Source organism: Photinus pyralis, unplaced genomic scaffold (genome assembly GCF_008802855.1).
Source record: "Photinus pyralis isolate 1611_PpyrPB1 unplaced genomic scaffold, Ppyr1.3 Ppyr1.4_LG2, whole genome shotgun sequence".
In the NCBI taxonomy this organism is placed as follows: Eukaryota; Metazoa; Arthropoda; class Insecta; order Coleoptera; family Lampyridae; genus Photinus; species Photinus pyralis.
This window is the reverse complement of record NW_022170403.1, coordinates 163169-235257: the sequence shown is the minus strand read 5'-3', so window position 1 is coordinate 235257 and position 72089 is coordinate 163169. Positions and strand designations below refer to the sequence as shown.

Genomic DNA, 72089 nt, shown 5'->3' with positions numbered 1-72089 from the left:
GAGGAGGCGGGGGGGGGGCTGGTTTTATCCTTTATGGTACTCTAATGAAGGGTCTCAACGAAAGGAATTAATTTCTACCTCGACCCCCTATCGTGATCGGATATATTCTCTTATATCTCCAGAACGGATTGTCGGAAGAGGTTACTCACAAAGGGTGATTAGGGCGTCTGGAAGAAATATATCCATTGGTGATGTCAAAACTTTAAGATCCAATATCTCGAAAACGATTTGTCAGAGGAAAGTACCCTCAAAGGCAAAAAAATACTGGACGAGACACTAAACGCCACACTATACCACATGATGACTTGGTTAAGACCCGTCTCATGTGAAGCATACCACCATGAGTAAGTATAAAACGATAATAATAATAGTATATAAATTTATTAAGGGACAGGAGAAGCCATAAGGTCATTAGTATCTCCCCCCCCCCCTCTCTACAAACTTGGCCGCATAAGATATAACAAAACAAAATGACCTTAGCTGTCGATGCCTTTAATAAAAAAAAAAGTTGACAATATTATGAAAGACAAATTAAAGACAAAAAAAATCAGTGTAGGTAAGTATAACGGTATAACAAGAAACAAGTAAAAAGGTTTTCGCCCTAAGGCGAGTAACTTCGGCGCATTTTCCATAAATTGATCAATACTTCCCCAAAGGCCATACCTATGTGCGCTATGTTTTTCATTACTAGAGGCATATACGGTTAAAATTTTAAAGAAATATCTTCATAAATAAGGAAGTTGACACTTACTGAGCAGTTGATATTGCGCGTCCTGCGCATGCGCTTATTAATCTGATATTTTTCAATATGCAATACGTTTGTTTTGACTATAAGCATCTTTGGTTAAAATTTCAAAGAAATATCTCCATAAATAAGAGTGCGCACATCTGATTTTTACTATATGCGATATATTTGCCTTTACTACAAGTATCTGTGATTAAAATTTCAACAAAATATATTAATAAATAAAAAAGTTAACATTGCGCAGCCTGCGCATGCGCAGTTCAATCGTCAAGATCTTCCTTGACTCAGGTGCCAGAGCGATACGCTACCGAATGCAAAAAGAACGAACTAAATATCTTGAAATCTGTAGGAGTAGTTAAGGCCTCGGACAGACGGACGGACAGACAGACGAGCAGACGGACGGACAGAGAAAGTGGCTGCAATTGCGCACCCAACTTCGTTGGAAAATGCGCTAAAAACGAAAACTAATATCTCTCTAAGTATAAATTTACACATTAAACGTCAAAAAAATACTTGTGATCGAAACCATGACAGGAGCTGGTGTGTCTAACATCTTCTGGCAGCTTGTTCCACAATTTGGGAGCTTTCTCTCTTCCTTGTTCGGCAAATCTCGTGAACTCATTTTCGCTCCTTAGCATTTACTTGATTGCGTTCCTCTTCTTCGCAGAGCAAACTAATAACTACTATTTCACATCCATCTCCAACAAAATTTCTGTCGCGACTGAAGAGGTTTACCGACTAGTGAGCGTAGGAACGAAAATTCGCGTTCCGTAGCGGTGCAGTTCTAGTGCACGCAAACCTTAATTTATAAAAAAATTGTTCAAAATTAACAACAATAAAAATATATACGTCATATACGTCTTTATTTTATTTTGTCCCGATTTTACGTGACGGAAAAGCCTGTTTTCCCGATTTCTAACACCGAGTACTCTATTTAAGTCAAGGGCCTTATGGCAACCATAATCCGGAGCCGGGTAAAGTTAACGCCATCTTACAAATTAAGTTTCCTACTAATGTCAAGGAGTTACGACAGTTTTGGAACCTTTGGTTGGTACAGGAAATTCACTCCAGATTTCTCAACAGTTGTTGTCCCCTTAACCGGACTACTTAAAAAAGATGTTAAATTTTGGTGGGAACATGAGTGTTACAAATCTTTTTTCCGATTGAAAGAACTACCACACCAGTGTTATCATGACTTCTCAAAACGTTTCGTCCTTCACACTGACGCTTCATCTTTTGGGGTAGGTGCCATGCTTACTTAGGTAGGATGGTGAACGTGTCATTTGGTATTTATCCAGATCTTTAACTCGAACCGAGCATACCACAGAACGTGAGTGCCTGGCGGTAATTTGGAGCGTCGAACAATTAAGGAATTACTTTGAGGGTAGTGACGGATCATCACTCTTTATTGTGGTTTCATTCCCTCAAGGATCAGAAAGGACGCTTGGGGAGATGGGCTTTTCGACTTCAACTTGATGTACTTTACACGCTTCAACAAGCCGATGAACTTGTAAACCCTGAACTTTTCTCTACTACCACTGATACTTGGTATCGTAACATGTTTGCGATCGCAAAAACATCCGCACAAATATTCTGGTTGGCATTGTACGTGGAAATCTTCTGTATAACTCTACCCAAACAGCTATGAGCCACTCGGACCAGGAAAATTGGAAATTAGTCATACCAAGGGATCAACGCACTACAGTTTTAAAGGAATGTCACCATCATGTTACTTCAGGACATCTAGGTGTTTATAAAATCTTTTGGCGGGTGCATCGCATGCTTCACGATATCAAACATTTCGTTTCCTGGTGCCTGGTTTGCGCTCAATACAAACCGAAGCAATTTAAACCAGCTGGTCTAATGGGTTCACATTCAAACGCCTACGAGCCATGGCAAATGATTAGCCTTGACTTTATCGGGCCATTTCCGAGATCTACTTAGGGCATTCACATGTTTTAAGCGTTCGTGGTTATTTTACGAAATTTGTTCTCTTTACGGTCAGAATCGCCCACGAACAAACGTTGGTGAAGTGCATTAAAGAATCTGTGTTCTTGGTCTTTAGAGTACGGTACTCATTGAGTACCACAATATCTTCTATGCGATAACGGCGTACAATTAATGAAGAGTAAACTTTTTATATCTTCGTGATCGGTAGCGTGTGAAGATTCGATTCACTGCCCTTTACCATCCTCAGGCGGATCTTGTTGAGGGAGTTAACCATACCATGAAACAATTAATCTATATCTATATGTCAAAGATAATCATCGGCATTGGGACACTCATTTGGCGTCTATCGCTTACGTTTTGCGAACCGCTAGACATAACACAATTGGGGTTACAACGTGTCGTGTCAACTTTGGTAAAGAATTTAGAGTTCGGGGTGATAGTTATGAAATGGACGTCATTGGGGAACCACTCGATACTCCGTTAGACGTAGAAACTCGATTACCACCACCATCTGTCTGACCGAGGCCTACTGGGTCTACGAAGTATCGTAGGCCTCGGTCTGATCCATCTAGATCTCGGCCCCTGAGCACCTAGACACTCCGGGTTTTCGCTAATTGATAGCTGCTATTTATTTATTTATATATGTGCCCGTTACTCCTCATTTACAGTTGTGTTACGCTGCAACACCAACGAGCGGGTTTGAAACATTTTTTAGAAATAGGCGTTTTTGATGTTTTTTCTTCTAATGGGTTCCCAAATTAATGATTTTTCTAAACAAATTTTAATCGCTACACACCGCTGCTTATTAATGTAATCTTCCATAATACCAAAAGTTATCCACGCAGACTGTAATCTAATCAGAATCAGATGTCTATAATAGGTTAAGTACAATAATTGCAAGGTTATGTCGCAACATGAAACTGCAGTAGGTATAGTCATAGAGTAAATGGTATAGTTTATTTTGTGATTAGAGCGACAAACACAAAAATGTGAAATCTTTGGTAAGTACCTAATGCAAATGTATTGATTGTCCAAGATAAATGTAGCTATACGTATGCAGGTACCTGTTTCAAGTTTGAGCTATTATCAATATATTTCGATGTGAATTGATGCAAACTAAAAGGGTCAATTTATGCTGCCGGCAATGGAAGAGATAACAGACGTATATTTAAAATTAAATCGAACGAAAATATGTTGGCACGTAGATATGTTGAATAATATAAACTGCTATCAGTACGTAATAATAAATCAAGTCAAACGGATGTTTAACGTGCAGTCTTGCATTGAAATTCAACAAGAGATTTGCATGAAATATCGAGGTAGGAGAACATCGAGACGATAAGTACAAACGTATTGACAGAATGTTATTTTGTGTTCTTTCTTTGCATGCACCAGCAAACAATGATGACACCTTCCCTAGTTGCAAACGTAGAGAATATTCTCGAAAGCATTTGAATAAGGAACAGTGAAAATAGCTTACCATGGGTCAAAGTCTGTGTCCGACACTGCGTCAGTCACGACGGCATTGTTACTGAAAATAAATAGATGCCTTTTTTTCAAAACATACTATATCATGTAAATTACTATATTATAACGTTTCTGTCCGTTGTAGATATCAAATACATGAAACTTCTCGTAACTTTCAATTGCGGGGTTAATTCCCCCAGGCACGCTCCGATCCAATAAATTCATGTCAGAATATAAACAAAAACGTCAAGCGTAATATTCATGGATTTAGTAAGTGCATTGTTTTTATTTCTTATTTCATATATCCAGCGGGAGAGAAAGGATCTCTTAATTGTCGAAAAAGGTCGAGAGACGGCGCGATACTCTAAAATGTTGTGTTACTGATTGATTGAAAAAGCTTACAGGTTTTACAGATAGCTTGTAAGAAGCACTTCATGACAACTGGTTTGTTAATTTTAAATCATCGGATAAATTTCCGTACTTATACCGAGAAAGGGGGAATGTTCCAAACCAGTGCTATTATTAACTAATCGTACAAAGTGATTGTATTGTCCGACCGTTGCAACTGTTGCAAGAGTAAGGATTACAGTTCCGGGTATGATGGCTCGAAGTGGGCGATGTCCTTCCACCATTTTTGGGAGGCGCCGCGGAATTAGTTGACGCCGAGTTTTATCCGTTTACTGGGTTTCAACTTTTATGTACGCTTCAATTTCATCGAAAAATTTGGTTGGTTCGGCCAATGGTTTGACGGGTGTGGCATTCTCTGTGGGGTAACAGTTCCCCTCTCCTTTAAAGCGGATGTACTCGCTGGAGTAGGGGGAGGTGATGTGGTGCTCATTCATGCGGTTCCGTTGGTTCAGCCCACGGTCGTATACACAGATCTGGAAACTCTCTTGTTTGAGATGAGACTCTTACGGATTAATTAGATTGTTTGTCGGAGGTACCGGCTGGCCGGCGATACTGAGCAGTCCTGATGGTAGAGCCTCAGTGCTGCTGCCAAATTTCGCTAGTTCTAGCAGCGCAGCTTGGCTGATTCCACGCAAGAACCAACGGATTAGCAGGATCTGTAGCTAGCGGATGTGGTTGTTGACATCGAGTTTGACATTTTTTGCTATCTTCGCCTTTCATTGAAGATATTCGTGGACGAAGTCTGTCTTCTGCTCCTTGGCGTTGAAGGTCCCTCGTGTCACGCCGTTGTCGTACTTCGACACAATTGCGAGGATTCTATACTCGGTCCGTGCGTAGCCCTGTATGATAATGGTTTACCTTATGCAGGAGCAGATGTTAGGTTTAACGATTTATTTATTTTTATTATTGATTATCTCTTAAATATTTTGCATACAGACTTTCATGTGTTCAGAAGATAGGTATAATTTTCATTGGAAATATTGTAAACACATTTCAAGTCAACATATTGAGTTTGTTTTTGTTTAGTATCATTATAGATCCAATGACCTTGATTACATTTAGCGCATGTAACGTCAGTGCCGATCTTGATTTATAAGCATCGTCTATGTACAAATGGTTTGCTTTTATGGTGTCCCAAAGTAATTTAATAAAACTTTATTTTGACTATGGTTTGAGTTTTCTTGTGGGTACGTAAACATTCTGTCAGCAAACGCAATGATTTGGTATAGAGCCGCGAACTAAATTAATCGAACAGCGGGTTTAATTAATTCGACTTACCGCGAATTAAATTCATTACGTTGTGAAGGAATTAATATTAAATTAATCAAATTAATTACAGCGCGAAATTCCAAAGAACAAGGTTTATTCAACCGCCCGCCCATACGTGCGATACCTTCAATTAAATTAAATTGAATAAAATCCAAGATGGTCTGGTATCATGACGTTCTTTGGAATGCTACTTCTTACAACTTTCATTTCATTATTGTATTGTATTTAAAGTCATTATTCCATTTTCTTTGTTATTTGCTGAGAACCTTTAACGAAGTTCACCCAATCCCCTCTCATTTCTCCATTGACTCCGTTGACTGAGCAAAGCGAGTGTCCTTCTTCCTTGTGCACAATTACGCAAGAATTAATCAAAACGTCAAACACTACTCTTTCCCTACGCAAATAATTATAATACGTCTACGAAAGCGAAAGATAAAACGGCAGAATAAATCGACTTTGCGTGAAATTTTCCAAAATATATTCATTGTACACTTGGTGATATTTTAAAATGGATTTCAATTTTTAAATATGTACAGCCCTAAACAAGTGGAATAAGAGATTCGTTTGTTTTTCGAGCTTGAATAACGCATAAAAGTATAAAGCAGACCGTATATTTTATTATTAAAGTAAATTGAATACACTGAGAGAATGATACAAAACAGGAATACAGGCGCACTGACTTTATATTCTATTACCAGTTAAACTTGAAAAATCTGGCTCTCGGTGGAGCAGAAACCACAGCTTTGCAGATACGGGATGAGAGCTTTTGCGGGCCTTTGAATATTAAGCACACAATTATAGAGCGATATTGCGGAGAATCCATTTAGGAAATATATACGTATCCTGTTCGAAATGCTACTTTATATTGTGCCTTGTCTTCGTCTATCCCTGGTATTGTATGGGAGCTTTGACGTACAGCCAAAGCATATTTGGCTCACTTAATATTGTACGTGTACGTGCACCTGTTAGTTCAGCTTACAATACACTATAACTTGCACTTTGTAAGATGCTAGTTTGAATTCTAGAGGAAGAGGATACGTATTTAAATATTACGAAGCAAGTTATGCAAATAATTAACGGATAGTGTATGTAGATTGTCGCCGCGGTCTTCTATTCTGGTGTAATCGCGAAATGTAACGAGTCACAACATATTAACTCATTTTCCATCACACTACACTTAAATTTATAAATAAATTGAGCACACTCCTCTATACAAATTTAAAATGCAGGCGGTCATAACAAGTACCCACACACCGTAAGAAACGACAAGTGCCTACCAGAGTTAGGAAATATTTACTTACACCATTAAGCAGACATTTTTCTTAATCAATAAATTCAGTTTTCCAGTGAACACCCTATATCAGTGTAGATGTAGAATCACGCTGCGATCCTTAGATACGTTAAGCGCAGTCTAGTTATAGCAAGTCTCTGCTCGTAGATCAATTTATTTATGGTGGATGTGTAAACTTTTTAATCGGTTCATAACGTCCATGTACCTACTCCCTCTGCAAGACGCCAAGCCTCATGGGGTTAAGTACCTATAGCTTTCCTACGTAACCTCTAAAGTTACCCAATATAAATAACAATTATATTACTTTTATTGTTAACTTATCTACACATGACACGAATATCTACAAATCTTTCAAGAAAACACTGTTTAATTTCACAATGGAATACACCGATTGACCGATCTATGGAACATAATACGATCATATCTTTTTATAGTAAGAATTTCATATAAGTACAGTTAACCCGTTTTAAGCGGGCAGGTTGCAATTCGAAGAACGTGATGTTCCTGTAGTGCTGCCTATGAGCAGCTTAAGGACGGCATACTATTCATGAGAATCAATAGAGGTCGCCACCGACAAGTTGCATTGCAAAATTATATCGATCTTTGAGAATGACTCCTGGGCTTATACAATGATTTTTTAGGGTCGTTTATGAAAATATAAATTCTACATACATTGCTCTAGAGCGACTATATAAAGGTTTTACTAGAAAGACAGTAATTACTACAATATTGCTAAAATAAGACGACACATTTTATTTTTTATTTCAAGCAATTGTTGAATTTTAAAGTACAGTCGCTGTAAAACTGCTCATCTTCTTTCAATATTGAAAGTTTTGTCATTTAAAATCCAATATTGCGGCCAGGAGTCATTCTCAAAGATTTCATTTTTAAAAAGTTACATCAACCGCAATGGCGGCAAGCAGCAGTAGTGCAGCTATTTATTTCTAGATGTCGCTAAGGTAGAACTTCAACTTGGCGCGCGTCTGTAAAAAATATAATGAACTGCTTCATCCGATTATGATGTCATTAAGTTCAATGAATGGTTCTTTGTCTATAGACGAGTACATAAACGTGACCTATACCAACATTCCTTTCTCCTTTACTAAGATAAAATGACATTTGTGATTTGAATGTGTGTGGGCGACCCCACGGAAAAGAAGTTTGGAAATTTATCATGATTGTGTTATGCTGCCCCTATCGGCCATATCCTATGTCTATCCTACGACGTGCATTTCCTAAAAAATCCAAGGGTGCAAAAATGTGTAAGAATTATAAACATAATGGGGGGGGGGACCAGAACTCTTGAAAAATTCTCCGGGTATGCTCAGGGGTAGAGATCATGGGGGGCGGGGGTGGATTTTCAATAATATGAATTGCCCCGAATAACTTTTTTTTCAGCATGGTTAATTTTTTACGTCACTGTGCTCGTAGCGCCCCCCCTGGGCATCCTCTGTCAATTTCGAGGGCAGATATGGACTCTACGCCCCCTATAACCCCAGAGTAGGATTTCTCCGGCTTGTCATATAACGAGCGATTAAAAAAGGATTGACAATCGAGTCGCGGATTTTCCGGGTAACCAAAAATTCCAAAGGTTACTCGATAACTCTTTTTTGATCGCATAACGTATAGTATAAAGTTTAGTGAAAATAATGATTACAATAATTGAATGACAAAATAAACAAAAACAAACAGTTTTTTTTCTAAATAAAGCAAATTCCCCTACGTTAATGTATCCTTTTAAATTCACTACGTCAAAGCATTATAAGAATTAAGATCACTTAAATAACTCTAGTAATAGCGCATAATCGTTTTTTGCGTGTACCTTTAAATGTAATTTAATCTATGCCAACCAGCTGTTTTTTTCTCGTTAAAATAAGCAAAGGAATGTGTACAAGGTCATGGAAGCCAACATATGAAAGTAATTAAATTTAGAGTATACACAAACCAATTGTGTAAGTACATAGTACCACCTACTCGACACGATGTGGCAGCACAATTTATTTACTACAAAGATAATTCTTTACTATCTTTCGATTTTAAAACATGCTGCGACCTCTGATATTTAATAGTTGAATCATGGTTGCCTCATTTCACAAATGGTTCAATTTTTCAATTCGTATGCCGTCCTATGTTGTTACATCATATAACAGATTCGTATGCTCGATATTGACGGATATCATCGGCTTAAATTGTTATTTTTTTGTTATTTGCAGTATTTTCAATTAACTAGGTGCGTGAGGATAGCTGTCTTATTTTGGAATAGCACAATTAAATCATATGTATAATTAAGCGCTCATTAGGCGCCATTTTGCACCGTTGTAATCAAGATTTGCGCCCTAATAGGAAAGCAGGTATTACAAAAATGACATTTATAAGGCCAAGTTCACGTAGCCGTGAGTTTTTAAAGAAATTAATTTCGTTTGGTGTAATAACTAGGCGCCCGTTAGGCGCCGTATGGCACTGTTGCATTAAAATTTTGCGCGCATATGGGAAAAAAGATTGTGTTGATACGGCCAAGTTCACGAGCCGCGCATTTTGTTAAAAATTCGTAGACATTAATTAGGCGCGTATTAAGCGCCGTCTTGCGGTTTTAAAATAAATTGCACCCTTACAGGAAAAAGGTTATTACAAAAACTGTGTTGATACAGCCAAGACTCTAGGACCATTGCCTAAGAAGTAATTCAAAACGGCAGAAGTGGGTCCGGACGGACGGACGAACAAAACGCAAACAATAGCACATTTTTTTTAATTCTTAAAAAATGCGCTAAAAATATCAAATCAATACAACACCTAAAACCCGTAGAACTTATGTAACTACTTAATAGAAGTTACAAGAACGTTTTGAAAATGAGTATTTATTTGCCAAGTTAGTAGTACAAAGCTTCAATGATGACTACATTTTTTTTAGTGCCACTTTCAAGTCTCGTAAATAAAGGGCTTCTCTCTTGCAAGCCGGATGTCATACTCTGTTTTTGTTTTAATACGTTGCCTGCCTACGACCTTCTAAGAATTCCGTTCCGTGACCTTGGTCATATCAACACAATTTTTGTAATACTAATCACTTTTTTTAGGGGTGCAAAATTTTATTTTAAAGGCGCAAGGCGGTGCTTAATACGCGCCTAATAAATCTAAGAAAAAAATAGTTTTTAACAAAATGTGCGGCTCGGTGAACTTGGCCGTATCAACACAATCTTTTTTCACCTAAGCGCGCAAAATTTTATTGCAACAGCGCCGTGTTATTACACCAAACAAAATAATTTTTTTTAAAACTCACGGCTACGTGAACTTGGCCTTGTAAATGTCATTTTTGTAATACCTGCTTTCCTATTAGGGCGCAAATCTTTATTACAACGGTGCAAAATGGCGCCTAATGAGCTCTTAATTATACATATGATTTAATTCGGCTATTCCAAAATAATACGGCTACTTTCACGCACCTCAATTAACTACATATGTGAAATTAGATGATCACTCACTAGTAGGGGGGGGGGGCACTATGTAACCCGAAGGCCCAATATTGAAATGACTATAACTTTTGTTTGAAAAGTGATTTTAAAAAACTGTTCCACAATTTTGTTCCTTAGGTAACTCATCAAATATGTCGTACCTCGTACACAACAAATTTCGTGGAATTCTTTCCATTTTCGTTGTCCGATCAAGAATTGCAGTGGAACTTTTTTTTCGAATTTTCACTGTGGGTTTTTACTATTCATTGTCGAATCTGTTGATGGAGTCAAAACTTCGCATCCGCAGATATCGAAAGCGAAGTGTCCTAAGATGACACTCTCAAACGGAAAGTAAGAGATCTGGACGAGGCGAGGGACAAGGAAGTTAAAGTTTCGAATTCTTTTGTTTAGATTGACGGTCATGAATGCCATAACTAAGGTTACTTTATTTTATCACTAATAGGAATGGTCGTTGCAGATAATTAGACAAATGTTGTCTAAAAAGCATTGTCATAGTTTTAGTTTTTTTCAAAAGTTGTTACGAGACACGTTGAAATATTTCACTTACTAGAAGGTGCTCTGTTATTAGTCTAGTATAGTTTATGCACTGTGCTGCTAATTTGTTAGAAAGAACTATGGTTTAATGCTGCAACCAAGCGGGATCTTACAATCCCAGAGCAGAGCGAGGGCGCACATGGTCAACGGATGCAAGAAATCAGGGACGGACCTAGACAAAAAAATTGGGGGGGGGCAGACATAACATTTTGCCAACTCAACTGTAAAAATTTCCAACTCAAACGGGTAGTCTAATAAATCATGTAGAAAATGTAGGATATCAGTATACGGTCTCTAATACTAATTAAAAGCATTACCAAAATACCAACCTTGTGTTGAAGAAGAAGGAAGTGACGTTCCTATTAAAGAGTCCTTTTTTATAGATTTTGCCGTAATTCCGCATTCCTTCAATAGTCGATTTATTACATTTATGATACTTCGCGGCTTGGCCAACTGGTAATGAGAATTACCAACTCTTGTCAAAATTGCCAACTAGTTAAGTATTGGAGGGGCAACCTGCCCCCCCTTCCCCCCCCCCCCCCATAGTTCCGTCACTGCAAGAAATGAGCGCTTTCTGGAGCATACGTGTAACTATTGTCATTGAATTTATAAACTATCTTATAAATTCAATGCTATCTTTTTTAATAGTTCTTGGAATCGTTACATATATTACCAACTTGTGAAAGATACGGGAGGGAGCTTTATATGTTTCAGTGCACCTTCATCAACGTCCAAATACATCGAAGCCTAGAATGTTGCATGTTTTCGCTAACCATATGATTGATTTCCAATTACGTAGTCGTTCTCAATACAAGGCGAGATTTTTAGCATAAAATTTATAATGCATAGTGCAGAATGGATAAAAAGTATAACAAAAGGGTTATTATATACCCAGCCATAACGGGTTACATGCAAAGCGTTTTAAGTAATTAAAATACAACACCAAACTTTAACGTTTATGTACTGTCTATTAGAAATATTTAACGCTCAACGTATTTGAGAAATTATTACCAACACAGATTTGAAAGCAAAATCACGGTGTGCCGGCGTAATAGAATAAAATAAAGCAGCATTAGACAGGAAAGGCCTTTTAAGGTAAGGGTAAAGCATGATGAAACTGCTAATGTAACGCTCCAAAAAAGAATGTTAAGATAGAGTTCACCCTCACTTCATAGCCACTACCTTGTTGATATGGAAAGCACGTTTTGCCTTATTATTTTGTAAATGTAATCTGTAATATAATAATAGGAAATGAAGGTGAGTTTCTAATCAAGTTCTTTTAAGCAAGGGTGTTTTACGTGGCAATAATGTGGTATTACAAAGCGAACGTTATGCAAAATTCACGTCATTCAAAATTTGAATAATCTCATTTCGTTTCTAGAACTTCTTCTCTTTTCGTTTCATCCGGTGTACGGTTATAACTCGCATTTATTATATGTAGAATACTGTATTTTATTAAATCAGTGGAATTTTCTTTATTCACCTGTATTTAGAATTGCAGAAATAAGCATCTATTTTTGGTTGGGCACTTTTCAAGAGAATGCATGGTTATGTCCAAGGATATAGTAGTAGTAGTAGTCTAGTTTTACTTTAAAGGGGGCGTGGTCGACAAAAAATTAATTAAAAGTTTATAAAATATGCTTTAGACAGAACCGACATTATACACATAATTGTGTCTACCAACTACGGATTAGTTCAATTATTTAAATATGTAAGTGTGCGTTTACAATGAACGTATAGGTACGTAAATATTTCATAAACCGTAACTCGTACATATCCGTATCGTTTCCGTAAATTTACTTCGCTGTTTACAATAAACCAAAGATCATATAGTATGATATTTGACCGTACGTAACGTTGAAACATTTTCAACCTTTGCCACTATGCGCAAGACTTACATATCGCTTACATATACGTACGTAAAAATTACGTTCATTGTAAACACCTTCGTATGTTTCTATACAGTTCAACTTTGCGAAATTTTTACGTTTTATGTATTTCTTACGTATACGTTCATTGTAAACGCAGACTAAGGGGGACCTTAGACCGGGAGGCAGCGTACATAGTAACTAAACCATAAGCGACAAAATATTCGACAATACAGGCTGAAAGTACGTTGAAAACTAATAATAAAATCACTCGTCTGCCAGTCGTAAGTGGCAGTATTAACTTGGGGCAGCACTGAATAGGTGTGGCTTCTTTAGGTGATCAACTAAATTACCAAACTATAAGGGTCACCGAAAAAATTTGTATCAAGAAATCCCATTTTTTCCATAGTTTTCAAATATGCTACCGCTACGGCAGACGATTTCAAGTGCAGCGTTGGTAGCGAAAGACGCCCTTCAATGTAGGGAAAAACACCCCTGAAGTAAACCATGAGGACCGTATAAAAATTATTCATAAAAAATTCCTCTTTTGTCACTAATTTAAAATATATCCTGGCAGATGATATTAAGTGTAGCTTTAATAGTGGCAGACGTCTTAGAAAAAAAATTTAGGTATAGTAAATCCCAGCGAGTGCGAGCGTGTGAGAGATAAGCGCGCGAGAGCACAATGAACAGAGATAGCTATAGATTTACGCACCGCTTGGAGTTACCAAACGAATTAAATTAGGAAGAATAATAAATTGTTTATTTCGCGATAAGATTGTCGGTATTTCTTGCATTCTTTTCACACTGAGAAACATAAAACCTGAAGAGAAAAGAAGATAGACCTTCAGCTCGTACTAAACTATCTTCTGACTCCAGTGCTGTTGTTTTTATGCAACATTAATGGATCGATGATTAAAATCGACCAGTTTGTTTTGCTGAAACTTATTCGGAAGTATGATTCTCCAAATGCTCCTAGTTCATCGCCAGTTGTAGATGTTGTTTTAATCGATGGATTATTTTTTTTGCATCTTTTAAAAGATCCCTGGTAAACCTTTGAGCGATTTTCTGAACACACCCTCGGCAAGATTTGTGCTGTGTCAGCGAGATAGATAGATAGTTACCCCTTCCATGAAGGACGGAGAACATGATCGTTGGGATAAAAATAAGGAAAAATTACAATCCTACTCAATTTCTGGTTCCACTCAGAAGCAGCCTGCAAATTTTATAAAACCACTTCGCAATGATAGCTCAAAGCCTCTCTTATAGATTACTTAATACTTATACCGTTCATAGACAAAAAATACCTGTTGTGCTTTAAGGTTGATTCTCACGTTTCCATACCATATCCTTTCCATAACCATTCCGTAAATTATTATACCTATGAAATTGACCTTTAAGGGCCGGTATTATAAAAGTACAGTTCACGCGGATTAATCAAACGGCGATTGAACGTCAAACCAAGATTGAGAGCGGTTGCGTATTATAAACACCTTGGGAAGAGCGTTTGGTTAATCTCCGTTTGAGCTTACGATCCCTAGGATGGTAACACTGCGGGCGAACCGAGGACCAATCAGAGCGCAGAATTTTCAGTGGCCGATGCGTCAGCTGACAGTGACAGCTTGACGTTTACGTTCTTCGCACCCATCGCGCCCGTGCCGTTCGTTCTTTTCGCTTTTGTGCCATTTGCCCCTGCCACTGTAACGGTGCTGATCTGTTCATCCCCTTGCTAAATCGTTTTACATAGCGCTGTTTTGCCTGCCACTGTGCCAAGACAAGTCATATTTACATATATTGAAAATAAACGGGCGGACGCCTCTACTACCAAGAACAAGGTAAAGCATCAGGATGTCATCAGTTGTGAGTTTTTTGTTTGCATCTATATCCCTAATCATTCTGTGTTTATACACCCTCGCATGGAAGAAAATTGCAGAGAAGTACAACGCTGCATTGACTGAGCCACATTTGAGTAACTGAAGACAAAATATGATCTAGCACAGTGAAAAACCTTACTGGTAATGAAGCTAGAGCTGGTGACGACAGCCTCACCATTGATGGGCTATTATTAATTAATTAACACACCCAGTTGCGTAAATTCGCAAAAATAATAGAATTTCCATAGAAAAGCACAAACCTACTTGTTTGTTTGGGGGGGACAATTTAGTGCTCGAATCCTGTTTTATGGGGATCTAACAGTATCCTTGGATAACCGAAATCTCTGCCAAAATTCCTCTTCATATCACTTGCCGAAATGATCAACACCTTCTCTAAAATTTCTGCTCTTCTTCTAATGAACTCATCCTCTGATGAAGAGTCATCGTCGCTTACTGCCCACAGTAACCGATCTCTTGCACGTCCAATTTCAATTATTTCCATTTCGTTATAAATATTAAATGACAAAACAAAATAAACTGGTTACAGTTCTTTACACGTGCGCGCGCCTAATCTCCGTTTGGACGCCAAAATCCGAGAAAATTGGCGGGTTGACTTCATTCGGAGATTGAGCTCTGGTTACAACTTAAACGGCGTTTATAATACGCGCAATCGCACTCAAACTACGATTGAACGCCAATCTCCGTTCAAGCGGGCTTTATAATACCGGCCCTAAGTGATATGTGCGTAGACATTCGGCCGCGCGCTAATACACATTCTCCTTTCCGTTCACATATGGAAGGCGAATGTGTATTAGCGCGCTTTCGTACTCCGCAAATGACTGGGGGCCCTATTCTCGACAAGTGACTTTCAAATGCGTATGCGCATTTCCATTCGAATGACTAAAGAGCTATTCTCGACCGCTCGTATTCAGTTCGTATACGAATTGAAACCGAATGGTTTACAGCGAGCGGAAATCTGTAGACGCTTTCAAATAAAGTGTACGTTTTAATTTGGCAGTTGAAATAAAAATTTGGATAATGGAAGATATTGTACAATTATTGTTGATAGAGGAGTTAGAGGACATAGAAGTAAGAAATAGACGTGTACATAGACGCCGGTTGGACCCATTTAATGAACTTAGCGATGAGTATTTCATAAAAGTTTTTCGCTTATCTAAAGCATTAGCGCAATTTTTGGTACATCTTCTAAAAGATTACATCGCCCCCGCAAATCGTTCCACTGATTTGGACATAACAACGAAGGTAATTTGAGTATCAATATTTTCAAGGATATATACTACAATAGGTACAATCTTAGTTGAAGCGATTTTTTTAAGGTTTTAGTAACGTTGAGATTTCTTGCAAGTGGAAGCTACCAAATGGACGTGGGATCAAATTATAACTTTGGAATATCACAACCTTCAGTATCAAGATGTATTGAAGAAGTTGTCAATGCCATGAACAGAAATGAAATTTTTAACGCTTATGTATATTTCCCTAGAAATATACAAGAACTCAATGCTGCTAGAATGGGGTAGATACATGAATCAATAGTGTGCGGTTGAAAAAACAAATAGCTTTCTAGGTTTTTTGAAAAGTATAATTTCCCAGGAATAATATTCCCCCCTAAAGTGGATGATGATAATTATCCCGAACATATTTATGTGAATAGGAAGAATTATCATTCCATTAATGTACAACTGGTAATAAGAAAAGTGACCAATATTTCTAAATCTAATTGAAACAATGTTTAGATATGTGACCATAATTTGAAGATTATTAATGTGAAAGCTTTATTTCCTGGCAGTACTAATGATGCTTTCATTTGGAACCAATCCAATGTGCAAACCCTATTAAGACGATTACACGGGGCCGGAAATAAAAATTATTTCTTGTTAGGTAAGTAGGAATGCTATCACACATAAAGGTTTATTACTTTTAATCTTAGGCGATTCGGGTTACCCATTAAGAAGTTGGCTGTTAACACCTTTAGAATATGAACCACGACCTAATACACCTGAGCACTTCTATAATTCTAGACATAAAACCATACGGAGCACAATCGAAAGATGTAATGGTGTATTAAAAATGAGATTTCGCTGCCTTCTTAAACACAGGGTTTTGCATTACTCCCCCGAGAAAGCCAGTAAAATTATAAACGCCTGTGTTTTGCTGCATAACTTGTGTATTGAGCATAACATAGAAACTCCACAAAATGAGGAAGCCGAACAAATTGATTTGGGCGTGCATGTCCCAGAAAGAAATCATGTTGTTGAGAGAGTAAATCCCGAACTGGCTGCTGGCAGAAACCAAAGAAATAAATTAATTACACTTTTGCAACAATAAATAATCGGCGTTTTTTGTTAAATAATGATTTCTTTTAAGCTAATGTTTTAATAATTGAAAACTATTAACTAATACTTATTTAAAATAAATTGTCTGCTATTGTTTCTAGAGCAGCAGCTATACGTTGTTTAGCAGCAACACCATCCTCTTTAGATACCACCAATCTTTCTAGCAGCGATAATTTCTTTTGATAGTATAATTCTTTCATTTTGAGCTTGGTGTCCATTGTAGCTTTAAAATCTGACACTGCTTTTAAAGTTTGCGCATTTTTAGTTGCTTTTTTTTTAAGGGCACTTTTCGTGCTGAGGTTGATGTCGCTGAGTCGGTAACAGATGTAGATGGTCCTTGTTCATCACATAAAAATTCTTTAGGCGTTTCGCCTGCCGGTGAATTTACATATTCCTCCATATGAACATGAACGTCATCAACATTTTCCTCTACTTCTGTAAATTCAACCGTCGATTCCTTTACCTCAATGTGGCCTTCAACACTAACGGCTTTGACCGAGGCCTACGATACTTACAGGCCGGAGCGCTCGAAAAAGTCACGTGACGTTAGGAGTCATATGAAATACATTACGGCTTATGGAAAATCCGTGCGCTGCGCGGCTCCACTATTTATTTTTTTACTCCGGATCCGTTCAACATAGAGCCACGAAATTTCAATGAGAGCTTGTCAATAGTACACACAATCAAATTATGGTGTTCGTTAATTTTTAATAACACTAAAAATAATTAATTTTTAGGTTTGAAGTATTGAAGATAAAACGATGTTAGTAAATCCGCGTTTTTCTATCTTTACATCATCATATTTCTTTTTCTATGAACTATATCATTATAATCCTTTCGGTGTCTTAAACTAGAATGATATGCGCCTCCAATTATGCGTATATGATGCCTAATCTGATATTAGTATAGTTTTAACAGGCCCTACAAAATCGCGCATTTATTATCCGCGCAGAGAAAAATTCAACATGCGAGAAACTTTTTTGTTATTACTATAATTGTATCACATATATCGAATGAATTGTGGCCAAAGGACACAAAAATGTTCTTCAGAAGGAATTTTTAAGAAATGGTTTCTTGTTTCCTTTTTTTCAGCAGCTGAAGTAAATAGCGCGATTTCAAGAATAAGTGAACGCGCAAAGGAATTATTATGTTTCAAATAATTGTTAGTAATCCATTTTCAAATTGTGTCCTATTTTTTCCCATTCGGTTCGGGCATCTTTATATGTAAACGTGTTAGAAAATTTGCCGCTTTGCAGTTCCCTGTTACTTTTCATCAATTCAACCAACATTTTTGCTTTTGTTCTGTAGTAATTTGTACATGTTTTTTATGTTTCTCCATAATGATTCAAATGATTTGTAATTTAAAAAATTCGTAGTTCGCACGCAAAGAAATGTCAAATTAAATTACGACAGTGTTGCCATGCCGCTCGTTCGCAAAAATTCCAAGCATACGTTTTGATAAACGAATAGCAGTCAAGAATACCATTTTATGAAAGTACTCGTAAATAAACCCTTCGTTTTCAATTCGAATGGTACGAAAACGAACGGTGTCGAGAATAGCACCCCTGGGGTCGATTTTTGGCCGTATGTTTCCTAAAAACGTATACGTATTCGTAAAGAAACGTATATTTGCAATTTTTGACCATACGTTTATATTGCGTATACGATCAATTGTGTTCGTTTTTCTGAGAGCGGGTAAATGGCGTTCGCAAACGCTCGCAACTGACGTTTTGTGGGTTATGTATTGGTTAGTGTTGAAGTTTTGACTCTTGAGACTTGAAAGGTTTCTACTAAAAACAATGGATGAAGCTGTGAATATGTTTGTAATAGACAATTTAGAGAATGCCGAACGCAATTATCGCCCGTCTTAAATGAAGCACATTTTATCAAAATGTATCAGCTACTTCTTTCCATGAGTCTAGCATTTTCTTGCACGTCAAAATCGTAGTTTGTTTCCCTGCTATTATATCGGGGTGGTTTTTAGCAAACTCTACTAGCCACCCTTTTTGGTTTTGCGTGGTATTGCACCCTCGCTTTGGCGTGTCCATCGTGTATTCAGTATTCATGCTAATCAGTGCCTAAAATATTATTATTCTTTAATTTGAAATGACTGAGCAATATCTTCACCTCACCACCTAAGCTCAAACCCAAACGTCAATGAACGTCAAATAGTCCGTTTTAGTTCTAATCAATCAATAAAGGCGACGTTGTCATATGCACTGTACGTTTCGGTTCCCAGGCAGTTACGAACAGTAGTCAAAAATTGCATTTGGAAAACGTATACGTTTTTAAGTCTTCTCATCTACTAAGCGTATACGAATAGATGCGACTGGTTTCAAAAATCGACCCCCAGAAGTTTTTAAAGAAACCGTTTCTTGATGTGCCTATTTATCGTAAAAACGTAAAAATAGGGAATAACCAGGTACACGCGAAATGTCAAATGACAGACAAAAAATTAATGCAAATGGAAGACGTACGTTTTGGACCGGCAATATGAATTGCGCAGCAGACTCATGTGGCGAATTGCCATCCTTTTCTAATAAGCTGCAGTATGTGTCAGACTGTAAGAGACAAAGTGAACAGTAAGTTAATTATTACCATATACATCGATGAGTCATACCCAAGTATACACGGCGCAGACAATACTATTCACAGAATAAGACCTTCACAGAACAGAAACATAAATGGCGCTAAATTGTCACTGATTACAGCGTTTCCCGTGGTTGTACGGAGAACTATTTATCGCAGACTCAAATATTTTTTTGCAAAACCTGTAATTTTGCTCGTTACAGGAAATATTTTTATCGTCAATTTTATACGTACACATGGTTTTACACATGTCAATTTTGACTTTTGAAAGATTTAAAATAGGAACAAGTTATGTGAGCGTAAAAAGTGTTGTGTGGCGGACTGTAACGATAAAATATCAAAAAGGCATCGTTTCCCATATTTTGAAACAGATTGTTTTGTGCTCGAAACGCGAAGAGGGTTGAAATGTGCTGTTATTTCTCTCCTATTTATGCAAGGTATTGAATTTATAAATTACCAACGGTATAGGCGCAAAAGGGTGTAGACTTAAGTTTTATATTTATATAGACGTAGATACTTATATTGTAATTCCTTTTAGATAATGAATAAAAAATACGTTTTAGATAATTCGCTTCTCAAGTAACAAGTAAGCACCAGGATCAAGTTAACATTTGTTGTCAAAAACTTGTGTGACAATTTGCTGAAACGGTTTTATTACCTCTTGGAACAAAAAATTTAGTTCTAAAGATATTTTTTAACAAAAATATGTAGTCCAAACAGCAATTAAAACCAAATATTTCGTACGACAAATCGTTATGTAAGGATCTTTCTGCATAGTGTTAACATCTACAAAGCGTAAGTTTCACTCACTTCTGAGTTTTATATGTAATTTGTAAACATGTAATTTAAGTTCTCTGATGTGTTAAATAATGTAATGTGATTGTATCTAAATACACTTTAATTTAACAACTGTGTATTCTTTATCGATATTTATGAATTGGATCGAATTGGGGAAATTACTTCATGGCTGGTCACCAGATGGCGCTGCTCTGATTTTGATGCTTTAGTTCACAGTACACCCACCAGGGTCCGCCAAAATACCATACAAATCATAGATATATAAATACCTAGATACAGCCATCCTTAACAAACGTACCTCGGTTTTTAAAAAACATATCAAAGAAATTTGTACATCTCTCCATTACTTTCTAACCAAGAAGAAACATGTTCTATCTCTTTTTATTGCATTAACCACTATGTCGTACGCGAATCGGACGCTTAAAACAAACTTTGCGCGTCTCATAAGTCATATGACAGTTGACACATTTCACGATCGCGCGAAATCAAATCTAACTAAAAATATTCGCCCTAAACATGATGGGCGGTTTTTTCACTAAATATTATGTAATTATTGCGTTATCAATTGAATACGAATAAGATTAGTGCTTGCCATAATGATAGAATTAGGTTTTCCTGCAGTTTTCCTAATTCGTAAGGTAAATACCGGAGTATATAGAACAACTTAAGACCTTCTGCAGAGGCACCTCTAAATAGCATTATGCGGGTCACTCTGTAATTGGGCGCATGCCTGTTGAGGGCCCAAAACTAAGAGAGGGATAATAAATAAATAAATAAATAAATAAACAATTGTTATTCCTGAAATAGTTTTATTACATAGAGCTACGCCACTCAAATTTGGGACTATGTTTACCTTGTTTGGCATGATGTGCTGCAGTGAATTCATTGCTGGCTTGCAGAATATCAAAAAAACCGTAAGTAAGTAAAGATTATGTTCAACATTTTAATTGCATGGTTTTAGGCGTAATGGTAACGGAGATTACGTTGCGACAGGAAGTGAATTCGTTTCCAATTATCATTTTGACCTATATGATGTTGATGCAGTGCGTTTGTATCATGATCACAAAGAAGGATCCGTGCAATATTCTTAGGAAAACGAGATTTATAGACTGTGTGTGCGTGCAATATCAAATTTTGGTCGCTACGCGTCTTGCCTACCTTTCGACATATGTCCAATCGGTGGGGTTTCTTTTTGAAATTATAGTGCTAATTGTAGTAAGTAAGCTACACGTGTACATTTATTTAAAATAAATACAACATCTTAACAATGATATCCAATGTGATAATACTCATTTAGTGAACATTCATTACGTTTGTAAAAGTTCACAATCCGAATAATCACTGTCATTATTAACACTTATTTTAAAGTTCAGAAACATCAACCAATATAACTTCTCTTTTAAATTAATCACTTTCCACATGTTCACACACTTTCTTCCAGTTGTCAGCTGTAATTTTTTCAAATTCTTCATTTGCCAGCTTTCTAAGTAACATCTTCCATTTTAAATGTAACATTTCTTGCTGCTATGCGATTTAAATAAATAAAAAGGCGGTTTATTTATGTTGTAAAGTCTCAAATATGATAATTTTCTGTGCGATTTGTGCTAACAATTTGATTGACAGTTATAATAAATAATGCGAATCTTGTCTTCCATGCTCAGGGTACCTCTATAAAGGATAGCGCTATACGTAATTAATGTGCCGAAAGTGATGGTAATAGATGGTACGTCCTTTTGAACTAGGTTGGTGTATGGCTGTATCTATGTATTTATATATCTATGATACAAATTTGTAACATTGCTGTTTCTATTCTGAGAAGGCCGTATTCTGTGATACTATTTTCTATAGCAAACGTCAAAATTGACAAACGCGATTACCATAACATCCCCTAGTATGGGCACTTGATAATTTTGAATCTTAATTTACGAAAACGTTTAGATATAACTCAAAAATCTGAATAAAATCTATTTGGACTGTCGTCGCGTAGATTAAATTTTGAATGATACACGTTCTATATGAACGTTATTAATGAAACTTGTGTAACTAAAATCACTCGGCTACGCTTGGTGAATTTATACACGCGTTTCATTAAGACGATCATAAACATAAACGAACTGGTATCATTAATAACTATTATTGTGCCACACCAAAGAGAATGTGGTCTGTTGAACAGATTGTACGAAGAAGGAACTTACAAGAGGAAAGACATAGCCTGCTGCAGTGAGACGCATTGGTGTAATTGAAGATTTCCTCTGAAATGTTGATAAAAGGCCTTTCTGATCTTTACACTACACCATGCCATTGTAAAGGGTTTTACAAGAGGGATTTTGTTTTTCAGTATATTTGCATTTGATTAAAAAGACAGGTTTGTCATTTGCGTTGTTACATTTGGCCAATGAATCATTCGACCAATCAGAGCGCAGAGTGCACCTTGCCATGTTTGAAAAATTCCGGTGTATTTCCATTGCAAAATAGCGGAATCGCGCGGAAGCGGTAGTAAAAAATATGCAGAACTTCCGCACTTGCGGAAACAGAAGCAGACGTCTGTTGCATCACTACCACCACAGACAACATATACAGGGTGACAATTTGAAAACTTACCACCCCTCATATCTTAGTAAATAAACGAGATATTTAAAAAAATCAAAATCCGTTTCGGTAAGTCGGAGGGGGAATCACAATGACATAGTTGGCGACGCACCCCCTCCAACCCCCTGCGCCCCAGCCACCCCAACTTTTAAATCTTAAATAGTGACCCCCCATGTGTGATACGTCGTTGGAAAGCTCTGAAAAAATGCTTTCCAACCATACCAAATAGCATTACATTTAGGTTAGTAATTATCGTGCAAATCAAAAAATAAACATGGAAAATCGTATTTAACTTGAACTTCCAAAGCCGACTTGACAGCAACTCATTTTTGATCGCCAGTTATAATCTATTCTCAAACTCTTGTCGAACCTTTTCAAATGTTGGTTTTGCAATATTTCGACATTCTTGAATTATTCTCTGTCTTAGTTCGTCTATGTTCGCCGGTTGCGTTTTAAATACGACAGATTTCAAATGTATCATATTAGTTTATTTTTTGATTTGCACGATAATTACTAACCTAAATGTAATGCTATTTGGTATGGTTGGAAAGCATTTTTTCAGAGCTTTCCAACGACGTATCACACATGGGGGGTCACTATTTAAGATTTAAAAGTTGGGGTGGCAGGGGGGGCGCAGGGGGTTGGAGGGGGTGCGTCGCCAACTATGTCATTGTGATTCCCCCTCCAAATTACCGAAACGGATTTTGATTTTTTTAAATATCTCGTTTATTTATTAAGATATGGGGGGTGGTAAGTTTTCAAATTGTCACCCTGTATGTTGTCTGTGCTACCACTAATTACCTTTGAATCAGGTAATTTACAGAAGAACATGAATATTTCCTAGACCTTTTCGGTAAACTTGTTATATAACGAGGCGCTAATATTTCTATTAAATGAAGCAAATATGCAAAACTAGAAAGGATAGAAGTGTACCTAAAAATGTGTACCTATTGTTAGTGCCTAATTATTTGCAATAATATCGAAACTTTGCATCGTGATTATAATACTATAATTCGCTAAAATATGGTGAATTTATTCGAGCGCTATTATAGAAAATCACAGATACCTAATAATTTAAAGGTACAAATTATCGACCTAATTTGACATTAAATGTTCAAAAACAAAACAAATGAAAACAATTGAAACGAATGGACGAAACCACCCGCGGCGAAAACTGAAAATTTTGCGTACCTCTCTCAAGAGAATCTACCCAACCTTTTCTCCTTTGAACTGTCAATGCTCAATTTTTTATACAGGCATGTAAAATATCAACAGCAGGATTTTGTGGCAGAAGTCAATAATGAATACCTTACTTTAATTAATTGATCGTATTTGCCCAGCCTCGCCGTACGATTTCTATTGCGTAACTGCCTATACATAATTAAAAAAGTCAAAACGTATCTATAGTTTTACGTTTGTTATGAATAACCAACTATCGGCACTGTTTTTGAATTCCTAATGACCCAACATCATAACTAGATTAGTAGATCAAGGCTTTGTGTCCTGGACTTAAATTGACTAGCTACCCAACTGTTTAAGAGTTAGTTAACTAAGTTCTGAAGGGGATGGTTAATGTGAACGGCAGTATAATGACATAAAGCTTTACTTTAAAAGCTTGGTTAGGTTATATCGAGATGCTCGATTAAATAATAGAGTTTATAATGAATCGACTATTTTTCGCAATACAAGTTTTGTTTAAACTATTATCATATAGAATACGCCATTAAAGGCCGATTCAGAGTTCCATAACGGTAAGCGGTAAGAGGTAACGATAAGATATAAGAAAAATAAACATTCAAATTATAATGGTGATTCAGAGGTTTTCCGTAAGACGCAAGACGTAAGTAGTAAGAGGTAAGAAATGGATTATTTCAATTCATACATTATCGCTTACGGAATCAGGCGCAATCGTTGCGAATCGTGCGGGTTCGTTATCGATTTATCACGTGTTTTGTATAAACGATTGAACAGCTGTATTGCTTCCTGTATGACTGTCCATGACATTGGCCCATATGAATAAAAAGAAGCATATGCTTTACTTGCAAAATCCAAAGTAAATACTCGTAAGTGCTCCTTCACATTGGGCTGCTCAGCAGCTCTGCACTGCGTCCCGTCCCATGGCTAACCAGCGCTGCTAAGTCGCCCAGTGTGAGGGGGCACTTACGAGTAATTACTTTGAATTTTTGCAAGTATAAGCATATGCTTCTTTTTATTCATATGGGCCATTGGCCACTATTAAGGGTTACGGTTTCGTGTAATCTACGCAGATCGCAAGTAACTTGTCCTTTCGTGAAATATAATCGCAAAAAATCAATTTCATTTCAGTGAGAGTACTCCTGAGGTATTTACAACGTGTTGATTTAAACTGTACCTAATCTACAACACTTCGTTTTGCAGATGAATTCTTGCCCGCTTTCGCCTCAAGAGGCGCCGGACGATTTTTGAAGTTATGCAGAACAGAAGGCGTGCTTTGGAATTCATCGTTCGAAGGGTTCCACAAGCGGATCGGGCGGTTAGCTGCCGCTTCGAGAATAGCACAAGCAATGCGGGTCCGTGAAGTGAGCTGACCATGAAAAGCACAAACAACGGATTTAGGTTTAATCGTTTGTGCCTCGTTTATGCTCGTTTGTGCCGTTTAAGGTAAGTCAGCAAAACCAACCATACAAAAATTATGGACAATTCAAAATGGTCAGCTGACTTCACGCACGAAATTAAAGCACAAACGACGGGTTTAATTGCAATCGTTTGTGCTTCGTTTGTGCCGTATAACAAAAGTCAGCAAAACCAACCATACAAAAATTATGGACAATTCAAAATGGTCAGCTGACTTCACGCACGAAATTAAAGCACAAACGACGGGTTTAATTGCAATCGTTTGTGCTTCGTTTGTGCCGTATAACAAAAGTCAGCAAAACCAACCATACAAAAATTATGGGCAATTAAAAATGGTCAGCTGACTTCACGCACGAAATTAAAGCACAAACGACGGGTTTAATTGCAATCGTTTGTGCTTCATTTGTGCTCGTTTGTGCCGCATAAAGTAAGTCAGCAAAACCAACCATACAAAAATTATGGGCAATTCAAAATGTCAGCTGACTTCACGCACGAAATTAAAGCACAAACGACGGGTTTAATTGCAATCGTTTGTGCTTCGTTTGTGCTCGTTTGTACCGTATAACAAATGTCAGCAAAACCAACCATTCGAAAATTATGGGCAATTCAAAATGGTCAGCTGACTTCACGCACGAAAATGAAAGCGCAAACGGGGGCTTCAGACTCAATTGTTTGAGTTTAGTTCTTGCCGGTATGTCCGATAGAATAAGTCTTTAAGAGAACCAGTAATACCTACACAATTATAGATATAATGCATGCACAAAATTGCAGAACACCTAACATAAGATGCACGAATTCAAACAGCTGTAGATTTAACCATAGTGTAAAGACTTACTTATTTAACGTATCTAAGTAATTGTACATAATATGTAACTGTATGTTTTATCATTGAGTAATTAAATCGGTTTTATGAAGAAATACATTCATATTTACATATCATATGTAATGCTAATATTTTACAAGACAAAACAATATTTTGCTTTTCCATTAAATAGTGTTAACAATTTATAGGAGTGTAGGTAATAAGAAGTCCTATTTGGGGTTATGCTTATATTTTCCAAAGGCTGTGCTAAAATGTTCTAATTATTACGATTCTGATAGAGATTTATAAATATACGTACTTACCGTCAAATAGTTAAAGTTAATAAGTTGAAACAATACTGGTAAAATTGTTTAAATTTTTAAACTTATTTAATATATGTATAGTCACAATTTACTGCTAGTCATATATATCTTAATCTTTTCATTTCAGACTTTTACTACATTAGATATGCCAAAATTTTACCATTATTGTTTCAACTTATTAGCTTTAACTATTTGACGGTACTTCTATAAAACATTTTACCACACCCTGATGATGGCCATAGACCGAAATCGGTAGCTTTAGAAAATATAAGCATAACGCCAAGTTTGATTTCTTATTACCTACACTACACTCCTATATAAAAGAAATTAATTCAAAAAAATATGGAAAACTTTATAAAAAAAAGATGTTAACGACTTCCGACTTAAGGTGGCGCTTACAAAAAGTACAAAAGTACACTTTCGATTTCCTCAATAACAAATTTGTAGAATCGGAGTTCGTGAATTGTCAATGTAGGTCAAAAAAAATAAAGAAGACCCTTTTGACATCTCCATTAGTTATGAACAGAGTTGCATGAAATTCAATATGCGCATGGCTTTAGCCATATAAAACGCAATTCCAAAAGTTGAGCCTAATCGATCAGCATTCACAGTGCCCTTTTTGCTTTACAAATCGAATTGCAAACTTTCTTATTTATGGAGGTATTTAAATGAAATTTGATACATAGCCACTTGGAATAAAAGCAAATGTAGCGCCAGTTTCCAAATTTGGTTTTGCACATACTATAGTCATACCCAGGGGCTCGTTTTCTATATTTGTTTACACGTTTCTTTATTTTTCAAAATAGCTTAAAGTGTGGAACAAACAATTAAAATTATTTAAAAAAACGTTAGGATTCTCCGTAGCCTTTACAACAACCACATTTATCAGTTCATTTGATATCTTTCTTAGTTAAAAAAAATAATACCCAGGCATATTGTACGTTTTCCAAGATGTGTAATAACCTTTCCAAAGACGATCAGAAATTGGGTATTGTTTTGTCAGATTCTTAGGTCAGTATGGGTTGTGCTTAAGGGGGTGGTGGCCTGGTGGGTCACTTTGATATTTAAAGAAACAGTATTTTTTATTTGAAAAGTTTTTAAATGTCCGCCTTATTGTATATTAAACAGCGATTATTAATTAGAATGCATTGTTGAAGTTATATTCAATTACTTTTTTATTTTTAAATTTGTTCAAGGGCTATTAAATTATACAAAACTAGAAGGCGGAAGCACTATTACAGACATTTGAAAAAAAATTAATACGAATAGAGTATAGTTTCCGACTCTCAGGTTATTTTTTTTAGTGTAGTAGATATACATACCTACAAGATGTACACGTTAATTGATTTTAAAATCTTCATTATTAAATAAATGTTATCATATTATATTACGTATAATAAAACGAGGTAGAATTTTTGCATCAAATTCATGTGTTGGGCATTGAGATAATGCTATTAATTTTGTTTCCAATGATCTTGGTACATGAATAAGAATAACCATTTTCACATATTTTGATCAAAGTCCATGTGGTCGCCAAACATGCATCAAATTCATGTGTTGGTCATTGAGATGATACATCATGCTGTTGGGCTTTTTCCCATCGATCTCAGTGCAAGAATAACGATTTTGACATGTTTTGATCAAAATCCATGTGGCATCAGAAAAATAATTTAACATCTTTGAATCACATACATGCGGTTATCAAATGTGCACGTGATGTAGGTACTCTTTCAGCATCAAGATAATGCCTTTGAAAGCTTTTACAACTCCAAATTCATGTGTAAAGAATAATTTTGGGTACATTTTGTTCTAAAGCTTATAGTGAATTATTACACTTCTAAGAGGCATAGGGAATAATCTAGCGAAAGTCCGAACTCGATACATAACATAGGGAATGAAACTTTACATACAGTTACATATTATGTACAATTACTTAGATACGTTAAATAATTAAGTCTTTACACTATGGTTAAATCTACAGCTGTTTGAATTCGTGCATCTTATGTTAGGTGTTCTGCAATTTTGTGCATGCATTATATCTATAATTGTGTAGGTATTACTACAGGTTCTCTTAAAGACTTATTATATCGGACATACCGGCAAAAACTAAACTCAAACAATTGAACCTGAAGCCCCCGTTTGCGCTTTCATTTTCGTGCGTGAAGTCAGCTGACCATTTTGAAAGTTTTGCTGACTTTTGTTATACGGGGCACAAACGAGCCCACAACGAAGCAACAACGATTCCAATTAAACCCGTCGTTTGTGCTTAATTTCGTGCGGTGAAGTCAGCTGAACCATTTTGAATTGCCCATAATTTTTGTATGGTTTGGTTTTGCTGACTTACTTTATACGGCACAAACGAGCACTAACGAAGCACAAACGATTGCAATTAAACCAGCCAGTCGTTTGTGCCTTTAATTTCGTGCGTGAAGTCACTGACCATTTTGAATTGCCCATAAATTTTTGTAGGTTGGTATTGCTGGAACTTTTGTTATACGGCACAAACGAGCACAAACGAAGCACAAACGATTGCAATTAAACCCGTCGTTTGTGCTTAAATTTCGTGCGTGAAGTCAGCTGACATTTTGAATTGCCCATAATTTTTGTATGGTTGGTTTTGCTGACTTACTTTATACGGCACAAACGAGCACAAAAGCACAAACGATTGCAATTAAACCCGTCGTTTGTGCTTTAATTTCGTGCGTGAAGTCAGCTGACCATTTTGAATTGCCCATAATTTTTGTATGGTTGGTTTTGCTGACTTTTGTTATACGGCACAAACGAGCACAAACGAAGCACAAACGATTGCAATTAAACCCGTCGTTTGTGCTTTAATTTCGTGCGTGAAGTCAGCTGACCATTTTGAATTGTCCATAATTTTTGTATGGTTGGTTTTGCTGACTTACCTTATACGGCACAAACGAGCACAAACGAGGCACAAACGATTAAACCTAAATCCGTTGTTTGTGCTTTTCATGGTCAGCTCACTTCACGGACCCCGACAAATAGTGCCATAAAATTTGAAAATTTATAGAAAAAGGGTGCAGGTTGTTTTGAACTACTATTCAATATGGCGCCGTAGCCTAACGCAGCCTTAAATCAAAATATGGAGGTAGTGGCTTTCCACCTTCGGTGCCAGTTTTACTATTTTTTGTTAATTGTAAATAAGATTTCATTAGGTTATGATATTTTTGTCGGCAACGTTCAGCTGCTTCTTTGCCATTACCAACATGGAATCCCTCTTGATTCATAGCTTCAGCTAGCATTTGCCAAACTTTTAACTTGACAGTTTTTTTATCATTAAATAAACGGTCATATTTATCACTACTTCTCAGTGTTAAAAAGGTTATAGTCGCATTTATGTCAGCTTGAGTTTGATTACGAGCTGATTTCCAAATAACATCTTTAGATGTACTTGCCGAAGGCAAAGGGTTTGTCATGGTCTCTGAAGGTTCCGGAATTTTTAAACGTAGGAATTGGTTTTCATCAACCGCAACAAGTGCATTATCATCAATGTTTGTGTATTTACCGCATGCCGGCGGCAGTTTATATTTTGTTCCATCTGTAATTAATAATGTAGTTGGGAGCAAAATTTAAGTCAATTTTTTTACCTTCTAATTCAATTACATAGCAATCATCTTCCACATCTACAATACTTGCATTTTGAACGTTTTGCATTATAACGTAACGAATAAGAACTTCATGAAAATCAAAATACACAAAATCGTACACAACGAAGTGAGGTTAAATTGTTTACACTCGAGACTCGACCTCGCACTCGGCCGAAAACGACAACACGAGTATTAACGAACCGTTAAATTTGCAATAAATTGAACACTTCCCTCAACCATCATCCAGCGTTTCGTGAAACCGCGTTACGATTTCATAACAATGACGTCACTTGTTCGTCGCCAAAATGCATTGGTTCCTTATACGCGAACCACATTCATCGCCAAAATTCGCCTCAATATTTAAATCTTTACTTTGAGATCGCTGGAATTGTTCCGTTCCCGACGCTATTTTCATTGTGTCTGAAATTAATACAAGTATGTAAATGTAAAGAATATTTAAGTACATATTATCCTTTGTTGCAAAGCTTTTGACTGTTTCGTCATATATTGTCGCTCTTTCTCACTTGCATCAAAAACGACAGTGACAAAAAATTTTCGTCAACGTAAGTTGGTATAATTTATTAATCAATGAACGGTCACATAAATGTCATATTTGTCAATTAACGTCTACGTAAAAATTAACCTTTATAAGTGTAAACGTCCAAATGACAGTATACAAGCATCAATTTACGATCTGCCGTAATTTCGATATGACATCATATTTTGTGACGTAACAGTCAAAAGCTTTGCAACAAAGTATACCCTTGCCAAGAAAAAGTGTCATTATTTGTTAATTATAACATTACTTTCTAAAGGTTGAAATAAGGGAAAGATCTTGTAAAAAAATATTGGGTTGTGTTACGCCACTGCTTAGTTTAGAATTAGGGATTTTAACTTTCCAGTTTTGTACGATTACGGGTGTAAGCGTCGCGTCTCAAGCATGATTTTGTATAATTATTACTTCTTGTATTTTTGAATAAAACTGCTGCATTCTACAATTATTACATACTGAAACACAACAAAGTGGCGACGAGGCTTGCGAGAAATCTACGTGCTAGAAATAATTTGTGCAAAATTTTAAGGTTAGGAAAAAAATTCGGCGGGAAGCACCATGACTAATACGGATCAAAGGGAGTCTTCTTCTTCTACCCAAGTTACAAATCCAACTACTGGCGGTACGATACATACAATACAGACGGTCTTTACAATCGAACAATTCGATGCTACAAAGTGCCAATGGAACCGGTGGGTAAAGAGACTGGAAAGTGCGTTTACCGTTTTCCATGTACCTGCAAATGCTCACGTGTCATACTTACTGCACTACATGGATGCAGAGGCATATGATATATTCTGTGACAAAATTGCTCCCGAAGAACCCGAAACTAAAAGCTACAAAGATATTGTCCAGATAATGAAGCGGCACTGGAGCCCAGAACCACTAGAAATTGCCGAAAATTATCGTTTCCGCTGTCGAGAACAACGAGAAGGTGAATCCATACAAGAATATGTGTCTGCTTTACAAAAACTTTCGTTAAACTGCAAGTTCGGTGAGTACCTCAAAACTGCATTGCGAAATCAGTTTGTTTTCGGTTTACGTAGTGAGAGAACACAAGCTAGATTACTTGAAACTAGAGAATTAACTTTTGATAAAGCCATCGAAATTGCTACCTCAATGGAACTTGCTGCTAAAGATTCTGCTGAATTGCACAAAACCGGTGTCAATGCCATACATACATTCAAAAATAAGAAAAAGGTAGGGAAAAGCAAACCAAATACTCAAAGTCAAATTCCTCAACCTACTTCTACAAGGAAATGCTATCGCTGGGGCAGTGCTGACCACCTGGCGAACAGATGTTCCAAGATTAACGTTACGTGTTCATTTTGCAAAATTAAAGGACACATCGAACGGGTTTGCAGCAAAAAAGTTAACAACACTACAAATCAAGTGGAATTAACACAAGATATCCAAGATGAAAAAATCCTATACGTAGATCTGAATACCAGGGAGAAATTCACTACCGAAGTCAACATCGAAGGCAAAGACATTAAGTTCGAAATAGACAGTGGTGCTGCTGTGACTTTGATGAGTGTAGACGATTTTCGTACAATCTTTCCTACTTACGAGAAGAAAATTACCAAATCTAATATTAATCTTACTACATATTGTAATACATGTTTAAATGTTGCAGGTTTAGTTCGAGTTTCGGTCAGGTTTGGAAGATTAGCTAAAATACTTGATTTGGTCAATATTCCAAGAAAGCCATTGCTGGGTCGTGAATGGATACGCAGTCTTCATATTACATTACAAAACAACGAAGGTAACATTGCACAAATTTATTCAAATGCATCTAAAGGTGTCAATATTTTGCTCCAAAATGTCCTTAGTAAATACAAATCAGTTTTCTGTGCTGATAATATAGGTCAAATTAAAGGTTTGCAAGCAAAAATTGATATTAAAGATACCCTTCGCATTATTACCTAAAGTGAATAATGAAATTGATTTCCTGGTCAGTCAGGGTATTCATACTAAAGTTGACCATTCAGAATGGGCTACGCCTATTGTACCGGTGCCCAAGGCAAATGGTAAGGTCAGACTATGCGGTGATTTTAAAATTACCTTAAACCCAAATTTACATATCGATGAGCATCCACTTCCAACAATCGATGAATTGTTTTCATCTATGGCTGGCGGTGAGAAATTTACTAAGCTAGACTTAAGTCAAGCATTCCTTCATTTAACTGTCAGAGATGAAGATAGGAAATTTTTAACTCTGAATACATACAGGGGTCTGTATCAGTGCAACAGGCTAATGTACGGAAGTTCTTCAGCTCCTGCAATTTGGCAGCGTGCTGTTGAAAACATTTTACAAGGTAATCCTGGAGTTACTGTCTTTATTGACGATATCAAAATTACAGGCCGCAATGATTCTGAACATTTGTCACGTCTTGATGCTGTTCTAGATCGGTTAAAAAAATTCAATATTCGAGTCAATATGGAAAAGTGCAAATTCCTTGCAGATCAAATAGAATACTGCGGCTATATTATTGATAAAGGGGGGATACACAAAATGCCTACAAAAATTGATGCAATACAATATGCGAGAACTCCTCAAAATAAAACCGAATTACGTTCCTTTATCGGGCTTGTTAATTATTACGCGAGATTTTTGCCAGATCTAAGTACGGTATTGTATCCTTTGAACCGTTTGCTTCACGATAATGTCAAATTTTCATGGGATGTGCAATGCTGTACTGCATTTGATACTATAAAACGTGAAATACAAACAGGTAAGGTTTTAGCACATTACAACCCTAAATTACCGTTACCTACACCTTGCTACAGATGCTAGTCCTTATGCTGTGTCTGCTGTACTTTCATGTAGTGTCGTAGAGTTAGGTTTTACTTATGTGTTTAGGTAAACGCGCCTTAAGGATTTTTGTGTGTTGTAACTTGTACTTACGTATTTCACTTGGTTGTTGTGTAACATGATGTTGGCCTGTAAAAAGCGGGTTCAGAAATATTTCTGTTGATTACATGTATAAAAGTAATGATCGACCTTTTATTGATACGATATTACATTTCACACATTTTTTCTGATGGATCCGAGCGTCCAATTCAATTCGCTTCTCAAACGTTACAACACATATAGAACCCAAAATGTAATACAAAATGTTGCAAAAATTAATAATAATAATAATAATAATAATAATAATACTTTATTATCCTGGCGGAGACCAGCTGTAAGCTGTTTTTCCCAACCAGCAGAATTACAATTTACAATTACAAAATAGTGATTGAAAATAACATAAACTAAAAAAGGTATACTATTTCAATAACTTGAGTTGTACGAGACTACATGAAAAGAAAATAAATGAAATCTTAGACGAAGACAGATTGACAAAAATGACAAAATTTCTCCACGTGTGTACATAATATCTAAAAGAAGTATATAGAAGGTGACATATAGAAAGATTAGGTAACAGAAACTTGCTATACTTAAAGGTCTAATTATTATTCATTGTAAATCATAATTTTTACTTTGCCCTTAAATTGATAGCTATTCAATGATTTGTATTCATCAGGCAGCTTATTGTACAAAAATGCAGACATGTATGTAAACGAAGATTTGTAGCTTTGCAATTGCAGGTATTTGAATATCGTTTGTATTTCTAAGTTGACGATCATGTAAATCTCTCCGAAAACGTATTTTGGACTGTAAGTATGGGGGCACGCCAGATTTTATAATTTTGTGAATTAAACACAAGTAGTGTATAGTCCTCCTATCGTTCATTCGGTAAAGATTCAATTGCTTGAGATGGGGTGTGATATGTTCTTGCCTATTTACGTTACTTACATAACGTACGCATGCGTTTTGAACTTTTTGGATTCTGTACGAGTATGAATTTTTTAAGCAAGGACCATCACAACATCACAATAATCAAATAGGGACAACACAAGGGAATTAACAAGTTTACGTTTGACAGAAAGTGAAAGAATATTTTTATATTTATAAAGACACCGAAGCCGACCATACGCGGATTGTATCAACTTACTTACATGCGGGGTGAAGGTAAGATTTTCGTCTAGTATCAGACCCAAGTTTTTGTGAACGGTTTTAAAGTTTATTACGTTGCTATCAATATTTACATCGGTTAGTGAAGAATTAATTCCCCCAAGCAAATGTTTCTTACCGATTAACATTCCTACAGTTTTAAATGGATTTAGAATAAGAGAGTTGTTACTTGACCATTCGGATATACGATGCAGATCTTCATTAATTAAGGTAGTTGTATTTGAAAACTGCTCTGGATAAAACGAATAATAAATTTGATTATCGTCTGCATAACTGTGGTACCGACCGTGGTGCACACATCTACTGAAGTCGAAAGTAAACAGGGAGAAAAGAAGTGGCCCTAAAATTGACCCTTGCGGAACTCCAGTAAATACTTGCATGGAAGACGACATACTTTCTCCACACTCCTCTTGCAACGCAACGTACTGACATCGACCGGTTAGGTAATTTTCAAACCACGCTACCGCGGATTCACTACTACCCAGGTATGATAGCTTAGACAACAGCACTTTATGGTTTAGTCCATCAAAAGCCTTCGAATAGTCCAACATCAGAAGTAACGTTATTTTTCCTTCATCCATCGCTCTAAGCATATCATCCGTAAGATCCAGCAAACACGAGAAGGTGCTGAAACTGGTAAAAGATCATTTTGCAAAAGATAACTTTGCAACTGCCTCAGTACAACACGCTCAATAATCTTTGATAGCATTGGCAAGATGCTTATTGGTCGAAAATCAGAAAATGTTTGGGGTGCTTCTACTTTAGGAATTGGACGTATTTTAGCTTGCTTCCAGATCGAAGGAAAAGTATTTGTTGAAAAAGAAAAATTAATTATATGAGTTAGTGCGTCTAAGCAAAAGGGCAAGCATAACCGTATCATATATGTGTTTATATTATCAGTTCCAGGGGAGTTAGATTTAATGGAATACGTGATACGTTCTACATCGTCCTTGGATACACACACAAGACTAAATGGATTTTTTACATTTGGATGAACTGACGTGGAAAATTCATTCATGGTTGTATAGTTGGGAGGAATAGCTTTAATGGAATTGATAAAATATTTATTTAAATCTTCCGCGTTTCTTAAATTAATTGGTATTGTGTCAACCGGATCGTTACTGTGAACGCCTAGCGTTTTCAAATTTGACCAAAACTTTTTGGGGTTGTCCACATTTACCTTTAACACATGCTCCATGTAAGCTCTCTTTTCCCTCCTTATAGAAGCAGTAACAAAATTTCTTAGGGACTTATAAGCGATCCATTTACGATTAGATAATTGAAGATTGGCGTTAATATCTTTTAAGCTAGCTTTGTATTCCTTTAGGGCTTTATCCCGTAACGACATCATTACACGAATTACATCGGTGATCCAAGGGCACCGTTTTCTAGTTATTAAAGCAGTTCTAAATGGAGCAAATACATCAAATAACTCAGTGACACACAAATTGAAGTATTCTACTTTAGAGTCAATATCCCCAAGGGCGTGACAGTATGTCCAGTCAACTTGCAAGGCAGCTCGTTCAAAATCAGTCATGTTCATGTTCTTGAAGTCTCTGTGTAACGAAGCACCCGGAATTTCCCCATTTAGTTTGCCGTTTACAAGGACCACCCTGTATAGTAAGGATTGGTTTGGGCTTCGTTACGCAAGAAGACCATGATATTGAGCATTTTCCGCAATGCCATGGAGATACCGTAATTAATTAGTCCGCCTACGACCGCTCCTGTTGGAATTTTGGAATTATTTTTGTAACCACCGAAGGATGTTGTCCTGGCGAAGATGAGGGACAATTAATATTCTTTGGTTTCAGCGCCGTTAATTATTTATAAGATGTTTTAGATTTCCATAATAAGTAAAATCAAGGATAGAACGAGTTCAAATCGAGTTGTTTACAAGTTTTGCAGTCCCGTCCGTATGCCTGCATGTTGCGATAAGAGTGTTAAAGCGATAGCGCCGTTTGAGAAGAAAAAGTCCAAGGGAGCTTAGTTGCAGATTGGATTTATGAGTACTTAGGTTTGATTACGCTTAATTAGGTAAGCGCTGTTAATTAATGCCATGTTAATGGGCAGTAGTAAACCGTGTCAGAAACCGTCGAGAGAGGTGTCCACAGAGGCGCTGTAATTTTTCTAATTGTTTGCAAGTTGTCCCAGATTTTTAAGATAACCACAGGAGTCGCAATTAATTAAAAACCGATTATTTTCTACACCGCTCGGTGCGAATGCAGCGAGGCTTTGGGAATTCCATGTTCCACTTCTACCAAAATGGGTTTTCCTTTAAAAGGAAACACTCAGTTTGGGAAGTATCTTTTCTGCTTCATACTTTCGAGTTGTAAGTACGCCTTTTGATTTTTCTAATTTGCGAAACCGTATCATTCCGAATCCACCGAACCCCTTTTGCTTTACCCTTTTACCGTTTGAGCGACCGTAAGTCAATCCGTTATCCTTTCCGTTTGACTACCGTTTTGAGTTTACCTTTTTTTTTTCACCTACCGTAACTTTTACCCCGTTCCGCTAAGTTTCATTACCGCCTTAAGCTTACCGTATTTTCTATCGATAGTGTTACCACCGTTTAATTAATATCACCGTTACTTAACCAAGGTAAGCGCTTAATTTTCAATTACGTTGATTAAAGGGGGGGAAGTATATTCTGTTCTCCTTGTTTTTTCCGCTTTTCGTTCCCCTAGACACCGCTAATTGATTTGTGCTTTATTGCTTTATTCCCTTTAGGAAATTTACCGTCAGGGCCGTCGGCCATATTTTGTTTTAGGTAATCCGGAAGTGACCGCCGCCATTTTGTGGTGAACCCTGACCGATCCCTGGTTATTCCGTTCTCCACTAGAGGATACCCGGAGGCTTTCCACCCCGTCCGCGAAGACCGCACCGCCCCTTTTCCCAAGACTTCGGGGGTGCTGAGTGAAGTCTTGGTGACGCCCGAGAGACCGACCGACCGTTTACTTTGTGAATTGAATTGTACAATTATATAATTAGTCATCCATTAAAGGAACTTGAAATAATATTGTGCTTTCATCTTTTAAGGTACCGGTTGTGCACGAGCGAAGGGGGAAGTTCGTCGCATCTGAACGTTATATAACCAAAATCAAAGAAGGAGCAGCAAACTGTTTTTCCTTAGTATTCCGAGACAAGAAAACTATTTTTTAATAATGTAGTCCAAAGGCTTCAGTATTTGATGCGAGTTGTTTTTATCGATGTAATGGATACGGCCGTCGGTTGTCCACACATTTGGTTTAGCGTATATTTCACAATACTGTTTATACAACTGATATCGAAGAGCAGTTAAGTCTTCACTGATTAAGAATCCAGTTTTCTTTAATAGTTTCTTGGATGCAAAAATTTCGGCTCGTTTCCGGTAAGAGGCAAACTTAACAATTATAGCTCTTTTAACACCATCTTGCCGTTTCCCAACACGATGCGTTCTCTCAATATCCAATTCTGTGCAAGTGATGTTCAGCTTGTTTTCTAAAAATTGTACGACGAGTTGATCGCAATTCTCGTTCGCAGTTTCCAAGATTCCTGAGATGCGAAGATTATTCCGTCTGGTATATTGCTCTAAAGCATCATGGTCAGCCTCAACTTTTGCTACACGGCCAACAGTTTCGTTACTAGTTACAGTTAGGGTTTTTATAGCTGCACTGATGACATCTATTTTTTCATCCATTTTTTATTAAACATCTCCTCGATAGATTTGGTGACGCTAATCGTGATTCTTGATATCAGCTCGGATTCAGGAGCTTCCTCAGCAAGACGCTTTGTCCTGGTATCTGGCATGTCAACGTTAATAGATAGGTGCTTATCAACAAACAAGACTTGCAAATGTACACACACTTTACGTTTTAGCCGAGGTTATTAGTTGAACGTATACAATTTTAATGGGTTTCACTTCCAGTTTTGCCACTTTAAACTCAATCTTCCGGCCACTTTAAAGGATATTTGACTACCTTATGGCTTATGTGTCGTTAATGTCGCGTTAACAAGCGCGAAAGAACGTTTAATTATGTCAAACTTCACCAACAGCTTTATTTAACGCAGAGCACCAATATTTGCACACCTACTCGCACGACATTCAAGTCACAAAATTACTGATTATTAAAATTTCGCGTTACTAAGCAATCTAACTTTCTTACAAAAAGTGAAATTTTACCTTTTCTTCAGGACGCGCGCCAAAACACTTCACGTTAAAAAGGTTATGTTTAATACCAGTGTTGCAATATTGTGCAGGAATATTCAACATGGTTGCAGCTTCATGCTAGCAGTAATGTTTATTAACTATATTTAGCACTTCGTTTAAAAAAAAGTTTAATTCAAGGCAAGTGCCAATCAGTGAAAAAGTGCCAACAATTGGTGGTTTTACCCTATTTAGCGATACCACTTTTACACTTTGGGAAATTTAAAATTGTTTCGTTTTGTGCATTTTTCGAGACTTTTGTATTCCCTTTGCGATTTTAAGGAACTCTCCTTCATTCATCGAAATATTTTATTTATTTACGTTCGATTAGAAAAGTGCTCAAAATTGGTAAATTTGCGACACGTTTGAATCCTTTGCGTGCATCTCTTTGTTCTTCTTCTGAGGAATAATTTCTGGAATTGTTTCCCTTAGATCACCATATTTCTCGACAACGGCCATACCACGTTGAAAACACCGGTTCTCGTCCGATCACCGAAGTTAAGCAACGTCGGGCGCGGTCAGTACTTGGATGGGTGACCGCTTGGGAACACCGCGTGCCGTTGTCTCCTTTTTTTTTCTAATTTTCGCTTCCTTTTGACACATCGCTCATCCGGAAGAAAAGTGGCACAACACAAAATTTCTATTAATTTAGTTAGCCCGTTAAAACATCTCAAAATCATACTTACTAACTACTAACATTTGCACATTTGTTTGTTTTTTCTGAAAATTATTTAGTTTTGTGACACATTCTAAAAACAAAACATTATATTTTTAGTTGTCCAACTACAGCAGTAGAAGTCTCCTTATCCTTAAATTAAGTAAGCAACGAATAGTACAGCAGGATAATAAAGAAAACGATAACAATCAATGGAAAGTTATTGCGAGAGAAGAAAATGTTGATAAAAGTTCAATCATTTTCACTTATAATTGCACAAGAGGTTTGAATTTTACCGAGTAAATTTGGGTTGTTAAGGTAATGAAAATCTGTTGCCTAGCAATTAGACGAGAAAAACTGTCAACTAATAAAAATACGACACCGAAGGTGGAGCATTTTTAGGTTGACAGTTTTTCGAGTTCAATTGCTAAATGGAAACATATTTGAATTGCAACAACCCAAATTTACTCGGTTTAAATACAAACCTCGAGTGTAATTCGGCAGGACAATTTAACGAACAAGAAATTCACCAACTAATCAATTATTGACAGACGTCAAACTAGTCATAATGGGAAAGGATAATGCGATAATTGGTTCGAAAATGAATAGTGAAAAAACCACTAGTGCATTTGTCGCTGGAAAAGTTGCAGGTAACTTTTGCCGCTGTCAAAGTGACAATTGCACTGCGGCTTATGCGATTTTTTATACATGAGCTGAATTGTCACTTATAATTGCACAAGAGGTTTGTATTTTACCGAGTAAATTTGGGTTGTTTAGGTAATGAAAATCTGTTGCCTAGCAATTAGACGAGAAAAACTGGCAACTAATAAAAATGCGACACCGCAGGTGGAGCATTTTTAGGTTGACCGTTTTACCTTGTCCTTCAGGGGATGCAAGTTCATTTTATTATGTTTCAAAACTGAATGTTATGAACTTGACTATATGGGACATAAAAAGTAAGGATGTGCAATGTTATGTATGGCACGAGGGGGAAGCTCACACGAAATAGGAATCTGTATTTTAAAATATTTGGACAGTATTAAAAAAAATGAGAGTAGTCTGGAAGATAACAGAATTGGCAACAGAAATAGGTATTACATTTTTTTCCGACAACTGTGCTGGACAACAAAAAAACCGTTTCATGATAGCTGCATACATGTATGCCGTCCAACATTTTGGATTCTTGGAAAGCATAACTCACAAATACCTTACAGGCCATACACAAAATGAGGGCGACAGTGCACATTCTTTGATAGAGCGTCAAGTAAAAAGGTCAAAACGATCCGGTCCAGTATACATACCAGATCAGTATGTGACTCTTATAAGAAGCGCAAAAAAGTCAGGTGAGCCGTATATAGTAGAAGAATTATGCCACAAGGATATTTTTGATCTAAAGCAGTTGGCTGCTGACATTGGATTCAACGTATTCCCAAAAAACGCTAATGGAGATACAGTAAAGAAATCTGAAGTGAAAGTGTTCAAGGTTACGAAAGATTCTCCAGGACAATATTATATAAAACTAGTTACCTACAAGACGATTTTCAAATAATGACTTTAAACCGGAGGAAGAAAAATAAAGAAGTAGAATTAAAAAATGCTTATACTCGGAAGGTTGGTATTACAGATAAAAAGAGTGGACTATTATCATTATTTAAAAGAAAATTCAAGCCCGTACCAGCCAGCTACAAGTCATTTTTTGAGGCATTATAAATTTTTTTTATTATCTTTATGAAATAATAAATTTAATTTCAAAATTATCTTTGTTTGGTTCACGTTTCACTGATAATTACAAAAATTTTCACAAGAAAAGTGACACAATTCAAATCGGTGGTAGAAAAAAATTTTTAAGCCCGTTATTCTTTTCCGAGTACTTATGTTTCAGTATAATACAAAAGCTTGGGAGGGTAGGATCTTTCATTTTAAATTTCAAGTTTATAATACTAAGCATAAAAAAATAACAGTTATATCTATGGAGATAAAAACTTTAAATCTTAAATCGCGTTTTCCAATAATGCAGTTTTTTTATTTGCGTCACTTTTCTTCCGGATGAGCGACATATTTAGCGATACTACTTTTACACTTTGCGAAATTTAAAATTGTTTCGTTTTGTGCATTTTTCGGGACTTTTGTATTCCCTTTGCGATTTTAAGGAATTTTCCTTCATTCATCGAAATATTTATTTACGTTCGATTAGAAAAGTGCTCAAAATTGGTAAATTTGCGACACGTTTGAATCCTTTGCGTGCATCTATGGCACGCCATTTTACTATTTAATATATAAATTGGTTACAATTTAAAAAAACAGAAGAAAAATTAATTACATTTATGTCATGACATAATAAGAATTACCAGAATTATTATTATGTCTACGCATAATTTTAATTACGCATTTATTATTATGTCAGTACATAATAAGAAATACGCCAATTGAATTTATGCATTGATTCTTATAATAGGAAATTATTATTATGTACATAATTTTAATTCAGAAAGCAGTCGTGCTACGCTTGACAACATTGCAAATCGTCGAAACGGTAACTGAGACACGGCCTCCAGCTGGTGTTATTTGTATAATTGCCGCCACTTTTCACCTTTCATTTTTACGAAGCCTGAAGCAGTTGTGGTGTTGTTACATTTTGTTTATTTGTTAATTGCTATCTTCTTATGTTTAAAATTCGTACTGTGCAGCTATAAACTTCAGGTAAGCCATAATACAATATTGCTAAAGTGATGTTATAATATACTTTTGCTTTTTTCAGACTACTATCACCTAAAGTGTAAAGAGACATAAAGGCCATTTGAGCATAATTTAAAAATGGGGAAGGATCAAGATATAGCAAACCGTCGTTTACGTATAGCAGCAAATGCTGCTAACGAAACAACGTTAGAAGAAAGGGACTTTGCTTCTTTAGTAAGAGCCCCCCTGGCTGCTGTTATAACAACTATTGCTGCAGCTCTAGTGATATTAAATTATAGAAGAAAAAAACGAAATCGAAAGTATTGGGTACGTCCCTGGGTAGCAAGGCGAAATGCAAGAGGAATCATGAATTTAGTAAATAATGAGCTATTAGTTGAACATCCTGAAACATTTCAAAACTATTTACGAATGACCAGTGAGTCCTTTTTAAAATTACTTTCAAAAATAGAACATTACATATCAAAAGAAGACACTGTTATGAGAGACTGTATTCCCGCAAAACATAAGCTAATGATTACTCTACGCTACCTAGCAAGTGGCGAAACATATCGCAATTTAATGTATTCAACACGTGTACATGAATCAACTATTGCCCAGTTCATACCAGAAGTTTGTAGAGTAATTTATTCCACATTAGTCAACGATTACATTAGGGTATGTTTTATAATTCTTACGTACTTACTGGATCCACAAATGTATCAACTTTTTTTCAGATGCCTGCTACATAAGAAGAATGGCAACAGATAGCAGATGACTTTTATCACCTGTGGCAAATTCCAAATACGATTGGAGCCCTCGATGGGAAACACATTGCATTTTCAGCACCATTAAGTGCTGGTTCTATGTTCTATAATTATAAGGGGTTCAACAGCATCGTATTGCTTGCTTTAACTGATGCCAAGTATCGCTTCATATATATCAGTGTTGGTACTAACGGCAGGGTATCAGATGGGGGTGTGTTTACACAAAGTAGTTTATATAGGTTTTTGGAAAGTAATTGTCGAAACATACCTTCTCCTAAGCCTCTACCTGGCTGTGCAAAGCCTGTGCCATATGTCATTATATCAGACGCTGCTTTTCCCCTGAAAATGTATCTACTTAAACCATACCCATTTAGGGGTTTAACCGATATTCAAGCAATTTTTAATTATAGGTTAAGTAGAGCAAGAAGAATTGTAGAAAATTCCTTTGGCATTCTTGCTAACAGGTTTAGAATCTTGCTAGGAAAAATTAATTTAGCTCCTACTAAAGTAAGAGATATCGCACTAGCATGCTGTGCTTTACATAATTGCCTTATATAAAATTGATATTAATACTAACAGTAATACTAATAATAAAGTGCCCCTTGAAGGATTACAAAGGCAAAGTGGGAATCGCCCTTCAGCACCCGCCATGCAAATACGAGACGAGTTTGCAGCATACTTTAATGGTGTGGGTGCAATAGAAGTGCAACGGAATATGATTTAGTTAAGTAATTTATTTGTTAAAAACTAAAAAGTGGTAGTTTTATTGCTCAGTACCTATCCAACACATCAAAAACACATGTTATAATTTCACGCTTTAACTGCCTAAGTGTTATTTGATTTTTTATTAGTCGTAGTTGTGTATCAAGGTGGTCGCAGAACGTTTCATTCTGATCCTTTTCACTTTTAGCTGGTTTGTTACTTAAAGATTCAAGTGCCGACGTTGATACTTTCAAAAATTTAGTTTGTAAATCTGCATCTCGCTTTCGTTTTGGTTTTTGCGGTACCTAAAGATAAAATATTTTAAGTATATCACATGCCATAAGAATAATTCTAAATTATTACCAAATGTGTTGGAGTGCTATTTATAGAAGTGCTGGCATTACTAGCTACGAATACAGGCGGTGAGTGAGCATCTACTTCAACTTGCGGCCTTCCAAACCTGAGATTGTAATTTTCATTATAATATGTTAGGTAAAATTCGTATTTCACACAATTCTGCAATTCTGGATATTTCACAAGAAAAAGATTGTGCACACGGAGAAAAATGGGATTTTGGCATTATGTTAAATTAAGCGTAGCGTATTAAATTATCAATAGGTAACCTAAAATAGCAATTCGTAAAATAAGTTTATCAGGAAACCAAAGCTGTACCAACCAAGAAGGAAATTAATTCAACCTTTAAATGAGAACATATCATTCCGGGAACCAATATTCTATTTTATAATTTGGGATTGATTTATTAACACATCATACCCATAATTGTAGAAGAAGCGATCACGATAAAGCATGACGTCACACACTTATTATGAAAAAACTAACATTTCGCCAGCTGTACTGTTATTTTTGTATTAAAGTTAGGAAGTTAGGTAAAACATTTCAATACGAATAAGGTATCAGTCTATTATTATAATGTACCATTTTGATTATTGAGTTTCATCGTTATTCGTTATCAACTTATTATGTAGGTATTTTATTGATGTGATGGAATTTGAATTTGGTATTGATTGATCAACGATCAACTATCCATAAACACGTAATGTAGCTATATGATTTTGTTGCAATAAACACAAAATACCTACCTACAATCTTGGTTGATATAGAGCGTGAAAATATCGGATTTCCTATAAAGTTAAGCGTTAAGTCGTATTTACATGCGACGCCAATTCCCAGTATATACGCCAGATCAGCGGAAAATAATCATACTCGAAGAATGTTTGATTACACACCTAAGACCGTTTAGACTGTAGGTACATTGTTAAATTTCCGGGATGTAATATTACTTCGCCATCGCTAATGAGAAGAAATCATTATATGTGGAACATTACGTGCTATACGCATAATTTATCAGTACAAATGGATAGTCTTTAGTAACGTTTTGCTGAATTTTCAGTCTCGAAACTCTTGAATTTTAATTCCTACTTTAGTTAAAGGAGTTCTGTGATGTTTAAGGTGCATTAACTAATCAGTTTTTAAAATAAATGTTAAAATGGATCAGTATACAAGTGACCTATTAGTGAAGTGGGGTTTATTGGAATATGTGACAGCTTTTTCTGGTAAGTAAAAATTTTTTTCTGTACCTATTTCATGAAACGATTTTGTTATGGTCATTGGCAAACTTTTTGCATATGTTAATCCCGAAGCTAATCTTTTGGTTGCATTTTTGCAATCGAACTAATGTGTTTGAATTATGGACACAGATGCTCGTATCGACATCATTGCGCTGCAAATGCTACGGGATCAAGACATTGAAGCAATCATGACACCCATTGGAGACCAATTAAAATTTTAAGCCAATCTATCTCTTTGGAAGGAGGATAATTTGAAAACACAATTAATGGTTAGTATGTACACTTACTTTTTACCTCGTTTTAAGAGAATTTATTTATTTTATTTTAAGTATTTGCATTGAATGTTTAATGCTTGGTAAAAAATGATTGTTGAAATTATGTGGATTTTTCGCGTGTTTATTTAGCCATGAACACATAAACAAATTATTTGTGTTTATCTTCAATTTTAAAACAAATTTTCATACTTATATAATTAGGTACACCATACTTTTTTATTGTTCCTGTTCGCAGTAGTATAGGCTATTCATTTAAGTAGATTTTGAATAGTGTTTTGGTTGTTTTGTTTTTCCATTTTTACAGCGAATAAATATTTGTTCTCTCATCTTCTGTATCTTTTGGAATTTCCTAAGAGTCTAGATTTTGTACCCGACGCACCCATAGATGCCTAAAGTTATTTTTTATATAAATCAATTATCGGTCCACTAAAGGTTACACAAGAAATAAGAATGTCATGAAATTTCAGATAAGTACTTAATGACTAAGCCTAGCTTAAACTTGATACTAAATGCTAAGTATGCGAAGGAACAAGTGCCTAGTAAGAAAGAACAGGTAAGTATAATTATTAATTAATTGTGAATAATGATATTGCTTGAATCTAATTTAATATTTACTAAACATTACCAGAAATATGATGGGGGAGTTAAATGCTCAGAAAACAGGGCACAGCAAAGTCACTGTGTATAATTGCTAAATGATTGGAGTGCTCATTCTAACCTTTTAACAATGTACATTAATTTTCACATGTACCCCGTTCGTCGTGCATTCCAGTCGTCGCCGAACATCCCTGGGGATGCATGGAATCCTTTAGTACAATATAGTATTTCCGACAAAAGTATCAGTATAAGATCAAACAATCATCAAGCAGGATACGTATACATCCACCATAAGCATCCTGATAATTTTGCAGTACAACGAATAGTTTCTGATGATCATGACTTTGCATTTATCACTTTTGTAATGTTAAATCGTCAGGGTACACCTATAAGCAGGCATACCAAGCCACCTGAATTTCCTGTTACTTTAGACGTAATTTAAGGAAGGAATTGCATGTACTTACTGTTATTTTGATGACTGGTTCGCGAGCTAAACCTTTTGTTGTAAACGAGGTTGTAAATCTTCATTTACACAGAACCTTATACAGGTACTATTTATTTCATAACACAAATTTATGTACAATTATTTACAAAATTACAACACCCTTTAATGTAAATTGAGCACTACCAACTTTTGAGTCAACCTACTTCGATTGTAGGCGAAATGTGACTGCTTGAAAACTAAAAAATTGACTAATTAACACCCTAAAACTAAGAACATTTATTGCAACCATATGGGCTGCAATATTAGCGCAAAGGACCGCATGCAAGCGGCTCCTTTGCCTAGTCACGTATTAAATAACTTAAAAATTAGGGTGACAGGCGAAAACAGAAAGAACACGGAAGTCATAAATTGAAATAAACATATGGAATTTGTAAAACCGCACAGAGTGTGTGAAAGATTGAAATGGAAAAAATTCTAAGAGTTCTGAAACAAAAAAAAATAAATGGAACTTATTCTGATTTAACAAAAATACTTATAAACTAACAATATAATGACCGGCGGCGTCTAAATTGACAACATGCTCTTTAATTTTTGCAATCCACTCGTCACATATTGCACGGGGTCTATTGTTATGCCGGCCCCTTAAATCCTTTGGAGATTTTCCTGCTAGAAGTAGGTTGTTTAATCGCTGAACTTGCCAATGTGATACGGCATGAAGACTCATAAATGCCTGCTTGCAAACGGAAATTCGATTTGATTGATTCATAACAAAGTATGAAAAATTAGATTTTCTTTCTTCCTTAGGTGAAGTACCTCTTACTCTGTGTCTCTGAATGGGATTTGCTACCATAAGTCCTTGCAAGTATGTGTCGTGTCTTGTTCGTTTTTTGGCTTACCGTCGTGTAATTTAACCATTATAGCGTTTTTTTCATCCTCAGTGAACTGCTGCATACATTTTTTTTGCAGCTTAGAAAATATTAAACTTATTTTAATGTTTAAGCAAAAATGGTAACTTACCTGCATGGAGGTCCTACAGTCTTTGCTTCCTTTGCTAGAAACATACGCCTGACCTTGCAAGCGTGCTATTTTTATTTTGTTGTGTTTCCAACCATCCACATTCCTTTTTCTTTTCCTGCTACCACTACTATGATTATCTGCTCCTTCACTATCACTGGATGACATTTTTACGTATTTAAAACTGTTAGAAGATGACTAAAACGGCATAAATACACACACGAGACTAACGCTGTGCTTGTAAACAAACATTTGCGAATTGTGTTTGGATTGAGATGAAAAACAGTACAAGTCAGGGACATGTACGGTTTTTACACTCATTACTTTGGCGCAATGTGCCATACACCGTAAACGGTAAAGTAAATCGTACGGTTTTTAAACGCAATCAATGTGGGGCACCTTCTAAAACAAAATGGCTATCTTACTTTAAAATGTCAAATTTTGGACTTGTGAGGTTTTCGAACTCACCGATTCAATTTTCCGGGTTACTAAATCTCTGTATTTCAGCAACACGATTGGCAACATAGGTTTGCCATTTATTTGGATTATTTTTTAGCCACGCCAGTACAATCATGGAATCACACCAATAATATTGTTTGTTTATGTCTATTCGTAATATATTTTTAAATTTATCGGTTAATTGAGCTGCCAAAACTGCTCCACTCAACTCAAGTCGCGGTAATTTGACATTTATTAATGGCGCTACCCTACATTTTGCGGCTAAAAGTGCTACCTTTACTCTACCATAACCATCGATAGACCTTAGATAAAGACACGCTCCAAATGCCCTTTGAGATGCGTCCGAAAATGCATGTAATTCAACTACCTTATAATCGGATATGAGAACTTGTCTCGGAATGATTATTTCATTGATATAATGTAATTTGTTTTTGAACGTCAACCATTTTGTATGCAAATAAGCAGGAACTGATTCGTCCCATGTTAATTTAATTTGCCATAATTCTTGGACCATCAATTTTGCAGTAATGATTATTGGAGCCAGTAAACCAAGAGGATCATACATTTGTGCAGTAGTTGCCAAAATTGTGCGTTTGGTAATTTGTCCTGGTATTTCAGAAGAATTAAAACAGTAAAAAAATGAATCTTGTTTCGGGTTCCAGCCTACCCCTAATGCTTTATTTTGATTATCAGACAGTTTTAATGATTTATTATCAGTATCATCCCTAAGTTCCTTGACATTACTTTTAAATTTTTGCAAAGAAAACCCTGCAGTAAATAGAATTTGTTGTATATTTCGTTTAATAGTCATTCTCATTAATGTCTGTAGATTGTCGGACCCTGTTATAAGGCCATCGACGTAAAAGTCTTCCTTAATTATTTGAGCTTCTAAACCAAATTCTTTTTCATTGTCTAGTGCAGTTTGAATCAAACATCTAATGGCCAAATATGGCGCAGACGCCGCCGTACCGTATGTAACAGTGTTTAACTGATATACTGATAATTCGTCACTTTCATTTTCCCTCCATAAAATTCTTTGATATTTTTTGTGTTCAGGATGTATTTGAATCTGGCGATACATTTTTGTAATGTCCCCAGTTAAAACATAAGAATAAAGTCTAAATCGAGCAATAATTGAAACTACTTCATTTTGCAACTTTGGGCCTACCCATTGAACATCGTTAATGGACAGTCCATTCGTAAGCTTGCATGACCCATCGAACACCACTCTGAGACGAGTTGTTTCACTTGTTTCTCGGAGAACGCAATGGTGTGGCATGTAGAAGGCTACCTGATTATCTCTCTCAATTTTTGTCATGTGATTTAAGGTAATGTATTCATTAAGAAAGTTAGAATATGAAAGTTTTAATTCCAGATTGTTGTTTAACCTTCTCTCCAAGGCATAAAATCTATTTAAAGCAGTGTCATAAGAGTCGCCCAATTTGTTTAAAGTAGGTTTGAAAGGTATTTTAACAATAAACCTTCCAGAAGAATCACGTTTAGTAGTTTGATTGAAATAATCCTCACAGTATTGCTGTTCTGCAGTGAGTATTTTCTCTGCTGAACAAAATTCATCCATTTGCCAAAACCTTTCAACGCTTTTGCTCAAGCTAATGATAGACACGATATATTTATATTTCCTTCATCAAAACTTTCGTCTTTTATCTCACCTGATATGCAGGGGCGCCGACTTATCAAAATTTATGTGGGTGCTCACCAAGCCAGAAGCCTCACATATTATGTCCACAGATAGATATAACCGTCTATCGTAGGTGTAGTCTTTTTTAGTGTATGAAAGAAATTGTATTAACCAAGTACTGAGTAGATTTTTAAGTTTTTATTTTCGATTTATATAAAAAAAACTTTATTTTTATTGCATAAGGCATAACTGTAGATTATGAGAATAAAAGTCTTTAAATAACTTTAATTTTAATTATATTAAAGGTTAGGTAACTAAATTCCATAATCCATTTCGTTAATGGTTATACAAAATCAAAATGTTAATTAAAATGTATAGTGTATGTACTATCTTACTGTAATTTAATCTTCCACATAGAAAACATTACGCCTAATTTCATTGGCTTTTATAAATTTATTTGCAATTTTATTTATGTTAATCTTTGTACCACAGTCTTTGTGTACATTAATAATTGCTAAATTGTTTAATCTTCTTTGCGTCATAGTAGACCTTAGATACGTCAGCAACCTTCTTAATGTAGAGAATGACCGCTCAGAAGTACATGAACTAACTGGGATTGTTAGTGCAATCTGTAAAAATTTTACAAATTCCGTCAACATGTCTCGCAAAGAAGCATTTTCATCCCTACGCAAAACATTCACAATGTCTGATAAATTTGCGACTTTTTCCCCTCTTGACTTGCACACATCTAGAAACATATCCCGATGCAATGTGAGTTTGTCTTTATCAAAGTCTGACCCATAGAAAAGGACAACGTCATCAGCACTGGTTTCTCCTACCGCAAATGATTCTAATCGCGACGTAAGTTCCATAACATCACTTTTAAACCTATGATTCAGTGAATTTACGGTGACATCAATAATTTCAAAAAATATCTGTCTATACATATCTTCTGGTGATTGAAAATTATGTGCAGAGCTACCGTCATCAAAACGTCTTGGGATTGTCCTCATTCTTGGTAAAACTGGTTCGTCAATGTTTAATTTTTTTGCTTGTTCGGTCGCTTCATTCCACAACTTATGGTATTCCTGCCTTTGAGACAATAAACTTTCAGATAAGTTTTTTACATATGAATGTATGTCGCGATAAAATAACGATTTGCCTTGTAGACTGGTTCACTTTTCGAAGATTCTCTGTCCTAGGGGCATTTCAGACAACATTTGGCCAAATAGGCGTTTTTTACTAATTTGGACCTGCTGAACACGAATATCGATGTTGGCATCTCGAAATCTTAACAGGAAGTCCAGAATTCAAGATGGCGGCCAATTTACGAAAATGTTGATATTTTCACTCATGCGACTGATTTTTTCGATCTAAAAACGGATTATAATGTTATTCCTGACGGAGGTACAGCACGATAATAATCGTGACCAAATGTTTAAACAATGATTTCATAGTTTTTCTAACCTGAAAGTGCGTAAAAGTGGAAACCTTTTTTTCATAGTACTATGGCTACTGTTTAAATTTCTTCACATCGTGTAGGTATTAAATTATTTATGTTTTGGCAAGCATTTTAGTTACTGTGCGTCGTGTGATTGCTGGAGGTTTCAATGATTAAAGAAACGTTTTCTGTAACCGTCAGACGACACAGATTTCCTCCTTAGAAACGACCCATTTTTTCGATCTAAAAACAGATTATAATGTTATTCCTGAGGCACTTCACGATAATAGTAATAGTTAACTATTGTTTTAACAATAATGTAATAGGAGGATGCAGGATGCGTAAAATTAAGAATTACGAAATTCCCAGTTCCCCTTTGCTTGCTGAAAGGAGGACTTGCAAAACGACTGTTTCCAATAATCCTGACAAATATAAGTATTCCCGACATGCGTTTATATTGCATAATTCTTATAAAGTTTTGATAACTATACAATCTTTCGAATTTTACGTTAATTTTTAAATGAAAAAAATGAAGGTAGTTCAACTATACTGCGGTGTTTCGGAAGATTCTTATTTTGCTAGGTATTAATTACCGTTCCTCAGGATATATTATTATTATTAAAGGATGAAAGTATATGGAAAGTGAATACAAATTTATTAACACCTTCGTTATTCTCATGGTGTTAGGTCAATCGTCTTCTTGACAATTAGGTAGTACAAATCAATTGAGCTTTGCGATATTTTTACACAGTTTTGACGAACAATCCTATTTACAACGACAAAGGACGATATCTAGAGCAGCCTTCGGAATTAATCTAACGTTGGGAGAATGGGAACGTAGCTATTTTCAATTCAGGATAGATAAGGTAGTCTGAGCGACATTTCATAGTTTATAAGATAAAAAAAGTACATCTTGAGATTTACGCCTGATATGCCGTAATGATGGAAATGGATGAAACGAGGGATGAAATTTTAGAGAAGATTAGATGGAATCGCAAGAGAATGGAGTTCAGAATTGTTAGATCTAAAGCTTCGCAGCTCCTGAAACCTCGAAGTGATGAAGAAGCAACAGGAATGCATCTGTATCTGTAGCGTTTTTCTAGTATCCGCTTCCTTGATGTGAAAAGCTTCTAAGGAGGAAATCTGTGTCGTCTGACGGTTACAGAAAACTTTTCTTTCATCATTGAAGCCTCTCGCAATCACCAGTACGCCGTCAAATGAAGCCTCTTCAAGGTGACGAGACAAGATTTCTTTTGTTTTCCTCTAATAAAAGGAAATTCTTCCATATGAGGTCATGGACCATCGCGGATATCTTTCACACAACGCACAGGAACCAAAATGCTTGCCAAAACAGAAATAATTTAATAATTACACGATGTGAAGAAATTTAACAGTAGCCATAGTACTATGAAAAAAAGGAATCCACTTTTACGCACTTTGACGTTAAGCCTAATTTACATTTGGCAAGTTTACTGACGGAAAGTACTGTCGGACAGTAAACTTGCCACGTGTAAATGCGCGGACAGTGCCAGTTAAATAGAAATAGGGTAGCAAGCCTGGTAGCAAGTTTACTGGCAGAAAGTACTTTCCGCCAGTAAACTTGCCAAATGTAAATTAGGCTTTAGAAAAACTATGAAATCATTGTTTAAACATTTGTTTACTATTATTATCGAGCCATACCTCCGTCAGGAATAACATTATAATTAGTTTTTATATCGAAAAAATCGGTCGCATGAGTGAAAATATCAACATTTTCGGAAATTGGCCGCCATCTTGAATTCTGGACTTCCTGTTCAGAATTCGAGATGCCAACATCGATATTCGTGTTCAGCAGGTCCAAATTAGTAAAAAACGCCTATTTGGCCAAATGTTGTCTGAAATGCCCCTAGAACCAGTTAAAACGCTGTTTTTTATCAAAGTGAACCAGTCTATGTAGTCTGTACGCCGTACGGAAAATATTTATAGAAATCTTTCCTGCTATTTCGTGTGAGTAAAGTAAAAAAATATATCTAAATTTCTTCGTGTTTAGTAACTATCGAGAAAAAAGACCTAAATAGATAAATATCAACCGGAAAATTCTGTGGGTGCATCGCACCCACATAACTTTTTCTGTGGGTGCTTAAGCCCCGAAGCACCCACGTAGTCGGCGCCCCTGACTGATATGACCCATCCTAACTTTGTTTTTTGATATGTCAATCCGTTTTGTTAGATCTGCCCCACACAAACAAGTGACCAAAAAATGCTAGCTCCGATTAACATATCTACTCCCTGCGACTTATTAAATTCAGGATCTGCAATTCTGATATTAGCCGGAATGCTGATAGCGTTGGCGTCAAATGAGCAAGTTGGAAGTGCAGAAGCATTGTTTAAATACTTTATAGTTGGCCAATGTAATGGGAAAAATACTTACCAAAGAAATGTTAGTTCTGGTACAACGAATCCAGTGGGCGCTGCAATGTAGGTCCAAACTACTAGTTCCATGCCATGTAACAGATGGCCGCGCTTTATTACAGAGCCGTGTGAGCTTTACAAATTTACTCACCAGATGGCTTATTGAAAGTTCCTCGGAGGAGAGAACAATCATGCCATTGTTAATACGACACACTTATACTATTTATAAATAAAGTATTTAAACAATGCATATACTGATGTCATTTTAATTTTTAAAGAGAACAAACAAAGACCTTTCATTAGATGATATCAAGACGTGCGTATGTAAACAATGTAACCTAATACCATGGAATACATTGTACCTTCTTGTGGTTTGTCTTAAATTGCATTTACAAATTTTTATGTACAGCAAACTACACCTATTTTTATAGACGTTTCCGTTAAAGTAGCCGGTTGACTTTTTAAGTTTTGCAATTACATATTTGATATTTATGATGGTCAAATGTCTGCTGGCTGCAACTGTCATTGTTTCCCAATCCCTTATGTAGGGAATTTTACGAAACAAGGAAGACTGCTCTCACGAAAATGGACCATATCTAATCGTAAGATTTATTAACGATCCTCGAGATCGTTTATAATTTTGTACTGCTGTCTGTTCGTCTGTCCGTGTGCACGAGAACTTGGTTTAGAATCGTCTGATCGCTTTGGAAATTGGTACACATGTTCTTAAGGATATCGGAAAGGTCGCTATTGTTTTTCAGTTACGTAGACTAACGGGCCAAAAAGTCACAGCCCTAAAGTCGCCCGAACCTCCAAAAAAGGGTATCTTTTATCATTCTTGTTACAAAGAACATATGAATGCCCGGTTTTCTAAACCTCTAGCAACTATGTAAATGTAAAAAAAATATTGCGCATTGGCATTCCAACTGTTGTATTTGCGCAATCCAATTTTTTTATTTGTTAAGATATTTAAATGAAATTTTGTACGTACACACCTCGAGTAAAAGTAAAACTAATGCCTATTCATAAAATTTGTTTCGCGCATGCGCAAATCGATTTTTTTGTTAGGATATTTGTAATTTGTATGTATGTACCTCGAGAAAAAGTAAAAGTAATGCCGATCAAAAATATTTGTTTTACAAGCTGTGCTGATCTTGTGGGACAGAATCAACCCCTTAAGGTGTGTTGTAAAATGAAGCGTGAAAATCTCGAGGATCGTTCGGTATACGTTAGTTTAGGCGAGATACACATCATTAGGAAATAGAATTACGATTTATAGTGATCACATGAAAATATAAGAAGGCGTGAAGGCGAGGGTTTTTAGTTGAGAAACATCCAGATCATCGGATTATTGTTTTATAATCGGTCGAGAACGGGTGGAAAATTGTAATAGTCTTTTGATTCGCAGATTAGCATTAACGCTGTTGTTTGTGTCGCTAACTATGGACAGGCCATGCAAATTATTTGATCTTGCATGTTTTAATTGCATTGCCACATTCTTTCGTCCTTTCATGTGTTGTACACATCAGATATATTTTTTTTCATCTATATAAAGATAACCGATATTGGCTGTTTTGCCATCTAGATAATAGATAACTAATTTGTCTATATTGTAATCTAGGTACTAGATGAAATAATCCAAAAGTATATAGATAATTTTTTAGAATATTTCCCTCATATGTAATAAATCCCATATGAGGTGTGCAATTATCGCTCAATTACAGCGATAATTGCATTGTAGAATGCGAAAGAGCCCTGCGATAATTGCACTGTCCATATCCATGGCAACTGGCAACTCCTTTGGACACTTTCATAATTCACCGACAATTTATAAGTAGGTAACGTCAGTTTGAAAAGTAATGCTTGTTCGGGAAATATTCACATGTAATACCACTAGTGCTTGAATTATTTCAGGAAATTTGTTGAGCTCACCTTCTGTGTCGGGCTCTTTCACCAACATATGAAAATAAACTCATGCAGTTTTTAGACAACATGCTTTCAAAAAAATTATCGGGAACTTTGATGCACTTGTGCAATTACTTACGATAATTTATTCGCATCTATTTTACAGATAATTCACTTGAAAAAGTTTCTACAAACTAATAATTTCTCAAAAATGGAATCTTTTATCATCAGTTTTGTTTCCTGTTTTTCTCTTTGTAATGCATTACCAATGTCGGGCGAATTCTGTAAAACATGTTTTTGAATAAGCATTATATATTGAGATTGATTTAACCGACGGCGACGTACCGATATCTGGTAAACAATTTCCACTTGACAATCGAGACCTAGAAATTAATTTATTACAATGTTTGCACTGCGCTTTTATTTTATTACCCTTTTGTGCTTTAACAACAAAATGTTTACTATTAAATAGGTAGGATAAAGACGTAGGTGCCGCATTTGATTCTTCTTCTTCGCGTTTTTTTATCCGTATTTGTATGAGTGATGGTAATAAACTTTTCCATCTTCCATCTTCCATAGAACATTTAGTCAATTTAATCTTGCACAGCAGGTAAGCAATAAGTAAGTGAATTTTTCAACACTACTCCTAAAGTCCATTTTTAATTTCCTACCACTTTGTTTGTCGTTTGTTACTTAATAAAAATAACTCAGGGCAGCGGCGATCCTTTTGACCTCTCTTTACAAACCAAACGAAGTGAAGAAACGCACGTACAGACAACCTAATCTCCTATTTTTTTAAAGATAAATAATTGAAACTGTCAACTGTGCGATTTATAACACCCTTCCGCCGATAGGGCTGGTGTTAATGAATGCGTTTTACAACAGCACATGCGGTATTTCGGCTCCAATAGTGGATCATCTCATTTATATTAATGGGTTAATGGGGTAGTTGCAATAAAACACAGAAGTAAATTAAAGACGATCTTTATTCGACTACAGCTTTCGTGTGATTGGATTTTATTAATTTGGCCAAGGGTAGGTATACATAATATGTATTCCTTAGAAAACAAAGAGGGTTTATTTTATATATGGTAATCAAGCATGACGCCCTTCTAACATTCTTAGACATTTTAATGCCTTACAATTTCCCCCTTTTACCAATCATAATTTATATCAATTAGGTGTGACGCGACATATTTTTTGTATACCTCTTCAACAATTTACAACCCCGACTTATTAGTTATAAATGTTTTTATTTGTGCAGTCATTTCAGTGGAGGAATTTGTGATTTAGTAGATTTAGTTTAGTACCCTTCATTAGGTACCTACCGCATTTTTTGAGTCACTTGTCATTTAGACTTTCTACTGTAAACAGCTTACGTTATCTGTTGTTTGATGTGTGTTTGTTATTCAATATAAAGATTTGGTGCAGCAGCACACATGTGTATCATTGACGCAATTAGACAGTTGTAACTCCTTACATTTTGGTTCATTATAATACCGATCCATCCGACGATATATCAATACTGTTTGTTTTATATTTTTTAAGTGTGGTTTTTGCATATTGCCGTTCATATTACTAGGTAAGTAGAAATGTTCTAAATAATCACTTATTACTTGGTAATGTAGGTGTCTTTACTCTTATATTATGATTTTGCTTAATTATTTTATTGTGCGGTTTACCGATTACTACTGTTATTTTATTTACATTTCGATTGCCACACAATGTGGTATGATAAAAATATTAAAATTTGTAATTATCAAAGATTGTTAGTGACTCTGCGCTCAAATCAACACCCAAACGATTTGAAAACACTAGTGTTTTTCGTGTCTGTGAAGTTATTATTTAAAAACTTTCATTTGCGCCTTCAAAACTTAAATAAATTCTTCTACTTCACATTGCACCTAATTTAAAAATAAATGAAATATTGTTGGCAATTCTAATAAATGGCACCCTGAATATTTCTATAGTTCTAGATTGTACAAATAGTTCCGCACGTTTACCGTAGCAAACGCTGTCACGGAAAACCAACATCAGTCACTGTTATTCTGGTGGCACTTGAAATTGAAAAGATCTTGTAGGTAAACAAAAATTGTAATATTTCAATATTGTTATATTTTTGGAATTCTGGTGTGAATCTGATATTGTAAAACTTATGATGCTTTCAAGATTGGAAACTTCAGCAAGTAAATTTTCTTCATTGCTAAAAGAATTTTTCAAGCAGAATTTGTGATTTGAGGTTATATTTTCTCGTAACTATTTAAATAATTAAATACAACATGGGAACAATAAAAAATGAATGGTGTAATTTTGCTAATAAACGAGTTAGAAAATGCAGAAGCAATGTAAGGAGTGAATGCTTTTTATATACCTACATATTATAATACTAATAGACTTATCGATTTTCTTACTTCAACACGAATCCTTAGGGATTGTCAATACGGATTTCGAGCTAACCACTCAACAACTAAAGCAGTTTCTCAACTTATTGATCTCATTGTTGATGCTCTGGAAGATCGTTGTAACGCTACTGCCCTTCTGTGTGATCTGACAAAAGCTTTTGACTGCGTGGTACCCTCAATACTACTGCAGAAGTTGCATTATTACGGAATACGTGGAAAACCACTAGATCTTTTTCAGTCTTATTTAACCGACCGCATGCAGTGCGTTTCTTTTAATAACAAAAATTCCGATCTAGAAGCGGTAACTCTTGGCGTCCCACAAGGCTCCGTATTGGGTCCAATTTTATTTCTCTATGTCAATGATTTACCAAAATCAATTAGTGCAGGTAAATGTGTGCAATTTGCAGATGATACCACTGTGTTTTGTAAGGCCAAAGATACGCTTACACAAAATGAATGTATCGCCATTGCTGATAGACAAATAAACGACTGGCTTCAATGCAATAAATTAAAACATAACGTCAGCAAAACTCAAAAAATTAATTTTACCGCCACCAGATCTATTTGTACTAGAAACTCGGTCAAATTGCTAGGTATTACATTAGACAATGAACTCAATTGGGAGACTCACGTGGACAGATTATGCACGACATTATCTTCCAACATTTATTTGTTATTAAAATTACGACAATCTGTAAATGTTCATGTACCTACTCATATCAAGCTACTACGCTTTCATTCACTCCAGAATTAGCTACGGGATAACTGTATGGGGCAGATCTCCTCATTCTGAAAGAGTCTTTAGAATTCAAAAAAAAAGCTGTGCGGATTATTGCCAGTATTGGAAATAGAGATCATTGCAGAGATGTGTTTAAACATTTTAAAATAATGCCATTACCATGCATATATATTTATAACACATTAGTTGATATCCATAAATTAACAATCTCTAAAGGAGAAGTATCAGATAGGAGCATCCACAATTACAACACTCGCCATTGTCAATTGTTATTGCCCCCAAAATTTAAGCTATGTGTGTCCGACAGAAACTCACTGAATGTAAAACTCTACAACAAATTGGATAGTCAATTAAAACTAATGTCATTGCCTAAATTTAAAATTAATGTTAAAAAACTCTTGTTGCAAAATTGTTTTTACAGTATCGCAGAATATTTGAATACTCCTTAATGCACGCGAATCTAGTCTTGTAGTTCCTAACATACTGTGATATTTTTAATGTGTGAAATATTTATATATATATATACTACTCGTTTATATCTCATATACCATTTTGACGTGACAAACAATGTAAATTGAATAGGTAAATTGAATAGGTCCAATAAATTATTATTATTATTATTATTTGACCATTAAACTTACGGTGGAAAACCGTTTGTATAGAATAAATTTGCGTTATGCAAGTGATCCCATGCCCCTTTCTGATGTATATACCTTAAGAAGATTTGTAGATTATCTAGGCAACTAGCCCATGACTTCATTTTGAATCTTGCACCGTATCTCGAACAGCCCAAACGAGATGTATTGTTTATACCTAAGAATTTGAGGAATAAAATACAAATCCATCACGTCCACGTGTAGAAGTACAATAACTGTAAAAATTAAAAACAAATAACTTCAACTTCGTTTTCACTATTGGAACCAATCGAAATACTTGAGAAAGTGTTAACAATGAACACACCTGAATACCATTTATTTTCAATATTGTAAAGACGCTTGAAATGGATCTTGAATTATTTTCAAGATTGGAAATATTTTCAAGAACCACTAGAATAACACTGTATCTACTTGCAGAACACGTGTGGATGTATGTACATAATAATCCAATAAAGAATTTAGTTTTTGAATTTTTGGTATTGGGCATTTTTCAATTACCTCGATTTTTTTGCTAAACGTGCGGAACTTTTTTATAATCTATCTAGAACCTTAAAACTATTAAGGGCGCAATTTATTGGAATTGCCAAAGCAATATTACATATAGACCAATAATATAAATATATATCATTTTTTCATTTTGTTGAGAATTATAAAAATTCAAACTGTATCATAATTTTCATTTTAATTATTTTAGAACTATGTCTGGCTTAAGGTGTAGTTACCTGAAATGTGGCAAATCATACCGATTGGACCCTAACTTGCGTCGATTTTCTTTTCCAGTGAAGGATGAAAGTCGTTGCAAAGCTTGGATCGTCAATAGTGGTAAATAGAGATAGTTATTATTTAAAAATTAAAACAAAAGACAATGATTCTGAGAACTTCTGTTATGTTAGTATAAGTTTAACAGATAAGTAAGTTTTACATAAATCTTATATAATTTAGGTAATGCCAGGATATTACAACTAAGTCCTGAGAAATTAAAGAACAAATTCATTTGTGGGGATCATTTCGACAAAAACAGTTTTATAAACAAGGGACTAAAGAAAAATGCTGTTCCAAAAATGTATCAAGTGGATGGTGAGTGTAGATATGATTATATAATTGTATTAGTAACGTGAATTGATATTTCAAGCTGAATACCAACCCTCACCTGCAGATACAGATGAGACACAAAATCTACCATCTCGTACAACACCCCCTAAAAAAGCATATTCTGTTGTTCATAGTCCTAGTGGCAAATTTTTAGAGGACATCTGTGAATATCCTTCGGCAAGAGATGAAATAACGCCCCCATCAACCCATTTTTCAGCATCAATCTTCGAAATATATTCAACTCCCACCAAAAGGACGACGGCTAATACAATGAATTTTTGCCCTAGTCCTAGTGGAACATTTTTAGCTGAGGTAGTTGAGATGCCTTTTGTTGTCACTCCTGTTAAAAGACAATTAAATAGTGAGCATACCCAAAAAGAAAAGGATCTAGAGATCCGCTTAGACGCAACTCGTGATGAACTCATCCGTATAAAAAAACAATTGAAAAGTAAATCCGTGCAGGTGTATCAGTTGAAACGAAAACTGAAAACTCTACCTCCTAATATTACACTCCCTGTCAATATATCTCCATTTGCAAAAACTTTAGTAAACATGCAATTGCTTAGCACAAAAAAAAGAACTTACTCCAGTAGTGAAAAAAAAATCGCGTTGATGCTTTATTATAAAAGTCCATCCTGCTATAAATTTCTGAGATCAAAGGGGGTTTCTTTGCCTGGTATTAGTACCGTTAGGGGATGGATAAAGGATTTTTCGCAACGCCCCGGATTTAATTCATCTTTTTTAAAAAAATTGAAAATAAAAGTAGGTACAATGGCTGAAATGGATAAAGAGATTGTTTTGTGTTTTGATGAGATGGCCTTAAAATCAAAATTTGAATACGATAAAGAATGTGATGTTGTTGAGGGGTTTCAAGATTTAGGACACTTAGGTCGCAAATCCGTTCCAGCTAAGCAAGTATTGCTGCTATTAGTTAGAGGTTTGTATACCCAGTGGAAACTCCCTCTAGCATATTTCGTATCGTGTACAGGTGTAAATAGTATAGATTTAGAAAAAATTATCAAAAGAGGATTATTTCTGTTAGAAAAGATAGGCTTATGTCCGCGAGCTATTATTTGTGACTCTTCATCTAGCAATAGAAAATTGTTTTCTTTACTAGGAATATCTAAAAACAATCCATATTTTCTATTTAACGGTAAGAAATATTATGGAATATATGATGTACCTCACTTAATGAAAAGTCTACGAAACAATCTGTTAAATGGGAATTATGTGTTGATTAATGGAGAAATAATATCCTTTGATGACATCAGGAACACCTATCAAATTGACAAAAGGAGTAATACGGGTAGAGCTTTAACGAAATTGACAGACACTCATATAAACCCCAACAAATTTCAAAGAATGTCTGTTAAATTGGCAACACAGGTGTTTAGTCACAGCGTCGCTGCTACTATCAGAACCTGTATTCAGCTAGGTTTGTTAAAAAGTACAACAGCACTACACACGGCAAATTTTGTAGAATTTGCAAATAATTTATTCGATGTATTAAATTCATCAGTCAGATATACCCGAAATCCTTATAAATGTGCCCTGGAAGAAACAAATCAATTAGCATGGAAAACCATGAAAAACGCATTAGAAAAATTCAACACCATAAAAAAAATTAAATTCAATGGCAAAGAACAGAAGGTATATTGTTTTGAGGGATTTGTTACATCGATAAATGCAATGATGTGCCTGTTTGAAGATAACAATTCTGTTTACAGTTATATGTTAACGGGCAGATTAAACCAAGATGTGCTTGAAAATTTATTTTCTGTATATCGACAGCGGGGTGGTTACAATCGAAACCCAACTGTGAAATCATTCCGAAATATTTTGAAATTTTCGTCAGCGATTCATTTGATGCGCCCCCCAAAATATGCCAATTGTGAAGCCGATGATGACGTTTTATTTTCTGAGTTATTTCATAAAAATAATATGGAGAATAATACTATTCAAGATTCTTCTATGACTTTCGAAGACCGTTTAAAATCTGATTCCTCCTTTTCCGACTCTGATGATGTAAATGAGGAAATTATAACCTTCCCTAATGCAGATGCCGACTTAAAGACATGTAGTGAAGTATACTTTGCCGGTTACCTTCTCCATGAACTCCAAAAAAAATATAATTGCCTTAAATGCAAAACCTTATTTGAAAGTTCCTCACACTTAGATTCTGCAGACGAGTTACTTATTTTAAACAAGAATTATGGTACTAACGAATTACGTGCTCTAGTCTCACCAACAAATGAATTTAAAACGTTGTGTTCCACATCAATGAGCATATTTGCGACTTATTTTGAAAACAATAAACATAAACATAATATAATACGAAACATAAAAAGAAAAATTCACGACAAACTTACAGACTGGTTCGATAATAGTAAATGTTGCCTACCTACTGAATGTCAATCGCATATAATTTTCGTAACCAGTAAATTATGCACTACATTAGTATATAAGGAATGTAAATGGTTGTCTAATGCATCTTTCTCTACATCTACATCGCGTAATCCAAAACTTAACATTGTAAAAAATTTGTAATATATATTATTATAGATATATTTTGTAATTCATACGTTTGTACTTACATTAAAAATATTTTTAGACGTATTCTTTGAATTGTTTACGATTTTAGTTAATAAAAGCTTTTGCAGTTTACAAATTATTCATTTTTGTTCTCCTCTTTTGCAAATGACTCTCGAAAAACCCAACGTATGGCTCGACGCTTTTACCGCCGATTTGAATTAGGTATATTAAAATATGAAGTTAACAAGTTGACGCACAAAAAGGCAAATATATTTTAATGTTGTTTAATAAAACAATTTTTTGAAAACAAACTAGCCTTTTTTTAAAATGACAAATTATGTTCTTTCAACTAGGCACTGAACAAACAAAAATGGTTGAATGGTAAAGGAAGGTTGTCGATTAATCTGCTCTATTTACGTTCGATACCAATTTGTACAAACCGCAATTAGTTAATTGTCACTTTACAATGGCAGCTAATTTAAATAAGGGTTCATTACATAATAATCATAATTAAAATTTCATTACCAATTAAGGTTTGAAAGTATGAAAAAAAACATAAAGCGTTGTTTAAATACTTGTTTAAACGATGCCTAAAGTAAATGCAATACGACATCTGATAAAATGTAGGCGCTTTATTTAATAATGAATGAAGCATTGTCGGTTGCAAATTTGATATACTTACCGTGCTCCACTACTCAAATAACATTTCTGTACTCTCTGTCTCTGTTTATTTAAAATACTTAGTCTAGTTGTGATCCTCAACATGAATATGATACTTTTGTTTTTTACTAATAGAGTACAGCACATGCAAGACGTATAAATGCGGCAAGTACAGTACTCACCAAAAGAAAAGTGACGGTAAGTTTTTTAACATTGGATCTGTCCAACTATAAAGTATTTAAACAATGGCAGAAGTTATTTTATCTACTACTAAACATTGAAGTGTGCCTCCAAAATTGTTGTGACATGATTTAAATGACACTGTAACCTTATTTGTAACGTTAAGTGATCCTTTTCCCATTCCTACCACACTAATGTTCACCGCCGTCTCTTTTAATTTTAATTTCTTACATACATCGTCTGTTATGAAACTAGATTGTGAAGCACTGTCGAGAAGTGCTCGTATTTTGTGGAAATTACCCAAAGCGTCTTTAATATAAACTAATGCTGTAGATAGTAAAGTTTCAGTGCCCTTTGGTAAAACGCACGTATTAACTATGGTAACCTCTTCTTGAGGTTCCTCAACTAGTGTACCTGAATGATTTGAGCTAACAATCTTATTGGAGGTTTCCAAATGCAATAGCGTGTGATGTTTCCTGTTACACTTCTTACAGGTGGCGGTAGATTTGCAATTAGATACGAAATGGCCTTTCCGAAAACAATTTATACATGATTTCAATTCTCGGATTCTTTTGTTTCGTGCAGGAATGTCTAGCTTTAGAAATTTTTCACAATTCAGTACTGAATGATTTGCATCGCAAATTAAACATTTGGATTCTACTGTTGCAAAAGACCTTGTTGTATTACGTGAGTTTACTTGGGATTGGGACCCTATTGATTGACAACGTGTAGATTCACTTGATTTTTTAATTGCTATTGTTTCTAATATGTTTTGCTTATTTATTAGAAATTCCAACAAGTCTGAAAAAGTTGGAACGCTTTCATTGTCTCCCTCATTATTTAATTTAGTTTCCCACTCCTTGATGGTTTGACTGTCTAGTTTGTTTAAAATAATTGGAACCAGCAATGCGTCCCATTGATCAGTAGCCTGATCTAACGAAGCCAAACAATTCACATGCATTTGAATTGTATTAATTATGTCTCGTAAACAGGATGCCGATTCACGACTCGCCACTTGAATGTTTAAAATATTTTGCACGTGATTATTTATGATTCTCCGTTTATTATTGTATCGTTTTAACAAAATATTCCATGCAATTTCATAATTTAGATCTGTAGTTTCTAGAGTGGCAATTAACCCATGTGGTTCACCTTTAAGAGACGTCTTTAAATACGTAATTTTTTGTACGTTAGTTAATTCTGTATTAGAGTGAATAAATGAATTGAAGGATGTAACGGGCGCCTCCGCCACTGGAAATACTACTTTACCACGGAGAGAGTCGGCGCGGCTTAAGCAGAAGCAGTTGGATGATGAACGTGCCGGCGAGCCGACGAGAGATGAGATGATGGAATAAAATGTGCTACTTTGTTCTTTTAGAAATAAAATAAATTGTGTTAACAGTCAGAGTTGGTTCTTTCGTGATTGTTTCACCGACTGTTATACTGGCGCTCAACTAGTGGCCATTTGTTTTAATTCATAGTGCAAGTTGTGCAATGGGTTAACAAAGAAAAAAACGTTCCCAATGATCGAATACCGGCGACAACGAAACTGCTTCAGCGAGGTTTTCGTTTCCCAGTCAAGATATTTAACGTAGTAAGATGTTTTCCTATGATTTGTACAACGTTTAAGGTAAGACGTTTACATTTCATTCAATTTGTGTTCTGTATTGCATCGTTTCGCGCTTCTACGATCGTACATTGGTGTCCGATTACGCTTTCACAGACATTCCTCAAACGTTATCGCGTTCGCAGCGGAAGTTTGTTCATAGGCGGCGTAAATTTTTCATACCGACGACCAAAGAGGGGTTATCTGTTACGCTTTTGGTATATTTTTATGTTTTGACGCTCGTAATTCATAGCCGTTTTTCTTACTCGTATTTCGGTTGCATGCCTACGCGTAGCGGGCTTCAGTACGAACGACCATTACTAAATTACGAAAGGAACAATATGGTTCAACCGATATTATTGACCGACGAGCAGTTTCAAGCGCTTTTGCGGCAAGTTGGTGCTGCACATCCCGTCGGAAATGACGCAAATGGTCATTTTGCGAAGTGCAATGCACGGTTCGATGGCCTATCTGACGTTGAAGCCTTCCTAGACTCAATATCCACCTATAAGGACTGTCTCAAAATTAGCGACGTCAACGCATTACGAGGGCTTCCAATGTTATTAGACGGTCTAGCGGCTACTTGGTGGCAAGGTATTAAACAAACCACTCTCACGTGGGAGGACGCTGTTAAGGCTTTGTAGGATGCGTACTCGAAGAAATCGCCCCCACATCTTATATATCGCAAGATTTTCGAGCGTGAACAATCTACGGAAGAAACCGAATTGTTCATATGCCAACTTCGAGCTTTAATCGCGCAGCTACCCTACCAATTAGACGAAAAGGTTCAGATTGATATGATTTATGGCTTGCTTAAGCGTAGTCTTAGGGAGAAGATACCTAGAGCAGATTTGACATCATTTCCCGTATTTTTACAGAAGATTCGAGATGTTGAACTGTCACTTAGAGAAGTTTCGGAGAAGAAACCGTTGAAGGAAACTGTTAAAGAAGAGCCTTCCGAACGCAAACGAACGAGATGCAATTTCTGCAAGAATTTTGGCCATGACAAATCTGAGTGTTAAGAAGCTTCAACAGAAAGAAGCAAAGGCAACAGTGGATCCATCCTCGGGGAGTAGTCCCAGAATTGTGTGCTACGGGTGTGGTGCACCAGGTGTCATCCGATCCAAGTGCCCAAAATGTCAACCCCCATCATCAGGCTCGGCGGAGCAGAATTCCCTCCAGTTTTTCTCCACATCGATCGATTATTTTACACCTGCGGTAAAACCATACTTACCAATTACAATTGATGGATGCAATGGTGTGGGATTAGCGGATTCCGGCGCTTCGGATAACATCGCTGGAACGGAACTTTACCATTTGTTGATGAAAAAGGGATACGAGTTTCGTGAAAAGACCCTCAATTTGACGTTTGCGGATGGTGTACTCCAAGAACGAAAGGTTCTGCAAACTTCTGTACGAGTACATTTACAAGGGAGGTCCTTTCAAACAACATTCGTGGTTTGGCTCAGGCGAAGACTTGTCGAACACTATTGGGTGTCAAGTTTTTGAAAGATGCTGAAGTTGTTTTGGACCTACCCCACAACCAATGGTATTTCTGTGACAATCCACAACAAAGATTTCAGTTTGCATTGGCATCGAGTGTCCCTACTGTTAGCGCGACGCATTTGAACCAGGTGGAGTGGGACCTCAGACCCGACGAAGGCGAGGAACTTACTCTCGGTCAGAGAGAGAAGGTTAACGAGCTTCTCAGCACTATGCCAAAGGTCTTTCGGATGGGGGGAGCCCCAACAGAATTTGCGGAACATCGGATCGAGACTACGAGTAATGAACCGATTGCCGTTCCCCCATACCCATTGAGTGCCCCAAAACGAAAATTTCTACAGGAAGAGTTGGAAAGGATGCTCTCTGAAGGAATTATTGAGGAATGTGAGTCCCCGTGGGCATTCCCCGTGGTTTTAGTCCCCAAGAAAGACAATAGTCTAAGATTGTGCATAGATTTTCGTCGTTTGAACAAAATTACAGTAAGCGATTCTTATCCTATGCCAAGAATCGAAACACTACTTCAATCTGCGCGCGAAGCAAAGTTTATGTCCACCATTGATCTTCGGTCAGGGTATCTCCAAGTACCACTACGCGAAAGTGATCGCGACAAAACGTGTTTTGTAACGCCGTTTGGAACATACCGTTTTAACAGAATGGCGTTTGGACTGAAAAACGCGCCCGCGACGTTCGTGCGACTGATGGACCGTTTTCGTGCCGGGTTGGGTGATCGTGGCGTCTTCGTGTATCTAGACGATGTTTTAGTGGTGTCAGAATCTTTCGAGCAACACCTGGACGATTTACGCGCGGTGTTCGAAAGATTAGACCTATTCAATTTGCGTGCGCGGCGCGATAAGTGCCATTTCGTGCGGAAATCGGTAAAATACCTAGGACACGTTCTGACCTCGCAAGGTGTCACGACGGACCATACTAAAATTGCGGCTATTAGAGATATGAAACAACCTTGTTGTATCAAACAAGTACACAGTTTCGTCCAAACTTGTGCGTGGTATCGCAAATTCGTGCCGGATTTCGCGCAAATAGCCCGTCCGTTAACAAACATGTTGAAAAAGAACGCAGAATTCGTATTTGGGGAAGAAGAGCTACAAGCGTTTAACGAGCTGAAGAGTAAACTAACGTCTGCCCCAGTACTCATTCAGGCCGATCCGTCGGTGCCATACGTGTTACGAACCGACGCGAGTGGGTACGCTTTAGGCGCGGTGTTATCGCAAGAACGTGATGGTGCGGAACACCCAATCGAGTTTGCGAGCCGTTTGTTAACGACCCCTGAAAGGAACTATTCGACTGTCGAGCGAGAGGCTCTTGCTATTGTGTGGGCAGTTGATAAATTTCGAACATATTTGGATGGTGCCGATGTTACGATAGCTAGTGACTGTCAGCCTTTGCAATGGTTGCTCGGTTTGAAAACGCCGTCCGGTCGTCTAGCTCGGTGGGCCTTAAAGATTCAAGGGTTGAATATGAAGGTAGTGTACACACCAGGTAGAGTAAATGTGGTGGCGGACCGACTATCCAGACCCTTCTGCGATCACAACGAATCGACCACTTGCGAAATTTGTCAAATAGAAGTGCAGATGCCCAGGATGTCAGTTGAAGAACTGCGGGAGAAGCAAATTGCCGATCCTTTGCTGAAAAGGATTATCGATTCATTAGAGGGCGACGAAGATTTAGAGATTACTCGCTGGATGGATCGTGGCTACTTACTGAATAATGGCGTGCTCTATCGATGCAGCGACGCGGAAGAGTTAGAGGAACCTGCCTTGGTTGTACCGAGTAGTATGCAAAACGAATTACTGCAACAGTACCACAACTCTCCCACCGGAGGTCATTATGGAATAGACCGCACAGTCAGGAAAATTGCGTCGAAATACTACTTCACCGGAATGCGTAAGTTTGTTGCCGATCACGTGAAAACATGCCTGGAGTGTCAACGTTATAAGCCCGGTAATCAGAAACCGGCAGGATTGCTTCAGACTCCTGCCCCTGCACAGCGCTTTGAAGTGTTGTCCGTAGACCTATTCGGACCGCTCCCGGAAACGGATAATGGAAATCGTTGGATTTTGGTAGTTGAGGACACGGCCTCTAAATGGTTTGAATTATTCGCCATTCCCTATGCGACGGCTGAGGTTTGTGCAAAAATCCTAATCGAAGAAATATTTCTTAGGTACGGTACCCCTAGGAAGATGATCACCGACAATGGAGTACAATTCATAAGTGAGGTGATGCAAAAAGTCGTATACTGTTTTGACATTAAATTGCCGTTTATCCCCGCGTATCAAGCCGAGAGTAATCCGGTTGAACGAAAGAATCGTGATTTAAAGACCCAATTATCTATTCTGGTTCGCGACCGCCATTCTCAATGGGACAAATATTTAGCGAGTATACGTTTCGCGATTAACTCCTCGGTGTGCGAGTCCACTGGAAAAACCCCCGCGTATTTGACGTTCGGTAGAGAGTTACGATCGCCTCACGATTCCTTGTATGACATGAGACAAACCGTGAACGCGGAGAATTTCGTTCCACGCATTACGCCGTATTTAAAGAAACTGGCTATCTCCCTCTGCGAATCGAAGGAACGGATTGAGCATAATCAAGATCGCCGAAAGGTTGTGGCTGACGAACATCGTCGGTCTGTTAAGTTTAAAATCGGAGACCGCGTTTTACTAAAGACGCACGTTTTGAGTAACGCCAAGAAGGGCATTACATCTAAATTTGTTCCGAAAAGAGATGGACCCTATTGCGTCACACGAGTCATCACACCAACGACGTATGAATTGGGCACTGGACAGGACCCCGTCACCATAATTGGTCGGTATCACGCGTCGGATATCACTCTTTTTGCAGATCCAACGGTATCCTATGGTGACCACGATGATGTAGCTGTGGAACCCGAAATCGAACCTATTGTCCCGAAGCGAAAACGTAGACGTCCAAGAAAGTGTTCCAAACGCCCTTCTTCACCCAGAAAGCCGCTTGGAAGGGGGGAGAGTGTAACGGGCGCCTCCGCCACTGGAAATACTACTTTACCACGGAGAGAGTCGGCGCGGCTTAAGCAGAAGCAGTTGGATGATGAACGTGCCGGTGAGCCGACGAGAGATGAGATGATGGAATAAAATGTGCTACTTTGTTCTTTTAACAATAATAATAAATTGTGTTAACAGTCAGAGTTGGTTCTTTCGTGATTGTTTCACCGACTGTTATAAGGAGTCGCAAAACTTCTCCAGGACGTAAATGTCTCATCAAAAACTGGTAATTTTATCGCCGGTAATTTAATATTGAATTTCGGTTGCCTTTGAGAACCATCAGCTTCAGCAATATTAACTTGTGATGATCCGTGAGACCGTGAATCATCTTGCGATAACAATAAATCTTTAGCTTTAGCACACAATGAAAAATAAGAATTCTGGAATTTTTCGCGCTCTTCAATCTCCGATTCACTAACCTCACAGTCATCTGAACTTAATTGTAAATCCAATTCATTTTGAATGTCATTAAACACATCTAACAATGGTTCAATTTTTTCCAGCCTTTGTTTTAAATTTAACATCATTTCACTGGATAAATTGTCTACATTTAAATCAGTCCTATGATGTATCAAATCCGTTACAAATAACGGAGCCGTTATGAACCAAAATAACCAATTTCCGTTAGTAGCTATAATGTATCAGATTGTAAGCATGGTTATCGTAACGGATCCGTACACGTTGCCCGGTTGAGTAAAATAACGGACTGTTGTGAACGGAACGAATATCGTGGAAGTTATGTGTTTAACTGGGGTACAGAGTAAGTAGTTTGCGTATTTTGTTTTGAGATCAATCAATCATTCAAAATCCAAATACATTTGCAAGACCTTTAGCGTTTATATTTGTTGCAAATGAATCCCATAATGCTCTTACTTTAGTGGCTTCTTTTGGACTGGTCTTCCCCGTGATCAATATTTTATTTGCCTTGAGAAAATCCAGCAAATATTCGTATTGGTCGTTTGTCGTTTTTTGCAAGCGTTTTCTTTGCACATTTTGCGTGCACCCATGTATATTCATCGCGTGGTTTTGAAGAATAACGACGCTTCGGGCCGTTTATAAAAACAAGACGGAAACAAATGTCAGTTTACTTGTCAGCTTTTCGAAACACGTTAATTGTGTTTTCAATCCGCCCCTTTTACACCTTAACAACTTCAAATGATTTTCTGCCATTGAACCCTTTGAAGTCCGATTCAAGACGAGGACTAAACTAGTACCGACTTACCAATGAAATATAATTCTTGTTTGTATAATAGGACAGGATACTTGATAAATGGACTCACCCGTATAAGCTTACTTATCGTTTTCGTTTAAGGAATTTTCCGTTGCTTGACCTTCACCACCTCGACGTAAATTTATGAATTGGAATACAATTTCCTGGTTGCTGCGGCATTTACATTTTGCTGCTTCTTACTCGAAGGACCAATGTTGGATTAATCATTGTTGATCTAAAACTTGATATTTGAATACGTTTATTAATACATAATTGGAATGTAACCAACGACGTTTACATGTGCATTCTTGTTACATGAATGAATAAATCTCACAGACGATGTGCGCAAACGATTGCGTACGGCAAACTCATGGTCCGCAACCCAACATACATCAGTGATGATATAAAGAACTTAACACCCTTATTTAAGGAAAATTTTAAAGAAGGGTAAAAAAGCTTTGAGTCACTTACTGAGAAAGAAGAAGAAGTAATTCAGGATTTTTTTCAAATAAACAAGTTCTTTGACCGGCCAAACACACAAACATTTACTGAACAGATAACAATAATTGCCAAGGAAATATTAATAGAGACCCCAAAAAGATTTATTACC

General features: G+C 36.3%; 2 protein-coding genes and 1 non-coding gene across 3 annotated transcripts; 2 read left to right on the top strand and 1 right to left on the bottom strand.

Annotated features, from left to right (window-relative positions):
- Window positions 1-39756: 39756 nt before the first annotated feature.
- LOC116165199 lies at window positions 39757-39875 on the top strand. The gene has a single exon (XR_004144103.1). It is a non-coding gene; the product is annotated as a 5S ribosomal RNA (ribosomal RNA).
- An 8623-nt stretch (window positions 39876-48498) lies between these two features.
- Window positions 48499-50064, bottom strand: LOC116163007. The gene has a single exon (XM_031476826.1). It carries the CDS (start codon window positions 50062-50064, stop codon window positions 48499-48501), a length of 1566 nt encoding a protein of 521 aa, XP_031332686.1.
- A 15945-nt stretch (window positions 50065-66009) lies between these two features.
- LOC116163006 (activity-regulated cytoskeleton associated protein 2-like) lies at window positions 66010-66372 on the top strand. The gene has a single exon (XM_031476825.1). It carries the CDS (start codon window positions 66010-66012, stop codon window positions 66370-66372), a length of 363 nt encoding a protein of 120 aa, XP_031332685.1.
- The last annotated feature ends 5717 nt before the right edge of the window (window positions 66373-72089 follow it).

Excerpts from the sequence above, each read along its gene's own strand:
- LOC116163007 (XM_031476826.1), bottom strand. The coding sequence starts at position 50,064 with ATGGATGAATTTTGTTCAGCAGAGAAAATACTCACTGCAGAACAGCAA.
- LOC116163006 (XM_031476825.1), top strand. The coding sequence starts at position 66,010 with ATGCCTACGCGTAGCGGGCTTCAGTACGAACGACCATTACTAAATTAC.